This window comes from Molossus molossus, unplaced genomic scaffold, assembly GCF_014108415.1.
Source record: "Molossus molossus isolate mMolMol1 unplaced genomic scaffold, mMolMol1.p scaffold_m16_p_5, whole genome shotgun sequence".
NCBI lineage: Eukaryota > Metazoa > Chordata > Mammalia > Chiroptera > Molossidae > Molossus > Molossus molossus.
Genome location: NW_023425388.1, coordinates 113,821,737 through 113,893,825, shown reverse-complemented (window position 1 = coordinate 113,893,825; position 72,089 = coordinate 113,821,737).

Below are 72,089 nucleotides of genomic sequence, written 5' to 3'. Positions count from 1 at the left end.
TTCCCGGGGCAGCGGAGTGGGCACTGCTGCAAGTTTAAGTTTGAAGGAGGGTTATGGAGAACGTAACTCACCAGGTTAAGCACCATCGAGATACATGCACATTTCACACCATGATCAACCGTGAAATAGCAACAAACCTTTAAGGCAAAGTCTTTTTTTTTTTTTTTCCTCACCCGAGGACATTTTTCCATTCATTGTTCAGATAGAGCAGGAGGTAAACACCGATGTGAAAGAGACACATCGAGTGGCTGCCACCCGCACGACCAACCAGGGCCAGGGACAAACTGCAACCGAGGTACATGCCCTTAGCGGGAACCGAACCCAGGTCTCTCTGGACCGCAGGCGATCGCTCTAACCGCTGAACCAAACCGGCCAGGGCGCAAAGTCTTAATATAATAAAATAAAGTTTCAGAAAAGCAGAAGAGCTTCACGGTAGATTTAGCCATTTGAAAATGCAAGAATCGTTTAAGAATTTAATTCCAAACTTAGTTTACTAAATCACATAGATGCACCCTTTTTCTTTCAGATATGGGAACCAGGAAGACATCTATTACTTAATCAGATTTTGGCCAAACGTATAAAAACCCAGGAAAAATCAGCCAGAAATGCAACAATGGGACATCAGTTCCCAGCAGGCTGAACTTTCCCTCTCAGCCTTATGTACACAAACATAATAATAATAAAAAGAAAGAAAACAAAAAACCTGAAATGCCAAAAATAAGCCAGAGTGAAACACCATGTAAAGTATTTCTTCCTTCTATGCTAAGTGTTTGTGGAGTAAGTCAGCCCGAAGGAATTCACGTTCTGTTTTGATTCTTTCCCCACTTGCTACCCCAGGGATCCATGTCTTGCCTGACTCAGCACCCAAACTCTGAAAATAGAGCAAGTATTTGTGTGGACACCCCACTTGAGGACTATAGGAAGCATTAACTCCAGACTGAGACCAAATGCGCTGGATGAGTCTCTGGATAAAGAATGTACTCGTTTGTATTTGCTGTGTGGGCAATTAAATTTTATCTCACATGTTATTGTATACTAGGAATGAGTCAGTATTGTTGCAGGGCAACTGCTTAAAATCCTCATTTTTCAATGGGCTTGTTTGCAATAATTCCCATATTATGGCTTTTTTTTTTTTTTTTCCACATTCCCTTTCCATGAGTGGAGACAGTATTTTATAAAGTAACGGAATTTTGAAAATACCTTGGATTTACTTTGCATTCGTTTCATCCTTTACCTAAATGCAACCATTCTTCATTCTTTTCTTACCCACATTTCCCTGCGTGGCTGCTTCCTTGAGCGGAAGAGAAATGCATCGAAATAACCCAGGTTGTCGGAGGAGTTTCAATACATGAGTTTCTCTGCCTGTGTAGAGACTATCACATTCTTTTATTATTTTAGCTTATTTTTTTTTGAAACAGTAATACAGAAGAGTGCTTTGGGAATAATCCCCCAAGACCAAGGTCTATTATATAAGTTTGCCATTTTATTTACCCATGCCTTGATATACTTGGGGTTTTTAGTGTTTTCCCACCGTTGTTCTGTTCTAACCATTCCAAGTTAACATTTAACATGCAACTAGCATATATCTTAAAAATCAGGATGACCTTAAGAGACTAGAGAGCCTGTGATTGTTTTGGAACATTTACTGAAGAGACAATAAAAAAAAAACATCATTTAAAATTTGGAAGTATATGTGTGTGTGTGTGTGTGTATTATCCTCACCCGAGGACATTTTTGCATTTATCTTCAGATAGAGCGGGAGGGAGAGAGAGGGGAAGAGAGCAAGAGAAACATCGATGTGAGAGAGACACATCGAGTGGCTGCCACCCACATGACCCCAACCGGGGCCGGGAACAAACTGCAACCGAGCTACATGCCCTTAGCGGGAACCGAAACCAGGCTAACGCTCTAAGCACTGGGCCAAACTGGCCAGGGCTGGAAGTATATTTTTAAAGAAACCTTTAAAAAGTATATACTTCTGCATATAGAAAAGTACACATATCATACGTGTATGGCTCAGTCACAAAGTGGACATACCTACATAAACACCACCCAATTCAAGAAATACAGCACTGTCAACTCCCCGGAAGCTCCCATGTCTCCTCCCAATAATACCTCTTCCCTCCTTCCGAAGCTGACACTGTTTTGGCTTCTAACACCAGAACAGTCTTGGATTCTTTTAACATTTACCTGCTACCACAATAACGTTAGGATCTGGCTGTTTTCATTCAACATATGCTTGTGGAATCATTGATGTTCTTTGTTGAAGTTGTTTATTTGCATTTTGCATTGTGTTCCATTCTATAGATTGTCAGTGAATTACTGAATTTTTCAAATCATTTTTACTATTGATGGGCCTTTGAATTGTCCAGTTGGCTATTACAATTAATGCTACTATGAACATTCTTGTACATGTCTTCCAATGAGCATACACACTGTTTTCTTCTGGGCATATACCTAGGGGAGGAATTGTTGTTTCAAAGGGTAGGCATATATTCATTCGGCTTCACTAAATATTGTCAGACAGGTTTTCAAAATGCTACCAGTTTACATTTATGCCAGCAAAGAACTAGAGTTCTAGCATGTCTACATTCTCAATATCGCTGGGTATTGCTAGTCTTCTCCTGAATTTCATCCATTCTGATATTTGTAGAGTGATATCATATTTTGGGTTTAATTTGCATTTTTTTGATGATTAATGAAATTTAGCGTCTTTTTAAAAACTATGTTTTTATTGATTTTTTTGAGAGAGAAGAAGGGAGAGAGAGAAACATCAATGTGCAAGAGACCCATGGATCGGCTGCCTCTTGCACGTCCCCCCATCCCCACGGGAGATCGAGCCCGCAACCTGGGCGTGTGCCCTCACCAGGAATGGAAGCAGGACCTCTAGTCCATGGGCTGATGCTCAATCCACTAAGCCACACTGGCCGGCCGAAGTTTAGCATCTTTTAATATATTCACGGTACATTTGAATATTATCCTCTTGTGAAAGGTTGATTCCAGTCTTTTGCCCATTTTTAAAAATTTTCTTGCCTTTTTTATGTGATTTGTAGGAGTCCTTTATATATTTGAAATATAAGCCCTTTGTTCATTATATATGCTACAGTTATCTTCTCTACTTTTGTGGCTTGCTTATTTACATACTTAATAAAACATTTATTGAAAAGCAGTTGAAAATTTTTATGTAATCCAACTTTTCTTCTATGGTTAGGGCTCTACATGTCCTACTTAAATAATCTTTGCTGCCCTGAGATCATACCTGTATTCTCTCATGTGCTCTCCTTGAACCTCTATCATTACCCTTACACCTTTAGATCTATAATCACTTGAATTGATTTTTCTGTATGGCACGAGGGTTCTCATTTCATTATTCTCCATATAATTGGCTAATTCTTCCAGGACCATTTAAGAAATTTTTACCCACTGTTCTACAATGCCACCCTTGTTGTAAATCAAATGTTCCCAGATGTGTGCATCTGCTTCTAAATTTCTGTTCTGCTCCATTGGTCAATGTTTGTCTATTTTTGCACCAGGAAAAGTTGTCTTAATTTCTATACTCTAACAATGAGTCCTGGTGTCCAGTAAAATAAGAGTACTCCTGAAACTTGTTTCTTCTTCTAGATCATTTAGCAGTTCTCGGTCATTTAAATTCACATGCATTTGAGAATCAGATCGACACAAACATTCTGCTGGCATTTTGATTTGTGTTGCATTGACTCTAAAGATTAATTCAAGAGGAACTCACAGCTGCTGTACAATCTAGTGTCTTCCAGGCCAATACTTTAATTTTTTTCCTGTTTATTTAAGTATTCTTTTTTCCCTTTAAATATTTTTTTTTTTGGAAAGAAGTCTTTGTTATAGTTTTCTGGGGGAGGTCTTTGTTACATTCATTTCTTAGGTATTAGAAACCTTTTGATTCTTCTGTTTATTATTTTGTTTTTTTTGGTACGTGCCCCTAGTGGAAACCAAACCCGGGACTCTCTGGTCCGCAGACCATCGCTCCAACCGCTGAGCCAAACTGGTTAGGGCAGTAAGTTGTTATTTTAAAATTTTTATTTTCTAATCACTGTGGCTGATTTATAGAAACCAATTGACATATTGATTTGGTATTCAGTGCCCTTGCTAAATGTACTTACTAATTCTAAATTTACTTATATATTTTATTGAATTATCTACCTAAAGAACTATATCAATCATGTTCTCTTACTGTCTTCTGGAGAGGACTGCATACATTGGTATAATTTCCTTCTTAAAAGTTTGGTTAATTCATAGGTAAAGCATATTTGGTCTTGGCATTATCTTTGTGTAAACAGTTTTAATAATAATATTAATTTCTTTATCAGATGTAGAAATAACCAACATTTCTAATTCTAATTATATTTGTATATATCAGTTTCGGTAAGTATGTTCTATTCTTCAATTAGTTTTTTTATTTTTTAGAAATTTGTTTATGATCTGCTTACCTTGGGTTTAATTGTTTTCCTTGTCTAGCTTTTTGTGCTGAAGATTAATCATTGATTTCAGCCCTTGCCCCCATTATATGCTTTTCAGGCACTGATTTCTCTGTAAGAACAGCTTTGCTCTATCTCACACCTCAGACTGAAAATATTTTAAAATGTTTATTGTGATTTCTAATTTGACCCAAGGATTATTTGGAAGTATATTGCTTGATTTCCAAACACAAGGGGATTTTCTGGTTTCTTTTTGTCATTGAAGTCTAATAAAATTCCTTTATGATCAGAAAGCATCTGCAAAAATGTCATTTAAAAAATTGTTGACACCTGTTTTATGTACTAGTGTATGGTTAATTTTGTTAAATGTTCTGTATACACTTGAAAATAATGTGTATTCTGCATTGTTCTGGTGCAATGTTCTCTACTTGTCAAGTATACAGGTTTAAGGTGCAAATTTTAGTTTACCTTTGGAAGGCATCTCTGCTCACCACTATTCCACCAATGCCACTTTCGCTTACGTTTGGGAAAGATAATTTTTTTCTGAGGCAAAAATGAAACACTGAATTTGGTTCTAATATATATATATATATATATATATATATATATATACACATATATATATATATATGCATTTTTTTTTGCATTTTATCTTTAGATAGAACAGGAGGAAGAGAGAGAGTAAAACATCGACGTGAGAGAGACATATCAACTGGCTGCCACCCACACAACCAGGGCTGGGAACAAACTGCAACCAAGGTACCTGCCCTTAGTGGGAACTGAACCCTGGACTCTCTGGTCTGCAGGCCGATGCTCCAACCACTGAGCCAAACTGGCCAGGGCTAAAATCTACATATATTTAAAGCAAATATCCAATCATGGTATGTGGAAAAGCCCTCATGGAAATCACATAAATGGGGATATTTACAAGAGAGAGTTAGTTGTACTTCATTAGCTACTATAACTGGGATTACCAGTTATCACATCTGTATTTCTGTGAATTGTGTTCTTGTAGAACAATCATGGAGGCAAACAATTTATTATCAAGGCTTTCTGCAGAGTTCTGCTTGCTCTTTGATCCGTTAACTGCAGGAAACAGGGGGTTATTTGAACACTCTAAGGAGGCTACATTTTTCTTGGACCTTGGCTTGTTATTTAAATTGCAGTAACTCAGCTTTTGGAAAATACAGTGATGCTGGACTACAGTGTTCTAACGTCTCGATGGGAATGGAAGCCAAAGGCCAGGACCATGAGTGACGACAATGATAAGACCGTAAGCTTGATATATGTTTTACCATGACTGGGAAAATAGCCTCCAGAAGGGAGTCAATCATGTCTTTCTGGTAGTCCTGGACAGTAGACCCTTGAACTTGCAGACCTTGATTTCACAGACAAAATTTCCGGTCCAAATGTCATATGTGAAATTGAACACCTTGTTCATTTAAAAAGTGCTTGTAACCAAGATTTGCATATAATTAGATGAACAGGTAAATTTTTTTGTTATGAATTCACTGTTATTTTAACAAACTTTAGAGAATGGGCTGTATGTTGGAAAACACACTGTAGCAATTTCACCGACATAAATAGATACTACATGTCTACAACTATAGTCTAGGTATCGAAATCAAGAGTTGCTGCTCCTAAGAAATGTTCAGTGAATGAGTAGCACGTGACCACACTACACTGTGCAGGGTAATGGGTTCTGTGGTTGTGTCGCATGGCTTTCTGCAGCAGTTTTAATGTAACCTGCATGTTGGCCAATGTTCCCACGTGCGCTAAGCCACACCCCAGCCACGTACATTTGTTCACTCATGGTGACTAGTGAACGCACACATTTACAAGACCTATTCATACATTTTAAATTACTGTAATATATATAGAAACCTTTTCTGTAAAATTAAACTTTTCATACATTCTTAATTTTAAATAGACAAAGGTGTCTACATAAGTAAAAAGAGAGAAGCTGATTAATTTGTCAATTTTTTAACATAAGCTTTTTGAAAACCTACTTTATCATATAATGCACTTCTGGCTTTAGGACACTCCCTCATGCAATCATCCGAATTATTTTGTTATATCAAGGTTTAAAAAAATTTTTTTTCTTTATTGATTTTAGAGAGAGAGGAAGAAAGAGGGAGAGAGAGATAGAAACATCAGTGAGAGAGAACATAGACTGGCTGCCTCCTGCACGCCCCCTACTGGGGATTTGGCCCAAAACCTGGACATATGCCCTGACTGGGAATTGAACCGGTGACCTCTTGGTGCAGGGTCGATGCTCAACCACTGAGCCACACTGGATGGGCTATAAGTCGATTTTAAGCTAAATTCATTTTCATGGTTGCTTCTTCCTTTTCAGGAAGTACACCTCTTCCTCCCCCTTTTAAAATGAGGAAATGACTGCAGGGATCAGTTTACGTCCTCACATGGGGCATATGTAGAAGCCGTGGTCCATGTGCTGCTCCTTTCTCCTCACTCTTTTCTAAGGTACGCGTGATGCTGTATCCATGCACATCTGCATTTTCTCAGTGGAAGTTTAGTCCTTATCTAACCTCAGTTTACAAACCTGCAAAAATTTGTAGCCTTCTTTTTATACCGAGGCCTCATCGAGTCTGCTTCACTCAGATCTTTCCAGACCTCCCTCCACCTGCATGATACAGTCCACGGGAGTGTCTGCTTTCTCTGCGCTGGGTAGATACCAGGACCCCCGCTCAGACCACTTGGCAGGAAAATGTCCTTTATGATTCTTCAATTGTTGTCTGGGGGGCACCTGTTCTTCTAGTATCACATTAAATTGGAGAATTGAGTTAGGAACTGGCAACTTCCCAGGCTGCATTCTAAGGAGTAAAGAGAAGGTACTCATGTCTCACAGACTGGGAGACACCCAATTGGTATTTTATTACCTCTCTTCCTCCTATCAGGACTTATTTGAAAATTCTACTAATGGGGCCTTATTCCTTCACACTTGATTCTTGAGTGACAGCTTTCTCTTTATATTTCTAGAAATTGTGGGCTTCCTGCTGAAGGGGAATTTCTTTTCTATAATCAAGTATATTAGGAAAATGACTTCTCAGTGTTTAACACAGTAAATTTTTTTCTTTATTTCTGCAAAGGACAATGAGGGTGAATAGGGAAGAAAAGGTGAGGCTATCCTGTGTGTGCCTCCTCCAACAGTGAACTCAAGGGGTTAGGGTACTTTCATCCTGTGTCTCTTCAAACTCCACGCTTTTTACAACTAGCCATGTGGAGAGAACAGAGAGCATGTGACAGATCTCCAGGATATTTAGTGGGTATATAATGGTGAGGACTGGAGTTGGTATTCCCTACTGGTCGCATCTTAGATACATGGTCTCACTTAGATGCAAATGGGCGGGAGCTGGGAAAGGGAGTTCCTGTATGTGCAGGAGGAGAATGAAGTGGTTCGATGAACATTATTGCCATTGTATCATAGGCTACTTCGTCCCAGTGCTGTGATGGTTGCTTTTCGTCCTCCTTGTCCTTTTCAGGTCTGAATGTGGACTAATAAAGTGTGGTTTACTTTTGTTCTGTCACTTAGTTTGTAGAATGGGACCCTTAAGACCACAGATCTGCTAGGTATGCCATTGAGAGTAGTGAAGTGATTGCTAAGCTTTAAGAACAGTAGTTCAAAGACATTACTTTCTTAGTATATTTGGGTTTCCAAATACAAAAACTTTGTTGGAGTACGTGAACAAATGTTAAAGCTGATCATAATAGTCTTTCGATCAAGATGGTGGAGTAGATACATTCTGTGCTCACCTCCTCCCACCACCACATCAAAATTACAACTGAATTACAAAACACCCATCATTGAGAACAGCCTGAAGTATAGCGAAACAGAGGTCCTATAACATAATATAAACAGAAGAAGTCACCTCAAGACTAGTAAGAGGGTCAGAGAAGCAGCTGGGCTGGTCCCACACAGGTGGGTGGCAATAAAAGTCAGGAGAGAGATCTTGGCTCAGAGGAGTGCGGGGTCTTAGACCCACACAGTGACCCTTAGCTCATGGTTCTAGTGCCAGAAGTTAAGTCCCCAAAACTTCTGGATGTGCAAATCAGCAGGGATTGTGGCTGAGTGAAACAGAGCACTTTTAGAGTCCCAGAAGCTTCTCTTAAAGGGTCCACACATAGACTTAATCACTGATGGACTCACTCACTCTAAGCTCCAGTGCTGAGGCAACAGCTAGAAGGGCACCAGGGACATAAGTGAAGGAACTAAATTGTCTGGCTTTCGGGCAGATGCTGGAGGCACAGCTTTCTCCCAGAAGGAAGTGCTGGCAGAAGCCTTCCCCACACAGAATCTGCACGTACCATCTCTGAGTCCCCACAAACCTGCCTAACACTGATCACCCTGCCCTGGTGATTCCCTGAGATCCTAACCCATCCAACTTGGGGGCCTACCCAAGCCTCTTCCAGTGGCTTTCCCATGGAAATGGTCTGTCTTGGTTCATGCTACAGCCTTTCCTAAAATTCCAAAAAGGTTCACAATCCCCAAACAAGCAGCATCTGGTCTTGGCATGCCCCATACTTCTTTGCTAAGTAGCCACAAGCACACCAGTAATGACAATCAGCCTCAGTTTTCAGCTTAGAGTCTCCCAGTCATCTCCAAGTCCAACACAAGTGTCAAGCATCTGCAGATTACTTTGTAGCTCATATCAAATAGCTCCAGAAACAACACACCTGGTAGCTAGCTTCAGACCACAGCAGAGCACCACTCAACCACCTCAAAAAGTGGCACACCTAGGGAAGATTTTGTAGGCATCAGAGTCCCACTAAAGGAAATTCTGCACCATAGATTTAGCACCTAAACTATAATTACTCCACTGTAGTCATGGCCATTCCTCACAACCAATCAGCCTGATGATCAATCCATCCCACAGATGTGCCAATGGAAATCAACGTCAGCTGCAACAGGAAGGCACACACAACCTACACAAGGGACAGACTTGGAGCACCCAGTTTAGGTAATCAGGGAGACTGCACTACTGGGTCCCACAGAATACCTACTACATAGACCACTCTACTAAGACCAGAAGTAACAGCTCAAACACAGGAAGGCAGCCAAAATGAGGAGACGAAGAAATATATTCCAAATAAAAAAGCAGAACAAAATTCCAGAAAAAAAAAACTAAACAAAATGTAAACAAGCAATTTACCAGTTGCAGAGTTCAAAACACTGGTTATAAGGATACTCAATGACCTTTTGTGAGAACTTCAACAAATAGATAAAAAACATAAAAAAGGAGATGAAAACAAAAAAGAATAAGTCAGAAATGAAGAATACAATAACTAAAATAAAGAATACATTAGAGAGAATCAACAGTAGATTAGATGAAGCAGAGGACTGAATCAGCAATTTGGAAGATAAGGTAGCAGAAAATATGAACAGCAAAGAGAGAAAACAAAACAAAACTAACAAATGAGCATAGCTTAAGGGGCATCTGGGACAATTTCAAGCGTATCAACATTCACATTGGAAGGGTGCTAAAAGGAGAGGAGAGAGAACAAAAAATTGAAAAATTGTTTCAAAAAGTAATACTGAAAAACTTTCTTAACCTGGTGAAGGAAATAATTATACAAGTTCAGAAAGCACAGAATCTTGAATCACAGAAAGCAATGAATCTCCAAAGAGGCTTGCACAAAATCATATCATCTTCAAAATGCCAAAAGTTAAAGACAAAGAGAGAATCTTAAAAGCAGCAAGAGAAAAGCAGTTAGTTACCTACAAGGGATCTCCCATAAGACTGTCATTTGATTTCTCAACAGAAACTTTCAGGTCAGAAGGGACTGGCATGAAATATTCAAAGTGATGAAAAGCAAGGACCTACAACCAAGATTACTTTACGCAGCAAAACTATCATTTAGCATCAAAGGACAAATAAAGAGTTTACCAGGCAAGAAAAAGTGAAAGGAGTTAATTACCACCAAACCAGTAGTATAAGAAACATTAAAGGGACTTTTTTTTTTGGTACGTGCCCCTAGTGGGAACCGAGCCTGGGACTCTCTGGTCTCCAGGCTGATGCTCCAACCGCTGAGCCAAGCCAACCAGGGCAAACAGGACATGAAGAAGAAGGAGGAGGAGGAGAAGGGGGAGGAGGAGGAGGAGGAGGAGGAGGAGGAGGAGGAGGAGGAGGAGGAAGAGGAGGAGGAGGAGAACGAGAACAAGAACAAGAAAATGATTAAAATGGCAATAACTGCATATCCATCAATAACGTCTTTAAATGTAAATAGGTTAAATGTTCCTATCAAAAGATACAGGGATGCCAGCCAGTGTGGCTCAGTGTGTCGAGTGTCATCCCATGGACTGAGAGGTCCCAGTTTGATTCTTGGTCACGGTACATGCCCAGGTTGCAGGCTCGATCTGCAGTAGGGTCCGTGCAGGAGGCAGCTGATCAATATTTCTCTCTCACATCAATGTTTCTATCTCTCTCTCTAAAAATTAATAAAAACATATTTTAAAAAAAGACAGAGCGTAGCTGAATAGATAAGAAAACAAGACTACCCTGACTGGCGTGGCTCAGTTGGATGGAGAGTTGTACCATGCACTGAAGGGTCATGATTTTGATTCCCAATCAGGGTACAGACCTGGGTTGTGAGTTTGATCACCTGCTGGGGCATGTACAGGAAGCAACCAATCGATGTTTCTCTCTCACCTCAATGTTTCTCTCTTCTCTCTCCCCTCACCTCCTTCTACCTTTCTCTCTCTCCAAAATCAATTTAAGAAATAGAAAAAGAAAACAAGACCCTTATATATGCTGTCAATAAGACACCATTTGAGATCAAAAGACACACACAGGCTGAAAGTAAAGGGCTGGAAAAAGATATTTTATGACAATGTAAACAAAACAAAAAAGGGTAGTCATACCTAGACCAGACACAATAGAATTTAAGACAAAGAACATAACAAGAGGCAAAGGAGGACCTGGCAAATACACTTCTGGGTATTTTTCTGAAGTGACCCAAAACACTGACTTGAAACATTCTTATTGCAAATGATGAATTGTAGAGTTATTCACAATAGCCCAGCTATGGAAGCAACCTAAGTGTCCTTCCAGTGACAAATGGATAAATAAGTGGTATATATAAACATTAGAATATTACTTAGCCATAAAGAGAATAAAATCTTGCCATCTGCGGCAACATAGATGGACTTAAAGGGTATTATGCTAAGTGAAATGTCAGACAGAGAAAGACAAATACCCTATACTTTCACTTATATGTAGAATCTAAAAACCAAAATAAATGAACTAACAAAACAGAAACAAACTCTTAGATACAAAGGAAATTTTGGTGATGGCTTGATGGGAAAGGGGTTGGGGAGATGGATGAAAAGGGGGAAGGAATTAAGAAGTACAAATTGATAGCTGAGAAATAGTCATGGGTATGTAAAGTATAGCATACGGATACAGTCTAATTGGATAACGACCATGTATGATGTCGGATGGGTGGATGGGTGCTAGATTTACCATGGTGATCACTTTGTAAATTACATAAAATGTCTAATCACTGTGTTGTATACCTGAAACTAACGTAATATTGTATTCAAACTGTAATTTAAAAATGAAATTATTATTCAGAAGCTGATTATAATAAATATAATCCACAAGATGCTTTCAGAAGCACGAGGTATAGTAGCTGGAACTGTTTACATGAGTTTATATTTACATTAAGAATTATATTTGCAAATGGATATTTCTCTTGCCTGAATCCTAGCATAGGCTTGAAACACCAACATGTAATAACAGCTAAATAACTGTCAACATGTAATATATCAAAATAGCAACATATAATAATGACTAAATTCAAAAGCAATATTTTTTTTGGAAAATAATTTCAAAATTGCATAAATATTTAGAAATATAGAATCTATTTGAAAATATAATAATATGATTATCTATTATATTAAATATTATAATAACAGCTAGTTTGCCTTGATATATTTTTGGGAACCCAGAGCAAACACCCCCCAAATATTTCACAATGGCGTATTATTTTTTTGAATTAAATTACTTGGAAAGCAGTTGGTGCAAGAAGAGCACACTATCTCCTTGAAATCAGAAGTCAACTTCCTCATGTGAAAGGTGCCGTCCTTTCTCTGGGGGGCTGAGGGAGTCACCCTATGCCAGAGTTAAGGAATCAAGGCTGAAAAACCTTGTTACTTTTTACTAATTGAGTACCTCAGTCTCTCTGCTTTAGATCCCTTACTAATGAGCCCCACACCTAACTTTCTTTGTACTGTCAAATCCTCGAGATTAGAGTTTCTTTGTCTAAAAAAATATAAAAAGCTGCCTGCTTTGATCATTTCTCTGAGCATCATTTATGATCTTCCATGTGCACATAATAAATTGTTTTTCTTCTGCTGATCTGGCTTTGTGTCAATTTTATTATCAATCCAGTCATATGAACTCAGGAGGAGTAAAGGGGGTGGGGATACTCCCTTTGCCTGACACACTTTTAAATTTAAAGTTGACATTTTTTTTTTTTGCCTTCACATAAATATAGTAGAAATTGACTTGTACCTTTGATTGACTTCTATTTTCATTATTAGTATTTTTTCACAAGATTAATGTGTATACTTAAATATTTTCTGCACAAAAATATCATGCAGAAAATGAATAATGGAAAAATTAATGTTAATGTCTTCTGGCTTAGGATGTAAGTTTTTATTTGATAGTTAAATTCAGAGTAATGGAAACCGGTGCCCTCCTGCATGGTGACTTAATTTTTATGCCTGGTTTCATGTCACATAAGATATTTCCTGTAACTATTTCTCAACTCAAGGTTGTGCATTAAAATATTCACTATCTGGGAATCATAACAACAAATGTAATTGAGTATAAGTTTTAATGGCTTAAAAGAATAGTGTTCTTACTCCTTTCTGCTTTGGAAATTGCTAATTTTATTTATCTTACATACTTATTTCTAGAATATTTTAGATCATTTCTTAGAATCCTGTTATTGCTTCATGAACGGCTGAAACACATTAGCAATTAACATTGCAGACAGAGATATCCCCATTCTGGAAAGTAACCTATGCTTTCTTTCTTTCTTTTTTTTTTTTTATCCTCACCCGAGGACATTTTTCCATTTTTTGTTCAGGTAGAGTGGGAGGGAGAGAGAGGAACAGAGAGAGAGAGAGAGAACCATCGACGTGAAAGGGACACATCGAGTGGTTACCACCCGCACAACCGACCAGGGCCGGGGACAAACTGCAACCGAGGTACGCGCCCTTAGCGGGAACTGAACCCGGGTCTCTCAGGACCGCAGGCCGACGCTCTAACCGCTGAGCCAAACCGGCCAGGGCAACCTATGCTTTCTTTGTGTCATAGACAGAAAAACAATTTATGGTGAGGATAAGTTTTCTTTTCTATACAATAAACTTAATTTTATACATGGAAATAATATATGTTCTTCCACTATTTTGTGACTAGGAAAAATATATACTGTAATTTCAATCCGTGGTTGGGTATATGAGCATCTTATCCAGAGGGCTGTCCTAAATCATACTTGGGTTTTCAGCTGTGCCAGGGAGGGGTGGCAGTGGTCCGAAGACCTGTATTGTTCAAGGTTCAGCTGTGCATTAGAAAAATCAGCCCTGGCTGGTTCGGCTCAGCATATAAAGCATCAGCCCATGGACAAAAGAGTCTGGGGTTCCACTCTGGTCAAGGGTACAAACCTCAGGTGTGGTTCAGTCCTCAGCCCTAGTCAAGGTCATGTGGGAGGCAACCAGTCGATGTGTCCCTCTCACACTGATGTTTTTCTCTCTCTCTCTCTCTCCCGCCCACACACTCTATCTAAAAATAAATGGAAAAGTATCCTCGGGTGAGGATTTTAAAAATTGACTCATATTTAATTTACATTGGTTTAATGGCTCTTACAATACAGAAGATTTTAGAATAGAAAAACAATATAAAAAATTCCAAATGGAATGTTTGGGGTTATGGAAAAACAAAATGCTTAATATTTTTCCTGCTTTATGCTATTCAGGTCCTGCTAGTCGTAAATTCTTCCCATTCTTCTCATTCTTGATTTGGATGGAATCGCATGATACAGCATTTCTTAGAGAATATGGCTAATTCTTTACAGTAAAGAGGGAGTCCTAGAATTTTTCCTAAAAATTAAATTTCATGGTACACTGATACTAATCAAATTACAACAGAATTTATCCATTAATAATTCATTAAAAATTATTACTATTGTAATCATTTATTTACAATATCAGATGTTAACTGCTATAGACATTTTCATCATTAACCTATTAATATATGCCAGCAACTGAGTGTTCCTATCTTACCTGGATTGTCTCCATTCTTCTTCATCTTATTATTATTTTTAAATCCTCCCACAAGGATATTTTTCCATTGATTTCTCAGATAGAGTGGTAGAAAAGGAGGGAGGAAGGGAGAGAGAGAGAGAGAGAGAGAGAGAGAGAGAGAGAGAGATGGAGAAATATGTATGTGAGAGACACATCGATTGGTTGCCTCCCACATGACCCCGACCAGGGCTAGGGGTCGAACCGCTGAGCCAACCCGGCCAAGGCACCATTCTTATTTTTGAAGAGGAATGTTGCACACAGGACATGCAATTGGCCATTATGTAATCTTAGTATTCTCACTGATTCTATTTCAACTGCCTGTGTGACCTAGGGTGAGGTATTTAACCTTTCCAGACCCAGGGACCTCATTTTCTTTATTTGTAAAAATGAGGATTAAATTTGAGCATTTCTCTGGCCTTTCCAATTGTAAAGTTTTAGGAGTCGCTCATCCTCTTATTCTAGTATGGCGATCTAGCCTCAGAATTCTCATATCAGCAAGAAAATGACTGCAACGGGTGTTGCTGAATGTCTCCCTGCCATCCACTCCTCCCTTCCTCTAGATTAAATTATTCTGATTTTGTTCTGGTATCTTCTCCTCCCCTTTCTGCTACACACACACACACACACACACACACACACACACACACAGCAGTCCAGAGTGAGCTCTGATTGGTTCATGCAAATTGGAGCAGTTACACCCCCTGGACAGTGACTGATTCAGGAATCCACATGTAATGTGATTTGGGGCAATAACATGCCTCAGTAAGAGATTTCTGGGAAACTTCTTCATTCATCATCCAAAACAACTTTCAAGGGGGACACTCTTCGCTGGATGTGTAAGAGGAAGGATGCTACTCCAGTTGTATTTTCGGCAGCTGTCGTCTGAGGAAAACAGCTATGATGAAATTGACACTGGACAACAGAGTCTTGGGATCCTGATGACATCATTAAGCTGCTGGTTAGTCAACATTGGAAAATCTTAGTATCTTTAGAAACTTTGTGTTTTGTTATTGTTTATCCAGTTTGAGTTAGGTTTTCTGTTGATGACAGTTGCAACATCCATATACACTGTATTGTATCTCGTCAGACAATACAAGTGAAAGTGCCCCCAGGGATTAGAAGTGTCATCAAAATTCAAGGGCTAAATTGTTTGATGGAACTTCTCTGCCATTAATGTGCTTATATAAATGTATCGGTCCTATAAATATTTATTGAGAGATTGAGATGCACATATTAAATTGTTTTTCTTCCGTTGATCTGATTCTGTGTCAATTTTTTAATAACATGTTAATTTTATTAGTAATCCAGTCATGTGAACCCAAGAGGAGTAAAGGGAAGTATTAGGAGGTTAACTTTTAGGACACATCCCAATTGACTGAGGTCCTCAAGACCACACGGGGAGACTGAGGCAGGATAGACGAAAGACCAGCAATCTAGACTTTTAAAGGGACTTTATTATTGGCCGTTTAATAACCTGATACATTTTTTCATTTCTAGGAAAGGGACATTTAAAGTTAGGATAGGCTACTCATAAGACAAATGTTCTAGGATATTCCCAGCTAAAAGTGAGCTACTTTACAATTTTCTGAAACCATTCTAGAAGGAAAATGGGGTGATGAAAGAATAAACAAACTATTTCAAATCTATCATGGTTACAGGAAAATTCATATATTTGAGAAAAAAGTATGTGTTGTCTTTTAGTACATCATGTCTGAAACTCACACATGGTTGATGAATATCTCATTCTTTTCATCACCACGTTCTTTAGCAGTAATAATGCTTTTAACCTCATAATTTGGTTCATGTCAAACTTTCTTCATTCACTCAACAAATACTATGTTCTTATTATATGCTGGGCATTATGCTGCTAAGACCTGAAAATCCTTACTTTATGTCCTTTATGCCCCCCCAAATTGCTAATAAATTGGCTAAATTTTTACCTAACCTTTGGATCTTCACATTTACCTACCCTTTGACTTTATCTTCTGCGGCTCACTTTGGAATTTTTTCCACTCTAACTAGATCCTTCTTAGTCCTCAAATGCTCTTTGTGATCGACCACTCGCTACTTTTTACTTTGAGAATACTTTCATTCTTGCTCTTCTTGATTAACTTCTTTTAATTGCACCAAATATAGTTTGTCTCATCAGTTTTGAAGAAAATTATTACAAAACGAGGCTTCTGCACCCAAAGTATTAGGTGTGAGGGGAAAAAATAAAACCAGTTTTGAAAAATAAGGACTCAGAAAACTGATCTGCACACACCCTTCCTAAAAGCATTGCTCAAAGGTATACTTTTGTAAAACAAAGAAGAAATATAAGAAATAGGACATGAAAAACAATCAAGTGTATATTAATAATTTCCCTTAACCCCAAAGATAAAAATGAAATTTAATTCTTCAGGTAGAATCGAATACTTAATAATATATTAGCAGTTGTTAGTTTGTTTTTTTTTATGTGTGTAATGAGATTAGAACATTTTTTCATTTTCATCAAGATATTTTTCTATATTTTCCAAATGTTCTACTATGAGCAGGCATTATTTTGACTATTAGAAGATGAAAAACACATAATTTTAAGATATATAACTGTTACTTCATAATGGAGACAAAAATTTTTTATTTGGGAAAAGTTTAATGCTGTAATTGGAAAGCTATTTGGACTTAGAAGTCAATTATCAAGATCTTCCTCTCACAAAATGCCTTACTTCTATTGGAAATATCCAAAATATCCAACCACAGTGATCTTGTTCATATTAGTTTTGATCCATTAATAGAGAACTATGCAGTACTTTTTACTTAAAAGCATTTTTTTTATGTACTTTAGGGAAAAGAAATATGATTTTGTTTTTCTAAGTAAAACATACTAGCAGTTTTCCCTAGGTAATTTAATTATGGGCGATTTTTTATTTTTGCTTTCTACATTTTATATTTGATACAATAAATATATATATATGTCATATATAACGAAACAGTGTTTACCATGTACTCTTCAGGTTCTTGAAGTATGAGAAACATTACCTGAGTTGACAGAAATGAACAGCATTACACACAAGGGCACAAGAGAACCAGGAACCCCAGTAGCCTGCTCACTGAGGGCCAGCGGGTCCTCAGCGACCAAGGTGCACAGTCGACGTCAGTAGGTCGGCCCTCCTAGAGCTACCAGCTGAGCTTGAAGACTCAGCTTCCCTCTGCTCCCTTGACTTTTATTTTATCTTTTTATTTTGTTCTGTTTTGTTTTATTTTATTTATTTTCCTTTATTGATTTTAGAAAGAAAGGAAGGGAGAGGGAGAGAGATAGAAACATCGATGAGAGAGAACATCAACTGGCCGCCTCCTGCACGCCCCCCACTGGGAATCGGGCCCACAACCCAGGCCTGTGCCCTGACTGAGAACTGAACCGCCGACCTCTTGGTGCAGCCACTGAGTCACACGGGCCGGCTGTTCCTTGACTTTCACACGACCAAAGGCAGGTGCATAGCGCAGCCTGTCAACGCAGTGCAGGGGGCCCTGCAGCCGTCCTCCGGCCAGATGTCCTTGGAGGCACCAGTCAGCTCTGAGCTCGCTTTTAGTCAATGCATCCAACGGTAACCAAACGTGCAAATTAACCAATTACATGTGGGTGGACAAGCAAGAGTTCCTGGAAAGCAAGAAGTCCAGCCTGAGTTTCTAATGGTTCGTACAGATGAGGGGATTGCAATGTGTGTGGCTTCTAATGAACACTTCATGGCCGTATTCAGCGCCTTCAATATTCCGTTCAACAATACCGCGTTCATAAAGCCAGGACTGTTAACTGAGCAACCTGTGTGTGAGAAATAATGTGCTAGATGCAGTGAAGAGCAAATACAATCAGGCTACCAGTCTGTACCTGGAAACATTTCTCTTATTATTATAGTTTATATATTTTTCCTGGTTTTAAAGTCTATCTATGTGTATATTACATTGATGTCCATATCTCTATCTATAATTTCCCCTTAAAACTTTGCAGTCATTGTTTCAGTACAGTTGATTAGCAGTGTGATATCAGTCTGATTCTCATTTCTTTGTTGGTATCAAGTTTTAACATTCTGGAAGCTTTCAGAATTCTTTCTTTGTCCGTTGAATTCTGTAAATGTCTAGATGTGTCTTTTTCTTATTGTTTCCTGCTTAGGTCTGGATGGACCCTTTCAATCTAAAGTGTATCCTTCTTGAGCTTAGAAAGTTTTCTTCTACTGCGATTACTCTATTATTTCCTTACCTCCTTGAACTCTATCTTGTCTATCTGGAGTTACCTTTTCTCTGTCGTTTTCAATTTTAATGTTTTCATTTTTGTCCTGAGAGATTGACTCAACTTTATCTTCTTTGTCACAGATTCGGTCTTCAGCAATGTTTATTTTGTGATTCAACCTGTTTGAAAATTTTGTTCATAACTTTATGACCTGCATTCCAAGAACATTTATTTCTCTGAGTGCTCCCTTCCACAGCAGTCTGTTCTGGTTTTACAGGTGCAGGTATTGCCTAATTTCTCTGACACTGGTTTCGGATGGTTTCAAATTCCCCCCTTGCTGTTTCCTCCAGGGTGGGAGGGTCTGCTGACTGACCAGTCCTCCTCTTCCATACTGTTCATTTAACCCAGGTGCTTATCGACTCTGGGCTGTCCTCTCTCGCTTATAAAGGAGCAACTAGTTTGCTAAGTTGGGGTAACTAATATTGTGGTTCTTGTGCAGCTGTGTAGGCCAGTGTACACAGAAGGTCTCTCCCTGGACTGAGGAAGCTAAGAGCATCCCTTTAGAGTGTGTGGGAAGTAAATAGGTGATCATACTCCCTCAACACTGACCGAGTGAGGAGCTCAGGGTCATGTCCGAATCTGCTGTGTTCCTCTGGCCCTAACCCCTGCTGGGCCAGCTTCCCAGCATGCTCTTCCTTTCTTTAGAAATGTCGATGTTGACCAAGAGCCTGCGTATTCAGAATTCTTCTCCTCCTCTTCTCCCCTTCCTCCTCCTCGTCCACTTCCTCCTCTTTCTTCTCTTTAATGGAAGTGTGACCTGGGGACATCCCTCATGGGCTCCGGACGGAAACCCTGGCTGCATCAAATAATGGTTTTGCGATTTGACACAAGTCCCTTGACTTTTGTGTGCCTCTGCTTGTTTGTCTGTAAAATGGGAGTTACCGAAGACTAAATGATAACATGCAGAAGCGTACCTGGCACACAACAGGTGCTCAGTAGAAATCGGCTATTGTCATTTTCGCGGTCAATATTATTTTTAAACTTAATCAGATTTTTTTGGTGGGGGGTTGATAAATGCCTGGGTTCATCCCACAAGGTAAATGGAAAGAATGTAGCGCGCGTGTGAACTGTTAGAAGGCTGTTTACCATGCGATGAAACAGCACGGCGCACACAAGGAAACGTGGAGAGGAAAGGGCGTTCACTTGCTCTTGGCGAGGACGGAGGCAGGCAGGGGCCACGCCTTGCTGTGCAGCCTAACAGCACACTTTCCCAAGCGCCTATCGCAGCCACGTCCTGGCAGAGCAGCCTGGTTTCCCAGATCTGCTTCTCCACCCCGCCCCCTCCTTGTCCAGCTACATCATGTACTGAAGCTTTTCTCTTGCAAGATGCACAGAATAATGATTCATGCTGGCACAGCTCTTTATCATTGTTTTCATAGTCTGCTGGGATATGTCTTCTTTTCAACAGGAGATAAATAACAAATACAAGCCCTAGCCACTTGTTTCTCGTATTTGTGAAAACATGCCGTTGTAAAACTCAACAATAACGTAGGTTGAGCCAATTCCCATCTTTGGGGTTTTCTTTGATTGTAACCAGTAACTCAGCTTGCAATTTGGTCTTCATTTAACAGCAAGATTTAAGAGCAGAGTTTTGGGGAAGCTATCTGGATGCCAGGTCGATTCTATCACATTCTTTCTAGAAAACTAGACTTTTTATACATAAAGTCCTCAAAGTCTCGCATGATGTACAATCTCAAGGTCTTACTTATTTCTCTCCATCTTCACCTTGCAGGCAAGAATCTTCTTGGGGAGAAAGTTATAGACTTTATAGCACTTGGACATGTTTAGTGTCTGTATGAGTCTGACTTTCTTGTGAAATTTTTCTTTTATGTAAAAAATTCTTTCTTACTCAGCAGTTCATCACCTACTTACTGCAAAAGCTCTATTTCTTTGTTCCTTAACATGTTTGTAAATTTAAGTTGCAAAACTATTTGCAAACCAAAAGTAAGTTATAATAGACATAGAAGGAAAGATGACATTTTAAAGTAAATGCAAAACTCACATTGGATATTTTCAAAGAAAAAAAGACTTAAAGAAATGTGTTATTGAATAAAGTCTATTTTAAAAGCTATATTTATTTATTTATTTTTGACTTAAAGTCTTTATTTCATATTTTTAATTTTAATTTTTTTGATTACAGTTGACCTTCAGTATTATTTTAAATATAATTTTAAAAAATTGATATTTTACACATGAAGCATCCTCTAAGTAATGTGCTTTGGTCATATGCAGATTGTCCTTTAAGTGAAAACATGTACCCCTAGAGACCACATGGGAAAGTCTGCACGAAGTCCTTGCTTTCCTGTAGGTGCTGAGTGTTTGTTTAAAATCATCTATAGGAGGAGGAGCCCGAGAGCGGCGGTCCCAGGACGCTACAGCTGCAGGACTCTAAACATAGACTCACTGTGAAAAGTACATTTACTGTGATTCCAAAAATACTTTACAAAACGCACTTTGTACTAAAAAATGAAATATTTGACCATGGGAATAAACTTGACTAGCTTTTTCGGGGGGAGTCCTTAAAAAATGTCAATAGTTGCCAAACTGTACATCTGTTTATTCTCCAGTGATTACTAATCTGTTTCTTAGAGTTCAGCATCCATTCAGGTTTTTGCACGTGTAGCAAAACTGTCTCTTTTTTTCTTTCTTGAGAATTAGTGAAAACATAATGTCAAGGATCCAAAAACAACTCTAGACGTTGTCTATTTATTTGTGTTAAGAGTCACAGCAAGTTTAACTCCAATTTAAGTATCCAAGGAGGAAAAAGAACACGCTGTGCCTGAGGAGGTATCTGGGATTTCTTAAAGGCTCAGTGACCTACGGGGACCATTTCCAGTCCTTCTAGCAAGTTCTAATAATTGCTGGGAGATACAGTGTGATGCCTGAGGTAAAAAAAAAAAAAAAAAAAGACAAAGTGAAGATCCTTAAATAACCAAATTCTTCTATTACAGTTTTGATGCTGTAAAAGAAATATTTGAAAGAGTTAAATAAAAAATGAATGATTCAAAATAGGTATAAGTCCTTCCCCTTGATCTGCCTACATAGTTAGTGGTTTCACATGAAAATGACAAATCATATCATCTACATATGACTGCATAAAAGAGGAATAGAAATAATTGCAGCAAAATAGAATTTTTGACCATGAATCTGAGCTGAATGAGACTAATGTAGTTTAATAAAGGCTCTTCTATTCCTCTGCACAAAATGCAAATTACCTCTCTTCTGAAGAACAAAATCTCCAGACACATTTACTTCAATAAAATGAGTTTATTAAGCAAAGATAATCCAGAAAGTAAATAAGCAGCAATACCCAAGGACATCATGTTCAGGAAGCAGAGACTCACACATTTAATTGAAGGAAATAACTGATATTTCAGAAGGAAATTTCAAGATTCAATATGATTATATAGAGTAAAAATAAGATGTATACATATGCACAAACATATCCAGTTTTGAAAAATTATTACAGCAATATAGAGAGTCAATGGTACCATATATATGCAGCCCAGACACAAACTACACCAATATTGAGTGAATCTTATCTTCCATACAGCTCCTGTCATAAATAATTATGATTTTTTTTTCTCTTGCATGGTTTTCAAAATTTCTTTCTTTTATATTCTCATTTTGGCATGTCCATCGTATTCATCCATCACCTGCACTATTATTTGCTTAATACTTAACTTATGTTTTTTTTAAACATGAGTTTATCAAAAGAGAAAATTCACTATCATGCTATAGAATGAGTATCATTTGGCACAGACGGGCAGCAAAAGGCCCTGCTGGACGTGGTTGCCCAATGTTCTGAGCCGGAGGCCAGCTCTCGGCACCACCACCCTGGGTGTGAAGGCAGATCCCCAAACTCAGACTTTTTCCCCTGATGGACTTAAAAGTCTGAAGAACAATACAAAAGGAAACAATTTCCTTATCATGATTTTTACGGTCACTGTTTTCCTGAGTAGGGTGCCACCTGACATGGACAGTCTTGCATTCCAACCTGGGCCAGCTCAGGCACCGACGGGGTCCCACACTCGCGGAGGCAATGCTGTTGTGCAGTAGCTCGCGCTGTGCCAGTCTCTGTTCTCCTGCTCTACACGGGGCGACGAGGAAGGGTAGGTGCCTCAGGAACACGTGTTTCTCCACCGGCTCCAGCGGGCAGGAGACACGAGCCCTGGATGGTGGGGCGGCTGATCTGGCAGAGAGGAAAACAGTTTGTTTTCACCACGGCTGCTCGATTGGCAGCTCCGCGCACAGGACGTCACCAGCCAGAGAGCGTCCCTCTTCTTCATTGCTCAATCCTGACCCAGAACTGAAGACAAACACGAACTTGGGATTGGAAGCTGATAAAGAGGACACATTTTCTGGGAGGCAGAGGGCAGCGGGGTTAATGAGTTACAGATGAAGTTGTTTACATCAGTGAGTACTGTTTGCTTTTCTTGCCATCAGTCTGATCCTTTCCAGTAAGGGTAAGTTCCCTGACAATAGACAAGGGGGCGGACACTAACATGGCTCTAAAGCGATGTTTAATTTAACAAAAAGTCTGTGCTTTTAAAACACTGTCCTGGCTGCCTATTTCGAATGCTATCGAAAGGTTCATTTCTAGTCGACTGTGTGAGGTCGTGCGGTGCTGTGTCCTTCACTTTGATAAGTCTGAGAGGACGTGTAGACGTGATCATGTGGTCTGGATAGATTCAGGGCACGCACGTCAGGAGGACTCGGGGTGAGCCAGAGTGGGGCAGCCGCACAACCACAGCTCTTCTCAGAGTTGGCCCTGAAAACGAGGGTGCAACAAGGTCCCCGGAAAGGTGGAACAAAGCCTATTCTAAAAGGAACGTGGGCCTGAGCATGCATGGACTTGATTCATGCACTGTGGCTCATGCACTGATGGGCTGGTCATGGATTTGAAGTGACCTCGTCCGAAAGACTGTCTCGGGAACAGGTGTATCGTTCTTGTAACAAGTGAAAACTATTTGTGAGCCACATGCATGTTTGCTAGAAGGCGTCATCTGTGAAGAAGATGCTTAAGGATGAGGTAGCAGCTTGACCCATGGTGGGTGTCGGTCAGCTTCTCATCCCAGGCACCCGGATGTCCGTTTCGTGGATCCGCTATAAGGGGCCCTGGTGTCAGGAACAGCAGCTATGTGTGGGCTCAGCAACATGGACCTGCTCTCACCAAGCACGTGTCCCGCCTGACAGGAGCAAAGGACGACCATGAGTTCCTGCACCGCTCACTAAGGACACAGCTGGCCGCCTGCTCGTCGGGGAGGAGGCGCCCTGTCCATACAGGGACAGCCTCTTCAAGGACCTAGCGGCCTCCCTGCCAGCAGGGCTTCTGCTGGCATCTTGGTTTATGGATTACAGGTTACTTTCCATTGAACCTTACCTCTGACTAGTGGAATCAGCCCATGCAATGAATTCTGATGTTACTTTGTGCCCCACACCCCACAAACACGTCTTTAACGGGCCGATGAAGGCTGAGTCACAGTGCCAGCCAGGAACAATGCCCTGGGTGGTTTAGTACTATTCTATAAGATGTGGTTCATATCCCTTAAGTTGGCACCTAATATGTGATTCCCTCTACATAGTCAGAATATGTGTAGGAACCCAGGGATAGAGATGAGATTGGTTTTTCTCAGTTTTGCTGAATAACATACTCGTAGAATTTTTGCTTCTTGTCCCATGACCCTGAGCTCTGTGAATGTTAATGTTCTAGGGAGGACCGGGGGACACAGTCGTGGTTTTGATAGATTAGATGCTCCCCGGCCACTTGGGATTCTAAATTCTTCTAAACCAACCATCCATCCTTGGTGTTCTGGTTGCATGCAGGCCATGAAGACCCGGGGGCGGGGTGCAGGGAGGAAGACACACGAGGTCGGGGTGTTTATTTTCTCGATGCCCTCCGGTAGTTAGCCGACTAAGGACCGCTTGGTCTTTGCTTCTTCTCTTCCATGGGAGAAATCTGAACTGAGGGATGATGTGATTTATCCCGGGGAACATTTTAAAAGGTTGCCTTTCATCAAGCTTCAGGAGAGTCTGGGTAGGTTAAGGTAGAGTCAGAGGTTGTAAACTCAAGTGACATCCTGTGCCATCAGCAGGTGTCGGACAGGTGGGGGCAGGTGGTTCGGTACGAGGAAGCACGGTACCACGTGAGCTGTTGGGAACCGGGGAGCGCCCTGTCCCCTGTCCACGTGTGGCACCTTGTACTTAGCCTCAGCCCGTTGCCATGATGTGGAGCCCAGCATCGCCAGTGGTTTGGATTTCGGAGAGAAGCTAAACATTTGGAATGTTGCACGAATTCTCTTATTTCCAATAGCAATCCACTTTAACTTGAAACACTAAAAGGGCTGGGAAAACAAACGTGATCTGTGGGCCTGTGAGCTGGTCTAAGCTTCCACTGAAGAAGCTTACCAAGCCTGAAACGTGGCGGGCTCGGCGGGGAGAGAGCATGCTCAGAACCCCGGGGACAGAGCCGGGCTGTTGCACGGGGAGGGCGCTTGGATTGACGGCGCTTCCATAAACCAGAAATCATAAAAGCTTGAAGAGTGTCGGAACTTGGGAAGAGGAACTGGCTTATAGAGATAATAGAGAGGAAAACGTAGACGCATGTGGTAGGCGACAAGCAGAAAGCTAAACTGACTCTCAGGGTTTTGGTTGGGTCCAAATTCCATTCCTCAAAGTGGGAGAGCAGACGGGGAGCAGCTGGTTGAGCAGGTCGGGCGGGACAGCTAGAGAGTCAGCGTGTTCGCGTGCAAACATTAACTTGGAGGTGTGCTGGAAGTGGGGTCAACTGGGAGCAGCTGCTGGGATTGAAATCCCGATGATCAGCACGGTGAGGAGTAAAGAATGCTAAGTGCCACACCCCGGGCGATCAACCTTGAAGGTGGAACTTATCAATCTTATCAGAGCACAGAAAACTTTTATAATGACCCATCCACAGAACCCACACAGGAGCGCAGCGCGTATAGTAATACTAAGAAGAGCATGGAAAGCCAACATATGATTTTTTTCTGGTAAATGAATTGCTGTAATACATGTAAAATGTTTATATGCATGTCTCTACTTCGTAACAAAAATTATAATAAAACTTAGAGAACCATTTTATTTTTATTATATGACGATAAAATGTGCCAAAATTTTTATAAACGTAACATACTGGATTTTTTTTTACATGATGATAACATCCTTATGTTTATTTGGTTGCTTGTTTAGGTCACACCCTCATTTTTCACCAGGGCCCCTGTCGCTGAGCGGGACCCCTATGACGAGGCCCCTTTCAGACCACTTCCACACTGGGCTTACATGGCAGTCGGTGAGAATTTGCTGTTTTATGTTGTTTCATGCTGGGGGAGAGGTAAAAGCATACACATTTTTGAAAACCCAGCCACTCCTTAATTAGGCTGATTAAGAATTTCCTAATTGCTGCTGCTGCTTCTTGTGTTAACCCTCACTGGAGGATTTTTTTCCCCGTTGATTTTTAGAGAGAGTGGAAGGGGGAGGGAGGAAGAGAGAGAGAAACATTGATGTGAGAGACACACCTGTTGGTTGCCTCCTGCACAACCCCCACCCTCACTGGGGATCGAACCTGCCACCCAGGTACATGCTCTTGACTGGGAATCAAACTTGAGACCCTTCAGTCCTCTGTACAACGCTCTAACCCCTGAGCCAAACTGGCCAGGGCACTGACTGATTCTTTTGGGGAAACTCACTTTCTCTTTTTCCCCCCCAAAATAAAATAAGAGTTGTGATTGTTTATTTTCATTTTATGCTTGTTGAGACACATTTTGAAGAATGAAATTTTTCTTTTCTTTTTATTTTTCTCAGCCACAAGTCCGTGAGGCCTGTGTTTGTGTACTATAAACATTAACAAATAGAAAATGTTGTATGATACTATGAGTTTGTGTAGTATAAACATTTAATATGGGATAAAGATGAATAGTATTTATTCATTTAATAAATATATTACATGCCTACTTTGTACAAATTCTCTTCTAGCTATTTGATATATACCCATGAATAAAACAGATAAAAATTTCTACCCTCACAAATCTTACATGTTGGTGGAGAGGGACAAAAGGAATAATTTATGTGTATGGACATAATACATTTTTGAGTGTCTTGTGGGTCAGCTTTATTTTTCCAAGTTCGTTTCCAGTTTGGTTAGGGAAGGTACAGAGAAGCCCCTACTCTAGAGGTAGTTGAGTCTTAACACCACAGCATGGCCCCTTGGGGTCTCTATTAAGTGCGCTGACTGGTTAGGACAGGCATGTCTCCTGGCCACACGCAAGCTTTGGGAAGTGCTCCCCTGTAACTCCTCATCCCCCCTTGGCCTGTCCTTGGGCAGGTCCGCCCTAGCGGCACAGCTGACCCTGAGACAGAGATGTGAGGCGACGGATAGATCTCTAGGGCTCTCCCTCTGCACAGCTCCCCCTCCACAGAGTCCTGACTTCTCAGCTCAGCGACACTGCTGAGCTTCGTTTGGGGGCCCCTCAGGGCCACAGCTCTGAATGTGTTGTAGGCAAAAACCCAGAGCACCTGGAGGACTCGCACTGTGCGTTTTCCTTCTCTGAGAAAACACTGTCCTGAGCTGTCACTGTCCAGTGTCAGGTGTTTTGTCTAACTGTCCAGTTTTTCACTCTAAAAGGGAGAGTCTGAGCCTGTCCCTCTGCGGGAAAAGTCAACTGGACCCTTGGAACGCCACTTCCCTCACTGTAGAGGAATTTATTTTATTTTATTTTATTTTATTTTATTTTATTTATTTTATTTTATTTTATTTTATTTTATTTTATTTTATTTTTATCCTCACCCGAGGACATTTTTCCATTTTTTGCACAGAGTGGGAGGGAGAGAGAGGAAGAGAGAGAGAGGGAAACATCGATGTGAAAGGGACACATTGAGTGGCTGCCACCCGCACGACCAACCAGGGCCGGGGACAAACTGCAACCGATATACATGCCCTTAGCGGGAACCGAACCTGGGTCTCTCCAGACCGCAGGCCGACGCTCTAACCACTGAGCCAAACCGGCCAGGGCTGATTTTATTTTTTAAATTAAAAAAATAATAAATAAAAATAAAACCCAACGAAAATAAGACCCAGAAACAACCTCAACAAGTTCTCTGTGTCTCCAGAAACACAAGACCATACAAATGATCGTAAAGACAGTGTCTCAGGTCAGAAGGGAAGAAGGCGGCTCCAAGGGGGCGCCGGGCAGCGCCCACAGAGCAGACATGCGCAGAGCTCGGAGGGATAAACGAGCAAAAATACTTCAAATAGTGAACCCAAGTCTTGTGTGGGTGACTTTGTGTGTCTGTGTGTGAGTGTTCGCGTGGGCACGGTGGTGGCAGGTCAGGGTACATTAGGACTCCTGTAGGCGGGTTTGCAGACCGGATGGAAAGGACTGTCTGGTATTTGCACAAGCATGGGTCCGAGAAGCCTGGAGACAGCCAAGCCCTGTCTGCCTGGTGGGCCAGCCCGTTCTGGAGCACAGGGGAGATGGCAGTGCCATCCTCATGCCCAGGTCTGCTTGGCGTTGGTGATGACAAGCGGCGATAGACGTGTCTTAAATCGCATCGTGCCCTCCAGCACAGAGGTTCTTCCTGCACCCGTGGGTCCACACTTCAGTAAATCCTGGCGCAGACTCGCTCCACCGTGCATCGAAGGGCAGCCGTTTCTGGGAGAGAGGAAGACCCGAGGACGGTTCGCAGATGCAGAGTAATAGAAGGAGTACAAAATGTGTGTCTTGTGGCCCCTCTGAGCCGGGACTCCTCCTCCCCCACCAGTGCCTGCTGTCTGCTCCGACGTGCCTCACGTCTCCATCCGTCTCTGTCTCTGTCTCACGCACACACGTGTCCGCAGACCTCTTCGGGCACTGCAGCAGCAGGTGAGACCAACTCTTACCAACTCTCAATACCCCATCCGCAGATCTACCTCTGTTCAAGCAGAGGCTACAATATAGAAAAGCCACAATAATTAGATCCAAACCTTATCCTGTACAGTATTTCTCCTCAGACAGAATCATTCCATTTTGCTTTTTGGCAGGTTAATATTAAAATGCATGAGGTAGCCCTGGCCGGTTTGGCTCAGCGATTGGAGCGTCGGCCTGCGGACCAGAGTCCCAGCTTGGGTTCCCGCTAGGGGCATGTACCAAAAGATAAATAAATAAATAAAAATAAATAAATAAAAATAACATGCATGAGACAAATTTCCAAACATTTCAAATGACTTACCATGCACTGTCAACACTAAATTATTAAGCCTTTCTTGTGTCTATTTTGTAATTAATTAACCCATTGATTATTGACTAGATTATATATGTGATATAAAATGCCAAGTAAATAAAATGATATACCTCTGCCCCATAGAGGCATCACTGTCTGGAGGCAATCACTGTTGATTGTTTACCATGTAATTTTTCAGAGATTATAAATATAAACCTATATACATATATAAGCATTTATGAAAATATATGTATATATGTATTTATAGATACTTTTTTACACATTCTTTTTAAAGATATATTAATATGATTGTTTTAACACACGTATGGTAGCATCTGCATAGTATTCTTTTGTTTGAATATATATGACTTAATTTAGATAGCTCATTATTTATGAACATCAGTTTATTTCAACTGTTTAGCTATGATAAATATTGATGCAAGAAGTACTCATGTACAAAATTAGTTTTGAAATGTATGTTCATAAAACATTTCTATCAGTGTAATTATTGTTTTACATGGCATATACATTTTCAGTTATGATGGGTGTACTAAATTGCCACCCATAGATGCGGCATCGATTTATAAGCTTACCAAAAATGTTCCCTCGTGTCCTTGTAACACAGCGTACAGGCTTTTTGATCTTTGGCAATCAATTAGGTTAAAAAAATGATCTTTTTTTAGTTCTTTTCCCTTTTTATTGAATTTATTGGGGTGACTCTGGTTTTGTTTTAATTTGCGTACTTTTTACAAATATAATTGGTTGTATGGTCATATGTCTAAGAGCTAATTACATTTCTATTCTCTGAATACTCTGTTGACTGCTCTTTTTGCTGCCGAGTTGTTGATTTATTTGTAGGAGTTTCTGGTTTAGTCAATTACTTCTTTTCTGTGATGTGTGTTGCAAATAATTTTACTATTTTTTCATATTCCTATCACTATTGATAATGGTGTGTTCCCCTTGTAGATATTTATAACTTTTAAATAATTGAAATTATCAATATTTTCTTTTACAGCTTTTAGTTTTGTATCATACTTAGGACTTCAGTGATCCAATTTTATAAATAAATTATCTCTATATTTTACTTCTCTTGTTTACACTTTTCAAATTTAAAATCTTAATCTACACACAATTTTTAAAAAATTTGTTTCTCTTTATTAATTTTAGGGAGAGAGGAAGGGAGAAGAGAGAGATAGAAACATTGATGAGCGAGAACATCGACTGACCGCCTCCTGCATGCCCCCACATGGTGATCAGGCCCACAACCTGGGCATGTGTCCTGACGGGAATCGAACCGATGACCTCTTGATGCCTGGGTTGATGCTCAATCACTGAGCCACACCAGCCGGACTACACACACTTAATTTTGATGTAAGAAGTAAGTAGGGATCAAATACTGTTATTAAATATGGCTATTGGTGTTGCAAGATACTTTCTAACAAATACATCATTTCTTCTTTGATACATAACGGTACTTTTATATATACTTACATATAAATAAATTTAGGTTTATTTCTGGAATCTCAATTCTGTTCCATGAAAAAAGTCTTCTTTTATTTCACTTATTTTAGAGTTTTTATTATTGCTTATTTTCTCACAGGAATGTAGAAATAAATTTCTCATTCTAAAATCAGAATTGACAGTAGACTGAGATCATTCAATCTGCACAGAGGGAATGGACGTCTTTACGATGCTCAGAGGCAGAGTAACTTCTGATGGGTCTGTAAGTTCTTAAGTCCAGACTCGACTACTTACTAGCTTTGTGACCTGGGCTGAGAGACTTTCTATGTGTCTGTCTGGATGATAAAAACAAAAACAATATTCGTACTCATATCACATGGCAAATTAAGAGTTTATACATACAGGATCCAAGATGTTGGCAAGTAAATGGGTGGAAGGTACACTCATCTCCCCCAGGGCCAAACTGGAATTACAACTAAAATATAGAACAATTAACTGAAATAACCAACTGAAGACGAGCTGACCAGAAGTCTTAGAACCAAGGATTTTCAGAAGAAACCACATGGAGACGGGCTCCTGAGATTCCGCAGGGATATCTCAGCTACAAATGTTCCCCCTGAAAAGCGTGGGGTCTCAACCCCAAGCCCAGAGCACCAGAGCTGGGAAGAGGTGCCCACATCACATCCGACTGTGAAAATCAGGGGAAAATATGGGTTTGTTAGAGACACAGGTGCCCTCTTAAAGGGCCAGTGCACAAAATCTCGTTTGCGGTCGCTCACCATGGGCCCTGGCAGAGGGAGGGCCCAACAGACTGGAGTCTGGTCGGAAAGACCGGGGTTGGTGGTGCGCAGAGGACCGAAGGGCAGCCACCGGGACACCTGCCCCCAGTCCTCCTCTCACACGACGGACACCAGCGTTTTGGGGTGGAGCACTGTCCTCCTTAGGGCGTCAGCCTGAGGGCTGCAGTAAGAGCCCGACCCTCTGACAGCTCCTGTGTCCCCACCGTGGGCTCCTGCCCTGCTCGAGGCCGCTGTCTGAGCAGGAGCAGGTCCAAGCAGACTAAGGGGGAGTCGGTGACTGAGTGGTGTGCCTGTGGAGCCTGACCCACGCTCTCCTCGTGGGGGGTCCACTGGCCCACCCTCCGGACCCCTGGCAGCCCCATCCTCCTGCGCTTGGCTCCTGGCAGAATTGGGGACAACTGAGTGTCTGGTTCTCAGACAGGGGCCGTTTACCCACCCGGTGGCCTGCGCGAAGCCCCCACTCCGCACAGCCAGGACTTGGTCTGTTCGGGCCTGTCAAACTGGGCTGGCCTCTCACCCTGATGACTTCCTCCCCCACCCCTCCCACCACGAGGTCTGCGACCCCTGGCGAGGGGCAGCTGGACGTGGCCTCCCTGGGACTTGGGCTGAGTGGCCTCTGCCTGAGCGCTGCGCAGAGTCTGAACCTGTCTGTCTGGTCAGCAGCACCTCCGCTGCCTGGTGACTCTGAGCGCCTCCCTCCTGCAGCCTGAGCGCCCCCGGGCCGCTTCCCTGGCTGGGCCCAGCGGCAGCCGGCCCGCAGAAGCAGGCAGGGCAGGCCTGGGTGCCTCGGGGCTGTGACTGACCTGCCCCTGGACTTGGAGCCGGCGGAAGCCGCCTTTGTGTACAGCGGAGTCTCCCCAGGGCCACCCAGGCCCAGCAGAGGCAGCCACAGACGGGGTGGCTTTGTAGCTCCAGCCGGTTGCTCAGGGCTAGTGCGGGCAGCATCTAACAGGGCAATGCACCAGAGGCTCTCTCAAGAGGTCCCAGACCAACACGTCCAGTGGTCCGTTTCAGGCAGCATCAGAGCAGGATCCAACTGGCTACACCAGCGGCACATCCGAAGGAAGATCTCAGCAGGCACCAGACCTGCTGAAGCCAATTCTGCTTCACGTGGTCAGCACCGCCCACAGCAGCTCAGACACAGACACGGTGCAGGTCCGTCCTCCCAGCGAGCCGAGGGGTGAACACATCCAGAAAACCCAATAGAAGTAAAGACCCACAACAGAAAGCTCACAAAGGCCACACAAGGGACGTTCCCAGAGCACCCAGCTCAGGTGATCAAGGGGAATGGACCCTGGATCCCACAGGGCACCTCCTACACCCTACAAGACTGGGAGTCGTAGCAGATCTACCTAATAGTAGAAACAAACACACAGAGGCAGCCCACATGGGGAGACAAAGAAACATGTCCCAAATGAAAGAACAGGAGAAATCTCTAGAAATAGAGCTAAATGAAACGGAGGCAAGCAATTTACCACACACAGAGTTTAAAAAAAAAAAAAAAAGGTTATAAGAATACGCAAGGAAATTAGTGAGAACTTCAAGAAACCTAGTGAGAACTACAACAGCATGAAAAAGTACATTGAAACCATAAAACAAACCAGTCAGATGACTTTGGGGAAGGGGGGATGAACACACAATACAATGCACAAATGATGTATTATAGAACTGTACACCTGAAACCTGTATAATTTTATCAACCAGTGTCACCCCAATACATTTAATAAAAAATAAAAAATGAGTTAATACATGTCAGAGGCTTAGGGCAGCACATCATACCCATTTATTATAAACCTTACCTATTATCATCGAATCTTGCTAATTACAAGAATGAGATTATTTTCTATGTATTAGTCTTATTTTGTGTCCTTCAAAACATCTTAAGCTTATTTATCCATGCATATCCTTTATTTTCCCACGTAGATAGTACACACACTCTTCTTATATTTATTCCCGGTCCTTTTTGTGGCTTTTGTTAATGGATTAAAAAAATTATTGAGATAACACATTGCATATAATTATCTTTGTGCACCAATTTAAATTGTAAAACGATGCGTTATACAAGTGTATATGTTGTGTAACAACCAACAAAATTATAATATAACATTTCTAGAATCCCCAGCAGTTCCCATGAGCCTCTTCTCAGTCAGTCTTCTTCCCTTACCCCAACACCTTACTTCTGGTGATCACTTACGGTTTTCTTTCTTCACAAGTCTGCCCTTTCTAGAACAAATTTATAAGGGATTATACAGCATCTTTTGTGTCTGACTTCCTTCATTTAACAAGCATATTGTTTGTAAGATGCATCAATGCTGTTGTGCTGTCGTCATCTATGTTTGATTGTTGAGTAGTATTTCAGCTTATGAATGAATATACTACATTTTTTATTCATTCACCAGTAGATGAATAATTGGGTTGCTTCCAGTTCTGTGCCATCATGTACTAAGCTGCTCTGCTATGAATATTCAAGTAACATTCTTTATATAGACATACGGTGTTGTTTTTCTTGGGTCAAAGCCTAGAATTCAAATTGTTGGGTTGAATGAAATACTGAACTTTGAAAGAAATTGCTAAATGTTTTCAAAATATGCTTATATTATTTTGCATTTCACCAGTAAAATATGAGTCTCAGTTTTTCTACATTCTTACCAACACTTGCTCTTTTCAGTCTTTTAAATTTTAGCTAGTCTATTGAGTGTGTAGTGGTTCTAGTTTGGATTTCCCTAATGACTAATGATGTTGAGGATCTTTCATGGGTTCATTGGTTATTTCTTGAGTTTATTCATTATTGTGTTATAAAAGTTTATACATACTAGATATCATTCTTTATTATATTGTTTCCAGTCTCTCATTTGTCTTTTCATTTACTAAGTTGCCTTTTGAGGAGCAGAATTTTATTTAAAATTCTGATGAATCCCAAACTAAGAAATATTTGCCTAATCTAATGTCAGAGATTTTTCTTACATATTTTCTTCTAGACAGTTTACAGTTTTAGCTTTTATGTTTTGGTCTTTTTTTTTAGTTCATTTCTTTCATATGATATAAGGTAAGAGTCAAATTCTGTATTTTTTTGGGGGGGGGCATACACATTCAATGGTTTCAGCATTATTTTTTAAAAAGACTATCCTTTCCTTATTGAATCTTGGCACTTTGGTTAAAAATCAATTAACTATATATGTGTGGGTTGATTTCTTGGCTCTTAATTATATCTCATGGATATATTTCTGTCCTTACCCCAATATCTAACTATTTTGATTATCGTAGCTGTGTAATAAGTTTGGGAATCAGTGTATATTCGTCAAAGTTGTTTGATCTTTTAAAGCTATTTTTGTCATTCTAGTTTATGTGTTTTTCATATACATTTTAGAATCAGCTCATTAATTTCTTCATAAACATTTATCAGTTTTTTTTTATTGGGGATGCATCTATAGATCAATTTGATTGGAAATAAATCAAGAGATCAGTCTGGGAGAACTGACATTTTAAAATATTGGGTCTCTTTATATATACACGTCATGTCTCTCAATTTTTAAGGTCTTTAATTTCTCTTAACAGTGTTGTAGTTTTCAGCATCCAAATCTTGCAGATTTTGTTAAATTTATCCTTAAGTATTTAATATTTGTGGATGATATTAAAATGGAGTTAAAAAATTAAATCTCAGATTGCTTGTTGCTGGTATAAAGAGACAAAACTGATATATGTAAATTGTACTTGTGTGTTGTGACCCCAATAAACTGACTTGTTGTTCTAATACCTTTTCTTGCGGATTCCTTAGGATTTTCTACAAATATGATTATGTTACCTGTGAAAAGTTTTATTTCTTTCTTTTCAATATGCATGTGATTAATTTTTCTTTGTTGCCATATTGTACTTGGCTGAACCTAGAGTACACTGGTGAGCAGATGTGGCAAGAATATTCTGCTTTGTTTCTTACTGGGTAGAAAGCATTCAGTGTATCACAGTGAGTGGAGATGCTGGTTGTGGGTGCTTCGTAGACATCTTTTACGAGACTGAGTTTCTATCCTTAATTTACTGACAGTTCTTTACATGAAGGATATTAACTTTTGTGAAATGTTTTTTCCTAGAACTCTAAACATGACCATATATTTTTTTCCTTTTTGTCTTTTACATTGTGAATTAGATGATTGATTATTGAATGGTAAGCTAACAGTACATTCCTAAAGTAAAACCCAATTCAATGTAATATATCGTCCTTTGCATGTATTTCTGGATTCTAGTTGCTTCAACTTGAAAATAATGTTTGTGTTCATGTTCATGAGGTATATTTGTCCATAATTTTCTTTCCTTGAAGAGTCCATCTGGTATCAAGGTAATGAGTAAGATAGTGTTTGCTCCTCTTTTATTTCCTGGAAGATTTAGTGTAGATTTGGCATTATTCTTTTTTAATGTTTGGGAGAATTCAACAGTTAAACCATCTGGGTCTAGACTTACCTTTGTGGAAAGGTTTAAAAATTTCAAATCAATTTTTTGAAATAGGTATAGGTGTAATCAGGTTATTGTGAGTGAGCTTTGACAGGTATTGTCTTTCAAACCATTTGAAGTGATCAGCATAGGGTTTTCCTTAATGTTTGTTATTATCATTTTGATGTTTGTAAGACCTTTGTAGTGATGTCTGTCTTTAATTTTTGGTGTTAGAAATGTGTTTCTTTTTTCTTATGAGTTTGCCAAGAAGTTTATGAATTTCTTTTATCTATTTAACGATCCAGCTTTTGTTTTCATTTCTTTTTCTCTCGTTTTTTTTTCTTTCTTTAATTTTATTTACTTATTCTCTTATTACTTTCTTCCTTCTACTTTCACTGGGTTTAATTTATTCTTCCATGGTTTTATAACATACAAGTGTAAGTCATTATTTCAATCTTCTCTTCTTTTAAACCCATGTTCAATAATATACATTTTCCTCAAACTAGTGCTTTAGCTTAACTCCATTAATTTTGACATATTACATTTTTACTTTCATTTCATGTCAAAAATTTTAAAAAAATTTTTGTGTAGTTTTCTTTGATTCTTGGGTTATTTAGAAATTTCTTATTTCCCAATATTTGGAGGCATTTTTCTAAATATCTTTTTGTTAATCTTCATTTTAATTTAATTCATTGTGGTCAAAAAAATGTATCTTGCATGTTTATACCCTTTAATTAATCAAGGTATTTATTAAGAATTTATTAATTGTTATTATCATCACCAATAATATAATTTTTATTTTTACTCATGAATGTTTCATTTGCACTTGGAAAACATATGTGTTTTGTAGTTGTTGGGTTGAATGTTCTGTTTATGTCCATTAAGCCAAGATGGTTGATGGTAATGTTTAGGTTTTCTACATCCTTATTGATTTTCTGTCTGCAGTCTGATGATCTTACCCTTTTAACTGAAGTGTTTACACCATTTACATTTAAAATCATTATCAATATTGTTCCATTGAAATCTACCTTTCTGTTATGTGTACTTTATCTGGTATAATCTAATTCACTTAATACTAATATGGTATCTCTGTTTTTCTTTTGATTAGTATTTTTATATTAGTATTAGCATCTTTGTTCTTTATTTATTTTTTTTAGAGAGAGAGGACAGGAGAGGGAGAGAAAGACAGAACCATCAATGAGAAAGAACATCAAGTGGCCGCCTCCTGCATACCCCCACACTGGGGATTTGGCCCACAACCTGGGCATGTGCCCTGACCAGGAATCAAACCGGTGACCTCCTGGTGCATGGGTCGATGCTCAACCACTGAGCCACATGGGCCAGGCTCTTTGTTCATTTTAAATTTTTACCCTGTGCCTTTATAGTTATAGTGACTTATTGTGGGCAGTATATATTTGTGTCTTTAAGAAAAGAAAAAAAAAGAAAATATATGCTTGTTAATTGGGCAACTTTATGCAATGTACATTTTATGCAATTTTTGCTATTATTGGCTTTAACTTCATTTTGCTATTATTTTTATATACACCACCTTCTTTTTGCTTAACTTTTCTTCCTTTTCTCCCTTATTTGCTATTATTCTATGCATAGAATGAAGTTTTATTTTTCCAATATAATTTTATTATCACAATTTTCTTATTACCTATATTTCTTAAAATATTTTTTAGTGACTGCACTAAGATTTAGACTATAAATCTTTAACTTATCACTGTTTACCTTTGTATAATATTATACTACTTCACATATAGTGTAAAATAATATATCTCTATACCCCTCTTAGGTTCTTCTGTTGCAATGCATTGTTCTTCTCATATCCTATATACCACAATGTACTGATGATTTTGGTTGAAACAGTTATCTCTTAACAAGGTTTAAAAATGAGGAAAAAACTTTCATATGTGACCACATATTTGTGATCTCCAGCACCCTTCACGATATTTTGTAGATAAGGTTTTCATCTGGTATAATTCATTTGCCAAGAATTTTGGTTTTTCTTCTTTAAATATATTTTATATTCCCTTTCCCACTTTTGTTCTCCTTCTGGGATTCCAATCACATTGTTTTTATTTTCCCACAGGTCACTCATCATTATTTTCATTCTTTTTCTCTCTGGGTTTCAGTATTAATAGTTTTATTCATGTGACCTCAAGCTTTTTCCCTCCTGTCTTGTCTAATGTGCTATTTATTCCAATGTAGTGTATTTCATTTCAGATACTGCGTTTTCACCTCTATACATTGTATTTGGGTCCTTTAAAAATATATTTTGTATTTCTCTTATAATCACATTATGTTTTAATTATGCTCTTAAAAATATGGAGCATAGCCTGGCTAGTGTGGCTCAGTGGTTGAGCATCAACCCATGCACCAAGAGGTTGCTGGTTCAGTTCCCAGTCAGGGCACATGCCCAGGTTGTGGGCCAAATTCCAGTGGGGGGCGTGCAGGAGGCTGCCAATTGATGTTCTCCCTCATCGATGTTCCCATCTCTCTTTCCCTCTCCCTTCCTCTCTCTCTAAGAACAATAAAGAAAAAAAACAAAAAAAACGGAATATATATATAATGGCTGTTTTAAAATTGGTACCTGCAAAATTCTTTCCTATCAGTATTTGTTTAGCTTTTATTGATTAATGTTTTATCTGAGTTATGTTTTTTATTTTCAGCTTCTTTGTGTGCTTGGTAATTTTGGATTAGATGCTGAGTATTATGAATATTCTATTTTTGAGTGTTAGATTTTTCTCATATTTCTTTAAATTGCATTGGATTTTGCTCCGCAGGACAGTTACGTTGTTGCAATCAGTTGGATCTTTTCAAGGCTTGCTTTTCAAGCTTTGGTAGAGTGGTTACAAATCAGCCTTAACCAAGGACTAATTTAATCCTACTACTAAGGCTATGTTTTTCTTATTACCCTACTTTAAGCCTCATGTATTTAAAGGTCTTCTCATTCTGGCTGGTGGAATACAGCTTTTTCCCAGCCCTGTGTCATCTCCAGCCATTGCTCTGGCTACTGTTGTCCCTCCTTCTGTCTCCGGCCCTGAACAGTTCCTCTCATGCAGAGCAATCCTTAAACACAGACTTGAGAAAATCTGGTGTAATTCTTCACCGATTTTTCCCTGTGCAGGCCTCACGTCTTTGAGATTCTGCCTTTTTTCTGGTAGTTATGATATAATTGACATATATTACTATATATATTTAAGATGAACAGCTTTGACAATTATATTGTGAAATGATTACTGCAATAAGTTCAATTAGCATTTATTATCTCATATGGATATAGCACATAGTAAAAGAAAAAAAATTTTTTCTTTGTGATAAGGACTCTTACCACCCCACAGATGTGGCTCAGTGGTTGAGCGACCCATGCACCAAGAGGTCGCCAGTTCGATTCCTGGTCAGGGCACATGCCCAGCTTGTGGGCCTGATCCCCATTCGATGTTCTCTTTCATCGATGTTTCTCTCTCTCTCTCTCTAAAATCAATAGAGAAAAAAAAATTTTAACAAGAATTCTTAGTATTTACTCCTTTACAACTTCCTTATGTATCAGACAGCAGTGTTAACTATGGTCATGGTGTTGTAAGTTCCATCTCTAGTACTGATTTATGTGGTAACTGGAAGTTCGTGCTTTTCAAAATTGAAGGCGCCTTAGTCTCCTCAAACTTTATTTGTGTCTCTTCAACTAAGTGGACCCACCAGGTCTCTCTGGGTGGCATCTCCAGGCCAGCAGTCTGCACTATGCCTCCACACAGCAGGGGGCGCAGTCGCCGGGCTCGGCTTCCTGTTCTCAGCGGTCAGTCCTACCAGGCCTGTTGTTCAACATATGAAACTTGTTTCACGTATGGGGTGTATGTTCCGGTTGTCTGGAGTAGGAGGCCACAACCTGCCTCTGCTGTTCCATCTCTCCCGGAAGTGGAACTAAATGGGTCCTTGTTTCTTTATTAAAATATCTAAGTGATTGTTGCTTGTGTATATGACTCCTTTTGGTATCTGCCTATTAATTTCACACCCGCCAATCTCACCAAGTTGTCTTATTTTGGCAATACTTTTAATGGAAGAGGGTTTTCTTAGTACATTGTCAGATCATGGGCAATTTGTTGCCTGCTTTTCCCTAATTTTATACCTTTTATTTTATTTTTTTACCTAACCACACTAACGCTTCCCAAATAATATTAAATAATAGACTGACAGTCCATAACCCATATCATTTCATATATTGTATGTCTAATTAGTGTAAAATATTTTGGACATAAATTCTGAATATATACAATCTACTAACACGCATGGTACTTTCTTTTATTTTCTTAAAACTACCTTTAAATTTCCAGCTAACTTATTAAATATTTGAGCTTGATACTTTATATCTCATCCTCATGCCCCTCCACTCCCTATAAAAGAGGCTTTATTTTTTTCCATCCAAAATATTGTTTATTGTAGACTTTGCAAAACACTCTTATTTCGCTGTTATTGTACTTTTTTCTCTAGATACTTTTAAAAAAATCCAGTATTTAATTAAAATTTGTTTTAAGACATTGCTAATAATGCATAGCTTATTATTGTTTTAAAATATATTTTCAGAGAACAACTCATAATAATACCCAGATCCTTTTGTGGAGGTGCAATTGATCGTTCTGAGCCCATTAAGGGATTTTAAATAATTTTTGCGATATAGTGTTGTTGTCTTTTATCTTTAACCAGCCACTTGTTCACCCATCTTTTCTTTCATCCACCCTCATAACATGACGTAGAATGCTTTTACGTCTCCGAAGATCATGTCTCTGTGGTTGGGTCACTCTTCTCCGGCATCAGCTGGGCCCAAGGAACCTTCCTGGCATGCGCTGTGCCGTCACCTGGCTTCTTCTCCAGGGATTCTTGATGTCCTGATACACTTTAAGTATCTTGGATCTAGAACAATTTAATTACTATGACAATACAGTAAATATTTACCCTGGTTTGGAATTTAATTTTAAATTCATAACCCATTTTATTTACTTTTTGAAATAGTTCATTTCCTAAGTGATCCTAGTCTACAAAAGGGATTCAAGTATTTTGCCTTCTTAGGCAGGTTATAGTTATGCAGAAATGTTGTTTTTACATTTCTTTCATTATCAAGATCATATCTGTATGAGACAAAGTTAAACGTCAAAATAATTATTTTATATATAGTTACATATCTGACCTTACAAGTGGTTATAGAAGAAAGAATGAGGCTTAAGGGCATGCCGTTAGTCTCCCGTTCGAAGGTAACACAGTCTACCTCCTGCTTTTTGGTTGGTATGTCAACAAAGATGATTAAAAAATATTTTAACCCCAGCCAGTTCTGAGAAGAGTGTGGTCATTCAGTAAATACCCATTGTAGTGCGATGTGTGGCTGACCGCGATTTTCCTCCATCTGTCCGTGGCCGTTGTCATGCAGCTTTTGCTTCTCCTCTTGGACTCTAGACTCAGCAACGTGATTTCCGTGGCCGTGGGTGTCAGAGAGCTGATGGAGCAGAGGACTGAAGGGAATGTTCTCATTCCTACTCTTTGACGTTGCTGTAGAAAGCGCTGGGCTAGCCTCCCAGAGGATCAGGGACATGTGGAAGAAGCCCACCCACAGGCAGACAGTAAGCTGGCCAAACTGCAGGGATAGCAGTGAGCCCGCCAAGGCCAACCGAGATTAGATGGCCACCGTAGGCCGCAACCCAGCTGAATCAGTGAGCGCTGCGGACCACCAGAGCCGCCTCAGATGAGCAGTCAGTACTTGACTATGCCACGGAGGTTGCCTACTGCTTGCTATGTAGCATTATTGGGGCCATAGGTAACCAAGATGCCCATTAAATGAACAGACAGTTTGAATTCTTTCATTTGTTCACACACACATTTATCCAGTTTCTAAGTAGATGGAGGAGAGGCCTTGAGGTCAAGAGGTCAGCTGCTTGTTATTCTGTATTTCATCTTGCCTTAATCACCCCACTTCCTGCTTTGGTGAATTCTTAAGGAAATATCACATCCATCTGTAAAACTTTTACATTTGTTTATTAACTTTTAATAGTTTTTGATATATTCTTTTTTGGAGTTCTTGATTCTTACTGTTTCACTCTATACTTTGAACAAACTTTTGTCAATTAAAAAACAAAATTATATTTTATTTAACTCAATCTATTCAGTCAACAGAAATTGATAAATTATGTTTAAACTATTGAAGTGTTTTTTAGCTGACATTGAATTAATATTGCAAATATATATACACCTGCAAACACAAAACATACATATGTAAATAGACAATTAACATATTAAATGACCTTTATATGTTTTTGCTTTAAAAATTGCCACCTTTTTCACTTAAATTATTTAATATGAATTCTGCAACCACTAAAGAAAATTGACCTTTGCGAAGAGGATCTAACTTTGCATTTTCCCCCCCTGTAATACCAAATACACAATCTCAACATTGCACGAACATAGATTTTTGCATTTAATATGCAATAAAGTGAGTTTGTAAACATTAACTTGTAATAGTGATAAGCTTTTAATGTAGTTAAATATGGCAAAACAAATCAGTACTTGGTTCTTAATTGATTTTGATTGTAATGTGTAGACAATCGCATTGGATTATGTGTTCATTAGAGAAAAGAGAGCAAAATCAAAACAAGCCCTCCAGCATTTCAGCTCCGTGTCCATCTGCAGTGAGCCCTGACACTAATAGATGTCATTTCCTGGAGAATCTGTTTAGTTACCCTGAAATGCTAATGCAGATCAACCAATTACAAAAGGAGGTACCCCAGTTTTTTTAAAAATTATGATTCAAAGAGATGTAGATTGGTACCCTGAGACAAGATTGAAACATATTTAGATAACTTTTCAAATGTTGAATAGCTTAATATGTAGCCATATGTATCACCCCTTCTGTGTATATTTGTGTTCCCTAAGACAGTATAAGCACTAGCCCAGCCAGTGTGGCTCAGTGGACTGAGTGTCATCCCATGGACTGAGAGGTCCGGGTTAAATTCCTGGTCAGGGGCCATGCCTGGTTTTGGGCCTCACTCCCCAGTAGGGAGTGTGCAGGAGGCAACCAATAAAAATATCTCTCACATTGATGTTTCTATCTCTCCCTTCCTCTCTCTCTAAAAAAACAAAAAACAATAAAAACATATAAAAATGTATTTTAAAAAGTGTAAGTACCAAGCAATTATGGGAATTTTAAGATATCAGTTCAAAATAATGTAGTAACTTTCTTAACTCTAGGAGAATTTTTAAAAGCTATATTTTCTTAATAAATAATTTTTTTTTTTCTGAAAAACTGGGAATGACATCATACTGTCCGACTAATTTGATATCAATAATTCTCAAATGTACATAAGGTAGAATTTCACTGGAGCAAAAGAAGAAGTGTGAAATAAATTTAGGAATTGCCTGAGTCATTCTATAATTTATGACTTTTTATGCTAAAACATTAAGTTGGTTGATTGTTGCGAGGTCAGTTTCCCTAGATTATATCCTAAATTGAAGATGCAATGCAAATGATTTATCTTTTTTTCTGAGGGTGTGCTCAGAACAAAACTCCAAGGAAGTGATGGAAGATGACAGAGTCCCTGAAGGAGCTAAGAAAGAAGGTGCTTTCAGCAGAAGTCTAGGCTCAGCCTGCTGTAGCTGGAGCTCCGGAGAATATGAATGGTACCCTGGAGCGGTCATGTTGACAAATCAGGGTTTGTATCCCTGTATCATTTACTGGCTGTGGGCTAAGCTCCTCCCGAGGTGGGTGGGGGGATCCATACCACAGAGAGATCTCTGGGAGAGGCGTTTCCCCTTGGCCCAGGCCAATTATGACCTGAAGAACGGACCAACTGTGAACCATTGTAGTAAACATTCGTAACAGCTGGGAGGGGTACACTATCAGGTAAGGGGGTTGGGGAGGAACAGTAAGACATCTACTACAGTCATAATGTAGTCCAAACACTCGGTCAAGTAAGTTACTTTTTACATTTGCAATGCTTATTTAGTCCTGTCTATTTATCATATTTATTACTGTTTAAGGTATTTCCCTATTTGTTTATTATTGCTTCAAACTAGTTCTAATCTCTTTTAAAAGATGTCTATATTTTGAGATGACTTTATCATATCTTTGACTATTCAATTCAGCACAATATCTGGTTGTCAATTCATTAATCGCCTACTATTGCTTAATGAGAAAAAAAATTTAAGCTTTACTAATGACATTCGTCAATTCATCCGAGATGTAAGGTGAGAGAATCCCTAGTTATTTCTAAGAAAACATTTTTCTCAATCTAGCTTTATCTGTGAGGGCAGAGGTTCTCTTAAAAAATGGAATAAGTGCAGAGCTGACATTTTTCACTGGATGCATAATGGGCTCTGCTAGGAAAAGTGGCAGATTATGTGACACATTCATTTTTATTCCCTTATAGAGCAGACCAATCTTTTAGAAACGACTGTGAACTGATGATCACATTGAACTTGTATGGAAACAAGCCTTCTGTTTTTTGTTAAAGCTTTTTTTCCCTTTTTTTTCTTTTGGTTATGTTTATTATAACAGATTTAGGGGGAAATGTCTGTCCTTTAATATTCAGGGAATATCAGCAAAAATGACCTTAATTTTGGCATCTTTACTGGTTAATTTCCTTTCTCTGGAGATAACTTGGAAACCCTGAATATATCATAGTGAAATGAAATACTTCATACCTAATTAAAGGGTTGCATCAAGTCACATACTGGTCTCATGACTTCCAAATTCACATCGTCAACACTGAGGGTGCAGCCCCCTGAACATTTTCCTGATAAGAGTTCAGAATGAGATTATAACTGCTCCGTCATTTTTAAATAGTCAGGTTTTCTCTCTTTTTCTCCTTATATGTTGGTAAGAAAAAGAAACCTTTGCCAAAAAGGAGGAAAATCGCGCATTTTAGTAGAATGTTGTACCATTTCTTGATGAATTCAAATTGTATAATAATGCAAGAATCGCATATCGTATGAATAAATACGTGATGACGTTAGCAAATGCAGTGTTTCTAGGCTGTCGTGTTTCGGGGTATCGCGTGCTGCTGCTGGTTAGCAACATGGCACCCCCAGACCCCCTGGGATGCCAGCGTCAGGTGTGGGGACAGGGGACCGTACCCCTGCTCTGCCCTGCTAACTGACAGACTGGGAGGAGGGGTCTCACTGGGGCCCCTAGAAAGGTTTCTCTGCCCATCCCTGCCCTTCTTTTTCCCATGGATAAGAATCTCATGGCCCTGGAGGGAAATACAGTGTCATTATTATTTTTTCTTTTTTTACTGCTTTGTAAACCAGTGTCATTATTTTTGCATACACATATTTTACTGCTAGGCAACCGTGAGGAATCCAACGCCATGTCCCGCTACATGTATTCCTCTCACTGGGCCTTTACTCTCTCCTCCGAGGCCTGTGCGGAGACTTGGTCTAATGGTATTTCACTTACGGTGAGAGAGGTTTTGCGTGGGAAGTGACGAGAAAGGTGACTAGCGCTGGGCACGCACTACTTCCCATGCAAAGCTCTGGTCCTCTGGTTACAGATGACCTCCGTTGTCATGTGACAGCAGAAGGCCCAAAGCTCCTGAGACACAACCCTGATTTCACTTTATAAACGTTCATGCATATTACTTTTGGTTTTGGTAAAATAAAACCAAACACTTTTTTCCTAGTATTTGTCTGTTTGATTTCTGAGCATCCTTCAGGGAGAGCCATGACAATGAACCTGGGGTGAAAGTCTGTCCAAGCCCTGTGGCAAAGCAGCACACCATTTGTACCCCACTACTCAGGAGTGCCTTATTTTACATTGTGAATTCAACACAGTGTAAGCTTTTCAAGGTAGGGCCCTGGCCTTCTATTTCTTTGCCTCCTCTCCAGTATCTAGTATGTAGTTAGCTATGTTCTCACCAGCTTTTGGTTGAACGAAAGTGATTTTGAGGGAAATGGGCTTTATGGCCACGTTGCAGTGTTTGCAGAGTCAGAATGCTGGGGTGATAGTTGACATGAATTGTATTCAAAGTCAGAATGTAGAGGGTCCAAAAATCCAAACACTCTTGCTAAGCTGGTGGGAGAAACTGATTCCAAAGGCATCCTCTACCACAGTGGCTTCTGGTGGTGAACGGAAACAATGGCATTGCATAGCAAGGGCCTTTTTATTAATGTATCAATTGATACTAGCTATGATGTGGCCGTTCTCAGGCTCAAAACTTATATTTATGTCTAACGGTGGCGTATTTTCTCCCCCAGTATGCCTGTGTATGAACGCAGAAGTGCCTAATGGCTTGTAAACATCAGCACACAAACTATACATCATCGAATTAAAACACTTCTAGGAAACTTATGGATGTGGGTTAGAGTTAGTAGTTCTTTCTAAAGGGAAGCTTCATTAAAATTGCAGAAGAGATTGGTCATTTTCGTACGAAAGAATAAGAAGACAACAAATGAAATTAATATCGTCCTCTTGAGGTTAACATCGTTGTTTCGTTGAACAGTTCCTGACATCTTGGCATTTCTACACTCCTTCGGTAGAAAGAAAAGGAAATAACGAATCGCTTAATTCCTGGATGTCAACTCTTTAAGACAAAACAGATCTTTAAGGTGTTTTTATGTTTTTCCCAAATGCGTGTCCTAGCCAGTTACTTCTGAGGAGTGAGTGTACAAATACCGGCTCCGAATTCATGCAGGCGTATACTAACGTAAGCTCACTGGCCGGTAATCGTCTCTTAAAACAGTATTTGTTTTATTTAAATTAATTTAACGTTGGTTTTCCACATTTTATCATTTTTATATCATTAGTTTTTAATGACTTTAGTGATCACAGTAACGGCCCATTTGAACAATGAACTTTAAAGGATGCCAGACCTTTTGATTTAAAAATATTTGTTGCTCTGATTACGTTAAGTGGTGACATCTGAATTTGACCTATACGCTGAGAAGGCATAATTGCGTGATCGGGTCAGTGTAAAACGGGCCAAAGCTATTTTGAAGTTAGACAAAATTGCCTCCAGTGGGCTGGGTGACAGCTGACAAAGGAAATGAACCAAGTAACTTGTCACAGGCTCAAGTCACAGGGTGAGCTTGTTCAAGCCCGCTGTACTGGGACTTCATGTATCCGTGGTGCCTTGCCCTAGCCGTGGCCCACTGGGATCTACCACGGAGCCTGCGTGACCCGTTGGCTCAGCCGCGCACAGGCTTTGAGCTCTCAGCCTTCAGATGTGTATTTATATGGCCTCTACTTTGAGGGCCTAGTTATTTTTTTTTAACTTTCTATTTTGAAAGAATTATAGATTCACAGGAAGTGGCAACATGGTGCAGGGTGATCTCATGTATCTTTCACCCAGTTTCCTTTAATGATAACATCTTGCAGAACGACAGTATAGTATCAAAGCCCGGGTATAACATTGGTACAACTCACAGAGCTTTGTCACAGTTCATCAGCTCGACACATACGCCCATTTGTGTGTGTGTGTCTAGTTCCATGCGATTGTATCATGTGTGTAGATTTATGTAACCACCCCGACAACCAAGATACAAAACTGTTCCATCATCACAACGCTTGCTCATGCTACCGTTCACAGGCGACAGCTCTCCCCCCCCCCACCACTCACACTTGGCAACGACGAATCCATTCCACGTTATGTTATTTTAAGAATGGTATAAATGGCCCTGGCTGGTTTGGCTCAGCGGTTAGAGCGTCGGCCTGCGGTCGGGAGAGACCCGGGTTCGGTTTCCACTAAGGGCATGTACCTCGGTTGCAGTTTGTCCCCGGCCCTGGTTGGTCGTGCGGGTGGCAGCCACTTGATGTGTCCCTTCATGTCGATGTTTCTCTCTCTCTCTCCCTCTCTCTCCCTCCCGCTCTATCTGAACAAAAAATGGAAAAATGTCCTCGGGTGAGGATAAAAAAAAAAAAAAAGAATGGTATAAATGGAATCATACAGTATGTAAATTTGTGAGATTAGTGTAATTCTCATGAGATCAATCCAAGTGGTTAGTATTTCAGTTATTTTATGTTTGTTTGTTTGTTTGTTTTTTTGAGTAGCAAGCCATGGAATGAGGCACAGATATACCTCAGTTTGTATAACCATTTATGCATTGAAAGTTATCAGGGTTGTTTCCAATTTTTAGCTTTTACAAATAAAGCTGCTTTCAACATTCATGTATGCGTTTTTGTGCAAACATAATTTTCCATTTTTATGAGATGGATATTCAAGAGCAGAATTGCCAGACTGCATAGACAGTGCATGTTTGATTTGAGAGGAAACTTCCAAACTTTTTAGAGTAGCTGCACCATTTCACTCCCACCGGGAATGTACAAGTAATCTGGTTTCTCTGCGACCTCACCCATGTTTCGTTTTAGTAGTTCTACTAGTTGTGTAGTGATGTGTCGTTGTGGGTTCAGCAGGCATTTCCCTAATAACTGATGGTGTTGGACAGACGTTCCTCATCACGTCATGCTTCGATGTTAACGGCTTCACTCTATCGCGGTTTTTTCAAATACATTCATTAAAAAGTTGATCGAGACTGAAAATGATACAGAGCGCCCTCGGTTGTCTGAGTCAATTATACACCCTGTATTACAATTACAAGTAAAATTACTGTACGTATGGACTGTGGGCATGTATTCGAGCACCCCCACAATCCTTCAACGCGAGGTGTAGCCACTCGACCACTCCTTGTGTGTGGGCAATAACTTTTTTCCAAAAAACCGGGTGTGGTGAAACCAAACCAATCAGAGCGTGCTGTTCACTGATTGGCTATCCTCTCCTCTCCTATCCTGGCCACTGATTGGCTCAGCCTCATGCAAGTCATTTCTCTCATAGCGGGTCCACATGGCTTCGCACTGGAAGCATCTTTGCTCTTGTGTTTGTGGTTTCTGAGAACTTTGATCTAAGCCCCACGATGGCTCCTAAACGTGCTGCTTCCTCTAAGCTTTCTGACCATGAAACTAAGCGCCGGAGGAAGATGCTCACCATCCAGGAGAAGGTAAAACTCTTGGATATGATCAAAGATGGAAGAAAATCGTGGAGGTTGCCCACCGTTAGACTTGACTGAGTCTACCGTTCGCTCCATCCGTAAAGATGAAAAGAACATCTGTGCAACGGCCACTGTCTCTTTCCACAAGGAAGCAAAGCGCATCGTGACAAGTCGTAATAAGTTCGTAGTGGAAACAGAGTCTGCCCTCGCCGTTTGGATCAGCGACAGCTGCAAGGAACACATTCCAGTGGATTGTTGGTCATCGGGAGAAGGCGAGGCAGCTCTATCAGCGCTTCGTGGAGGTCGGACCTCAACCAGGATCCTCTTCTGCAACGTTCATGGATTCCACGGCGAGCAAGGGTTGGTTCGAGAAGTTCCAGAAGGGGTATCATCTGAAGAGTGTCGTTCTCCACGGAGAAGCTGCCTCTGCTGACCAGCCTGCAGCAGAGGACACCGTGAACAACACGTTCCAGAACATTCTCTAGGAGGGCGAGTATCATCCAGAACACGTGGGTGAGCTGCTGGAGACACACTCGGATCCCTTCACTGACGAGGATCTGGTGGAGATGACTAAGTCTGCGAGTGAGGAGGAGGAAGAGCAGCCAGAGGGTCCTGGGGGTCAGGAGGAGGAAGTTGGCCTTGCACTTGAGCATCTCTCGCAAGTCATGAGAACTATTAAGGTAGCACAGGACATGGCTGGCGAATGGGACCCACAAATGATGCGTGCATTGCGGTTCCGGAATGCAGTGCATGGAGCAGTAGGACCCTACAAAGCCTCCTCACGTATATGAAAGGACAGTGCCAGCAACTGCCTATCACGATGTTCTGCAGCTGCACCCAGATGCCCACTGCCTGCTCCTAGTGCCCCTTTAGCCGGATACGACGACGCACCTGCTGAAGATGCTGCACCACCTGCAGACTCTCCTACTGAGGTCGCACCTGCAGAGGGCAGTAACCTTGCTCCTCTTTGCTGTGCAGTACATGTCCTCATCTTCATCGCTTCATCATCAAACAAGTTGCACTGTTTTCATAGGTTAGTGGTTGTGTGTAAGAATTGTGTGTGTGTGTAATTGAATGTACAATAACAATAATATAATATTTGTAAGGTCTAATATGTCTTATTTTCTCTTATTTTATCTAACATATTGGGTAATGTGAGTGTAGTGGTGACTAAAGTGCGTTATTTCATGTCTAGAGGGCTCTAATAATGTTAAAAATGTATTTAGAAGGTCCTAAACAGGTTTTCTATGCTCTAACTGCGAAAATATTTGATTTATAAATAAAGAATCCTACTTTGCAGAAATTCATTTATTGCGGTAGAGTGTGGAACTGATTAACCACAATAAATGAGGGCCGACTGTATATCTTTCATGTGCTCATTTTCCAGTAGTATAGCATGTTGCTGAAAACTTGTTCTAGTTGGGTTTTTTTTTTATTGTTGACTTTCGAGAGTTCCTCACATATTTTCTATATAAGAGCCTTTTCAGATAATTTTCTCCCAGTTTGTAGCTTCTCTGTGAACCCTCCTAAAAGAGTGTTTTGCAGAGTACACTTTTTAATTTTGAAGTCTAGTATATCACTTTTTCCTTTCATGATGGCGCTTTTGGTGTCAAGTCTAAAAACTTGCCTGCCTCTAATTGGCAAAGACATTATCCTCTGTTGTTTTCCAAAAGTTTTATAGTTTCATGTTTTATGTCTAAGTCTATCTACAATCCATTTTGAGTTACTTTTAATTATGAGATGTGAGGTTTAGGCCAAGGTTCTTTTTTTCCTCCCTGCCTATGGAGGTTTAATTGCTCCAGCACCATTTTTGAAAAGGTTACACTTCTTTCATTGAACTGGTTTTTCTTTTTTGTCAGAGTCCCTTGGAAATGTTTTGTGGATCTATTTTTTAATTCTGTTTCATTGATTTACCCTTCTGCCGATACCTCAGTCTTGAGCACTGGAGGTCTATAGTCAGCCTCAACATTGGGTCAATGATTCCTTTGGTTTTATTCTTCCTTTAAAATTGTTTTTAATAATTACAGGTCCTTTGCCTCTTCATATATATTTTTAGGACAACAAAGACCTGTGCTAAGATTTTGAAAGGAATTGCGTTAAGCGTGTAGTTCAATCTCAGGAGATTAACACCTTCACTATGATGCATCTTCAAATCTGTGAACAGAATACATATGTCTCTGTTTATGAAGGTCTTTGATTTCTTTCATGAGCATTTTGTATTATGCATACAGATCCTATATATGTTTTGTTAGTTTTTTTAAAAATTTTTTGCATTTATTTTCAGATAGAACGGGAGGGAAAGAGGGAGGAAGAGAGAGAGAGAAACATCGACATGAGAGAGACACATCGAATGGTTGCCACCCACATGACCTCAACCAGGCTGGGGATAAACTACAACTGAGGTACATGCCCTTAGCTAGAACTGAACCTGGGTCCATGGACCAACACTCTAATGGCTGAGCCAAATCGGCCAGGGCGTTTTGTTAGTTTTATACCAAAATATTTTATTTTATTTGGAATAAATGTAAATATTTTGTTTTAAATTTGGTTTCTATATTTTTATTTAATATGTCCTTAGTGATTTTAGAGAGAGAGGAAGAGAGAGGGAGAGAGAGAATCATCGATGTGGAAGAGAAACATCGATTGGCTGTCTCCTATACGACACCTACTGGGAACTGAGCCCATGATCCAGGAATGTACTCAGGGACTCAAACTGGAGACCTTCTGGTGCATGGATGATGCTCAACTACTTAGCCACATGGGCCAGGGCTGGTTTTTGTGTTTGATGTTAGCATACAGAAATGTGAGTGATTTTTTGTTGTTGATCTTATTTCTTGCAACTTTGAATTAACTTCATAAATCTAGGAGTTTTTTGTAGATTCCTTGGAATTTTCTATGTAGAAAATCACCATTTACAAGTAAGATAGTCTTAGTTTTGGAGCTTACACATCTGTGCTTTATGTTTATGGCAAAATTTTGTTCTTTTTGAAATTGTTGTCCATTATACATTGTTTTCTATAACTGTTAGTGGGTCAAGGGTTTTCTAAAATAATTCTTCGGTTAGTGTTTTTTAAAGTGGTTGTAATCCAGGAATCCACTGAAACTCATCCTGCGGGTCCCAGAATTAAAACTTTGTTCAAAATTATACTAAGATGTTATTAGCCATGTTTGCCCTTGTTTTCTCATGAGCATGCAGTGGAGTTTCTCAGAGGCTACATGATGTGATGTTGCAACAGAGTTAGAAATCTAAGTCTTCTCCTCTGACACACACACAGAGATTTGTAAGCAGCAGCTTAATGCCACACACTCATGTCTTGTTTTGAAAAAGCTGTTTTTCATGAAAATGGTTTGTATGTGTTTACCGTGCAATGCATTTATCTTTTACAACGAATTATTAAATATATGTTTTATAATTTCCTCAGAAAGTATAACAACATCACATGTGAAAAATACAACAGAACCCTCACAAAGAAAAGCTCTTTGAGAATGGTTAAGGGTTTAAAGGGGTTCTGAAATGAAAACAATTTTGAGAGTTGGTAATTTAGGTCAATTCTATTTAAATTGATTCTCTGGGTTAGCGATCTACTGCCTAACATGTTGCCTGGTGGCAAATAAATACAGGTTGATTTTTAGGAAAGTACCTTTTTATCTTGCTAGTTTGTTTATGGCAGAAGAGAAAGTTTCTGTCAGCTTTACAACTCTTTGTTTAAGTGAAATCTTACATGAAAGTCCAATATTTAAAAAGTGAGAGCAGCCCAGCTGGTGCATCCACTCATTCACAGAGAGGTCACCGGTTCAATTCCGGGTCAGGGCACACGCCTGGGTTATGGGCTCCATCCCCAGTAGAGGGCGTGCAGGAGGCGGCCAATTCATGTTTCACTCTCATTGATACTTATATCTCTCTCTCTCTCTCCCTTCTTCTCTCACAAAAAAAAAAAAAAAAAAATCAATAAAAATATATTTTTTAAAAATAAAATAACGTTGACTATATTCTCTATGCTGTACTTTATATCCCCGTGACTGCCAGGTGGGTACTGGAAATATCAAGGGGAACACTTTGTGAGGTGTGCAGTAATCACTGTGCTGTACGCCTGAAACCAATACGAAATAATACCAGTGAAAATCACACTGGCAGGGGGGTGTGGGGGTTGAGAACAGTGGCAGAGACAGCTTGGAGTTTATGGTGTTTGAATGTTTGTCCTTATGCCACAGGAGCCACAGCGGAACAAATCCCAGGGATCCTAAGTGTTACACGCAAATGGCAACAGTGAAGAATTAAATACATCACCAGGTAAACAAATCCAGCATCTTGCTTAGTGGCTGACACGGAGTAGGGCTCCGGAAATTTGTTATATGAATGACCGACTACGGGGATGTGGACAGAACTTCACATCGCTTTTGAAATAGTAGCTATTAAAGTGAAACTTGATCAACAGAAAATAAAACCAAGCTTTATTACCATGGGGCCATAATCACTTAATGCATTTCACATCTAAGTACATTCAGACAAATATCTGGGTTCCAAATTATTGAAAAAGAATATATGAGAAAATGTAGTTAGGCAAGAAGTCATTGTCAATGCTGTTTCTGGGGAAAAGAACACTATGTAGGTGACAGGAGAAGACTGCTTTAGTTGTAGAAGGTAAGAAAAATGACCAATTAAGAGCAATTTTTTAACAACATTCTCCTTATTGCATGAATTATGCCAAATTATGATCATTTACATTTTCTTACTTACACAAGCACATCCAAGTGTTTGGTGATGATGTTTGCAGAGTAGGAAAGTACTATAAAGATAAGACTCATCCACCAGGCTAGATCATCAGTGGGAGAAATAACATGTGTTTTTCCTGAGGCTATCCCGGAAATAAAAAAAGGAAAGAAGGATTATATTAATGGATGTACACAAATAAAACAACAACAACTTGATGGGATGTTGTAAGACAGTTGCTTATTTAACCAGGAAGCCTTGGGGGTCCTGGCTTGCTACATTGTCTTTCTTACTGAGCTCCCATGTTCTGTGATGCTGGCCCTGGTTGGCTGCAGCAGGAGTGATTTCCAGACTCTTGCCATGTCTTAGGATGAGGCCGAATGCGAGCGAGCTGAAGTCAGCACGCCACCTAGGACCCTGTTTTCTCACACTCAGCAGGAAACACATTCTTCATAGGACTGCTATTTTTATTTACAAAAAAAATGTGGGGCTGTTTGTTGTATCATCATTAAAACAGTCAGAGGATAAGGAAAAGTTGATGGATAACTTCCTGACATAAATGAATATCTTTTTTTTTTTTTAAACTCCCCTAAGAGTAGAGGTCAGTAACATGCTCTCGCACAGTAAAGCAGATTTCAGTGCTTGTAAGAAGAAGCCGTGATAATAATGTCCCAAGCTTGGTGAGAGTTTCTTTCATGCGAGGCGAAGCAAAGGGGAAAAGGGTTGAGGAAAGCCAAGTAAAGTGCTTTAATCAGTGGTGAACTACATGTTCTCATTCATATCAGCGAAAGTGTCCTTTATCTTCAGCTATAATTCTAGAAGAAGCTTTCCTGTGCCAGGACATTTGAGTCCTGGAGCAAGAAAGTCCTCAAGTGCCAGAGATTTCCATGCCTGCATGCCCTACAGTGTGCATGGTGCATTATTTCAGCTTCTTTTTCTTTTCATGCAACTCGAAAACATGAAAGCAAAGATTTCTGCCTGTTTTTCTTACCACTATAAACCCAGTTCATAACACAGCATTTAATGTTTGTTGGATGTACATATATAACCATGTAAAGTTTCCAGATAGGAACTTCTGTTGTTGGCTGTGTTGCCTTTTATTAGCTGAAAGAGAATATTCATAGTCAACAACACAGATTTTTAACAAAAAGCATGGAAAACAGTTTCTGTAACTGTGTGATTTGTACACATATTTATATAAAGTGTTTCCGGTAACATTTCTGTTATGCAGGACAAATACCAGAAATTAAACACCAATTCTGGTAAAATGTAACTCCTTCTGTCAGCCCATAGCAATGGTTCTGAAACATGTTAGTCTCAGAACCACTTTCCACTTTTAAAATCGAGGACTCCAAAGAGTTCTGTGTTTTTATGGACTATCCCTATAGATATTTACCATATCAAAAATTAAAATGGAAAAATTTAAAAAGTAGTATCACTTGTTTTGTAAATAATTATTATAATTTTCAAAACAAAAAGTGAACATTTTGCAAATCTTTGTAACCTCTCTAATGTTAACATAATAGAAGGAGCAAGATTCTTATACCTGCTCTTTTTTCAATCTGTTGTAATATCTGATATCATGAGACTGATAAATGTTTTGTTCAAATAAGAAGATCCACAAAATATCTATAACTAAAATTATACTAAATTATTACTTTCCCCTTAAGATCAGGAACACAGCAGATATATCTAATCAAACCTCTTCCATTCAACATAGTACTGGAGGTGCTAGCTAGCAGCATGGGGAGAGAAAAAGAATTAAAAGCAAGAAATATTTCTGTTTTCAGGTGACATAACTATTTACATAGAAAACCCAAAGCAAACCAACCAACCAACCAACCAACCAACCAACCAACCAACAAAAAGCCCTATAGATTGCTTGAACTAATAAGTGAGTTCAGTAAGATAATCTTTAATTTCTATATGTTAGCAATAAAAATGACATAAAAAACACACAATAGGATTTAAAATAATTAAAAAATAGAAATACTTAGGTATAAATCAAACAAAACATATAATACAGAACTTGTAGGCATAAAACTGTAATAATAAAAGAAATAAAAATAATCTAAGTAAATATTCATGGATTGGCAGATTCAACATAGTAAAGATGTCAATTATTTCCGCGTGTGTGTGTGTGTGTGTGTGTGTGTGTGTGTGGAGAGAGAGAGAGAGACAGAGAGGGAGAGAGAGAGATGAGAGATTATTGGAACACAATAAGGAAACTAGAAATAGACTCACACAAATATGATTAAATTATATTTGACAAAAGAACAAAAGCAATTCAAAGAAGAAAAGACAGCTTTTCAACAAAAGGTGCTGGAACAATTAGACACCCAGAGACGCAAATATTGAACCTAAACCTCAGACCTTATACATAAAATGAGTTAAAATAAATCATGAACTTAAATGTAAAGTTATAAAATATTTAGAAATATGCATAAGATAATCTTTACATTTTAAGGCTAAGCCAACAGTTCTTAAACATGACATCAAAAATACAATCTATAAAAGGAAAACTTGATAAACTCAACCTCATAAAAATGAAAAACTTTGTGAAAGACCTTGTTAAGAGGTTAAAAAGACAGGCTACCTAATTGGAAAAAATATTCGCAAATGGCACATCCGACAAAAGACTCTGTCTAGAATATATAGCAAAGTCTTGAAGCTCTATAGTGAAAAGAAACAATCCAATTAAAAATGAGCAAAAGAAATGAAGAGACACTTCACAGAAGAGGATATACAGATGGAAAATAAGCACATGAAAACTTATTCAGTATCATTAGCCCACCAGGGAAATGCAAATTTAAGCCATGATGAGGTATTGCTATACAGTTACCAGAATGACTAAAATAAAAAAAAATAGTGACAACACCAAATGCTGATGAGGATGTGGAGTTACTGTCTCACTTAACTTATACACGGTTTGTAAGAATGCAAAATTGTATGGCCTCGCTGGTAGAGAGTTTAACAGTTTCTTATAAACGAAACATCTAACTACCCTACTATGTAGCAAAGTCATTCCCGGATGTTTATCTCAGAGAAATGAAGACATGTTCACACAAAAGCCTGTACACAAATATTTACAGCAACTTGATTCATAACAGCTCAAAGTTGCAATCAGCCCAGATGTTCAATGAATGAATAGCTAAACGTGCCATGATGTATCTATACCATGGAATATCAGGAAGGACCAACAATTTAGACAGATATCCGAGTACCAAAAAGTTACATATTGTACATTTCCATTTGTATAGCATCCTTTAAATGTCAAAATTATAGAAGTAAAGAACTGATTATTGGTTGTCCTTAACTGATTAAGGACAACAGGCAGGGTGGATGGGAAAAGTCATTGCTGATGTAAAAGAGTAACAGGAAGAATCCTTGTTGTGATGGGATTGTTCTGTATCTAGATTGTATCAGTTGTCAATATCCTTGTGATATTGGACTACAATTTTAAAGACTTTAAGTTACTGTTGGAAGAAAATGGTAAAGGGGCCCTGGCCAGTTTGGCTCAGTGGTTAGAGCGTCGGCCTGCGGTCCGGAGAGACCCGGGTTCAGTTCCCGCTAAGGGCACGTACTTCGGTTGCAGTTTGTCCCTGGCCCTGGTTGGTCGTGCGGGTGGCAGCTGCTCGATGTGTCCCTTTCACATCAATGTTTCTCTCTCTCTCTCCCTTCCTCTCTCTCCCTCCCATTCTATCTGTACAAAAAATGGAAAAATGTCCTCGGGCGAGGATAAAAAAAAAAGAAAATGGTAAAGGGCTCATGGGATCTCTGAATTATTTCTTTCAACTGCACTGAAGCTACAATAATCTCTCTCAGAATAAAAAGTATATAGTTTACTTTTCAAACTGGAGATAATTTCACTGTCTTCGGAGGTGTGGTATCTAGAATGGCTTAGAGTCTATTAAAAATTAGTTTACTTTTTGGTTTCTTAAAACTGGGAGACATCATAACTAGTACTATTTAAGTAAACACTTTTCATTATAATGGGAGAAAGGGTGTTTACTGGAGTGTTAAATTTTTTCTTCTAAACATGTTTTAACTGGGGTAATTTAACTAGTGTATTCTTACTATTCTAAAGATATAACAGCAAGTTCTTTAAGACTTTGCATACTCATGAGCACTAAAAATGTGTTGCCGAAAAAAGCTGTTCACTTTCAACTGTTTTCATTGTCTTGAAAGATAATGTAGTTCTCGTTTGCCGTGATAGTGGGAAGGAATAAAAAGTAATAGATAATCTAAATGAATGTACTGAGAAATGGTATTTTTATATCTATAATCCAATTTTCTTTCACATAATCAGAGTTTTATACTTTTAATGGGGTCAAAATCAAGAGAGTTTTGGTGCATTGGTTTTTAAAAACTATATAACAAGATAATTCAATCTGTTTGTAATATTGTAACCTCTTTAAATTATGTTGGTGTAGAAGCTTTTAGACAGCATTAATAGAAAAAGCAGAATAGCCCAGCCATTGTTGCTCAGTGGTTGAGCATCAACCCATGCACCAAGAAGTCACCAATTCGATTCCTGGTCAGGGCACATGCCCAGGTTGTGGGCTTGATCCCCAGTGGGGGGCGTGCAGGAGGCGGCCAAGTGATAATTCTCTCTCATCAATGTTTCTATTTCTCTTCCTCTCCCTTCCTCTCTCTAAAATCAATATAGAAAAAAGAAAAAAAAAGCAGAATAGGAATTGTTAAAGACGAATTGTTCATGTCTTCCCCTTCCCCAAATTCTCATGTTGACATCTTAACCCCCAATGTGATGGCGATATGCAATAAAGCCTTCAGGAGTGTGCAGGCCATAGGATGGAGCCCTCATACGAGAGACGAGATAGATAATCTCAGCTCTCTGTCATGTGAGGATACAGGAAGGAGACGGCCATCTACACATCAAGAGTAGTGTTCTCACTAAACAATCGGTATCCTGGAACCTTGATGTTAGCTTTCTCAGCTTTCAGAATTGCAAGAAATAAATGCTTGTTGTGTAAGCCATCCAACCTGCGGATTTTGTTATAGCAGTCCGAGCTGAGTAAGACAGATGTTAAAATATTTTAAGAACTCATAAGGGTGACTATATGAAAAGGTAAATTATTGCGGTTACCATGGAAACCCAACTTGCAGGAGTGGGGGCAGAAACACACCAGTCTGCGAGGGCCCACCCCTGCCTGGCTTCCCCAGCACCATGCGAGTCAGTAGAAATGACTCCCTTAGCATCTCTGTATCTGTACTTTGAGTCTGGGAGGGACTTAGAGAGCGAAAGAGACTGATTATTTCCAAAGGGCCTTGGAGAGATCGGGAAGAAAAAAAACAAGAGTTTTTTAAGGGGTCTTTTAGTTAAGCCATTGAGTCTAGAAACCTTGAGACTCAGAAAACATGCTGTTTGTTCTCAATCTGTCTCTGTAGACAACCCCGTTAGAATGAACTGAAATGACATTGTTTTTATAAAAATACTAAGCCTATGTATTACTTTTAGTCAAATAGAAAATGTTGTTAATGCCAGGAACAGCAATGTAGACATTGGCATATTATAAAAATAATACTCCCTGAGCAAATGCTGAGTCTAATCTCCTCATTTTTTACATGGAGGAAAAGAAGGTTCTGGAAAGCGAATGGATTCGCCCAAGCCGGAAACTAGTTAATGGCCGAGCAAGCCCTACTAACGGTCTTTGACTTCAAGGTCATGGCTGTTAATTGTACTACTGTAGTGACAAAGAGGATACATCCGAGCGGCAATTTCTGTTACTCCTTCTCCACAAAAACAGTAGAAAAAGATAGAATGCGTGGTTAAATATTCTCTAATGTTTGCAACAGATACTAGAATGGTCTATTTTAACGTACCTCCCAGGTCTTGTCATCTTGTCTGGTGTTCTTTGTGTTTTGCAGAAACTAAAAAGCAAAAAAATAAAAGTAAATAAATATAAATAAAAATTGCATTTTCCTGATTCCCTTGTGCGTAGATTTTTGGACGCTTAGGTTCTGCCAATCACATTGTTCCGGCAAGACCTTGGAACCTCTCGCATCCCCACCAGTACCTGGCGATAAATCCCTTCCTGCTTATCCCAATCAGAGCGATTTTTGTTATCTTCTGAGCCCTAACCAACACAGTGCTACCAGATGAAAAGCAAATAAAAGATTGTAAAATACACTAGAATGTAGAAATGGAAGCCTGAAGGTCTGCAGCTAAGACAGGGTGGTGGGGTTGGGGCTGAGATGAGGAGATGGAGCCTGTTTCAGGAACGGGAGAGCAAGCCGGGAAAAGACAGGGACTCAAAGTCCTGGCAGAAATCAGGGACAACAGTCACCCTTATGTTAAAATTCCATTCTGGAAATTAGCCTGCCACAAGCCCTTGGCCCATCCAAGTACCCCAATGAGCATTTAGCCTCCTGGAAACCGAATTTAAAAAAAAGTAAAGAAGTATGACGTCAGAAGTGGCCTTCCAGTACAACTGCTGTGTCCACAGGGGTCCCCTACCTGCTCGCTGATGCCTGAAACTCCTTCAACAGGGAACAAGTTACCCATAACTACAAATGAACGTGTCAACATACAAATGCTGATTGAGTTGATGTGCAAAGCTCATCAGTAGGAAAGGGTGACTGGTTAATTAAATTAGAGTAAATGATCATTTCAGGACTCTTCTTGTTTTGCTGATATAATCATCACTGATAGAGGACCTGCTATAAACCTGGCACGAGGCCTCGTGCTTCACACAATCCGTGTCATTTGGGGTCTCTACAACTCTGTAGTTCTGTACGGTATTTTTATTCCCATTTTCCAGGTATCAAAACGGAGAGTTAGAAAGATGAAAAAGCTTGCCTGAGTCATGAAGACAAGGCCTGGGACAGATTCTTATTCAATTTCATAATTTTGAATTGGGTCAAGTGCATTTGCCTTAACATGGTTAGGGATAAATTGAAACTGCTCAGATAGAATTTTCCCATGAGAGGCAGGCAGGAAGTTCTGTTCTACATGATTTATACCCTTTTCCCCTTTGAAATGGCTTTCTTTTTTATAAAGGGTTTATTTGGCCCAGAGGATTTATTAATAACAACCACAACAAATAACATTTGTGTATCAGTTTGCAGTCTACTCTATTTTCTTGCAATGCATTTTGTATACATTGTTTCTTTTTATCATCACAATCACCCAGTTGAGACAGGTACTATTCTCTTCTAATTTTGAGATGTAAACTGAGCCCTAAAATGTGAAGTTATTGCCTCAAAGCACTCAATGAGTGAAGATTTTTGGTCCTAAATGCAAGGATTCAGTCCCCAATTTTCACTAGAATCTATGATTGCTTAGAGACATAAGTACTGACATGGAGACCTTCAAAGACACCCTGAGCCACACAGAGGACCAACACTACAAAAAAATGGTTCTGTTCATACTTACCCATTTCATTTCAGTAGCCTCCTGTACTATTGACCACATTCCATGTTAACTGCTTAGGTCTGTCATCTCAGTATTGTGTACAATACAGCCTTTGAGGGCTAGCATTTTACCGTATTCCTTTTAATAGTTCTAACACCTAACATAACGCCTTGCATAGAGTAGGTATTCAAAATACTTTGATTAATGAGTATCTCCAAAATATTGGCTTTAAAAGCAGAATAAAAAAAATACATTTTTTACTCCAATGTTTGCGCTGATTTTTTTTCTTTATCATCATAATGGATTTAGTGTATCATGATGGACCAGCATGATGCGTAAGAAGTATTGGTACTAAAGTAATTCATGTGTTTTAGAAAACTCCTATTTTTACTACCAGCTATATCTGTTCAAAAATTTTACCAAATATTTCACTACTAATTTAAAAATCTAGAATATGAACACACACACACACACACACACACACACACACACACACACACATCTTGGTGCCAAATCCAAATGGCCATGGTACCTGCCTTTGGAATCATGATAAATGAAGTTGCCCGTAAGTGAAATTCAATCTGAGCCTTAAGTCATATTGCTAACTGCTGGCCAGTGAAAACAACCATTAAGAGGAAGAATCTTGATTTATTTCTTCAATTTCCTCATGCAGACAGAACGTTTGTGGTCAAATGACACCTAAATCGAATAAAAATATTCCAATTTTAAATCTTTATTTTCTGACCTTTGTATATAATGGAAGACTCTTGCAAGTCTGCTTTGGAAATCTCCCAAGTTTGAATGGATGTTTGCATTACAGAGTGTCCTCGGTTCTGTTCTGTGCCCTGAAGGTGGTGGTTACCGTATGAAGCTTTTTTCCCCTTTTAACTGCAGGAAATACCTAGCTCTGTTGAAAAGGTCCATATAGTTTGTTTCCTGGTCATTTTGCAGCCCCAGTTACAGAAATGCTTCAAAGAGCTGTTGACTCAACAGAGGTGTGGCCTACAGATTTTACAAGGTTTTAAAGGCAGAAGGAAATGGAGCAGAAGTCTGGTGACCCCAAATTGTTCTCAATCACCTTGCTGCCAGGAAAAATGCTGTTCTTGTCAGTTGCTGTCTATCACAACAGAGAACAGTAGCCTCTGTTTGGAGATGTTTATTTGATAGAATTCTGAATTAATTTGCATATACTGGGTTTATTTAGGAATCAGTAAGTAGTAGTTACAGAGATTGTGGTCCCTGAAGGGTCAGAGAGAATTACATGGGATATGAACACGAAATGAAACAGGTTTAGAGTTGAGTCAAACCAACGAACTTTCCATTTAATATATTGATTTTAGCACTATTCACATTATATTGTAGTTAGCCTTTTCTTTGTCTGATTTATCCACTGATTAATCCATTTACTGTCTTATCAATGTTCGAGGCAAAATATTATCTACCTTTGCAAACTCATGTTACCTGTGTAATCAAGCACCATTATCAAGCCGATTCATAACACATGATGCTCAGTAAATAGTTGTTGATTCTTTAAACACTCGGTATATATGTCCTATGAATGCTCTTTGGTTGTCTTCTATGATGAATATATACCAAGTGCACTTAAATTATTCACTTTAATACAAAATAAATTCTGTAATATAACAAAGACTTCAGATTATAGGGTTTATTAGAGCTAGGTCTTTGGGGATTAATGCTGCTAAAATTTTGAATGTTTTCTCTTTATGTTGAGAGAGAGAGAGAGAGAGAGAGATTCTTAAAATTATGCAAATAACTTAATATGGTGCATTATAGTTTTTTACAACTTGCACAAAAATGTAATATATATCTTTTTTCCTCTAATCAATACTGTGAGGTAGAAATATCAGGTGTATTATTATTATTATTATTATTATTAATTTCATTTTACAAAAAAGAAAGGCAAGTTTCAGAAAGTTCAAGTGGACATACATTTTTGTAGCTAACAGGTATTGGGCAAATGATTGGAACCCAGCTTTTCTGACTTCAAATACTCTGAATTTTTTTTTACTACATTCCATTTTTCCTTTTATTATTATTGTTAAAAGTGTTACAGATATCCCCCTCTTTTTCCCCCAGACCCCACCCTTCCTTCCCACACCCCGCTCTTGCTTTCCCCACAATGTCCATGTCCAGTGATTGCATATATATATATATACATATAAGTTCTTTGGTTTATCTCCCCTCCACCCCCATCTGAGGTTTGTCGGTCTGTTCCCTACCTCCGTGACTCTGGATCTATTTTGATACACAGCTTATTTATTGCTTTAAAAACATTTTTTTTGTTGTTCCTTTCTTTATTTATTTATAATTTTTTATTAACTTATTTTTGTTACAAATTTTCTTCTTTTCTTCCCCATTGACACCCTCCGTCCTATCCCCCCCCCCCCCATCCCATACCCAGTTTTGTGGTCCGTGTCCATTGGTTATGCGTACATATATATAAGTTCTGTGGTTTATCTCTTCCATCCCCCCACCACCCCCTCTTCTGAGGGTTGTCAGTCTGTACCCCACTTGCATGTCTCTGGGACTACCCCATTCCTCAGACTGTTATGTTTCATTATATTCCACAAATAAGTGAGATCATGTGATATTTGTCTCTCTTCCCTGGCTTGTATCGCTTAGGACAATACTTTCCAGGTCCTTCCATGTCGTGTCAAAGGATAAGAGATCTTTCTTTCTTACAGCTGCATAGTACTCCATTGTGTATATGTACTACTGCTTTTTTATCCATTCGTCAACTGATGGACATTTGGGCTAGTTCCAGATCTTAGCTATTGTAAATAGTGCTGCTGTGAACATGGGGGTACATCTATTCTTTCTGATTGGTGTTTCAGGCTTCTTAGGGTATATTTCTAGAAGTGGGATCACTGGGTCAAATGGCAGTTCAATTTTTAGTTTTTTGAGCTAACACCATATTGTTTTCCATAGTGGCTGCACCAGTCTGCATTCCCATCAACAGTGCACTAGAGTCCCCTTTTCTCCACACCCTCACCAACACTTGATGTTTGATGATTTGTTGATGGCAGCCATTCTGACAGGTGTGAGGTGATACCTCATTGTTGGTTTAATTTGCATCTCTCTGATGATTAGTGATGTTGAACATTTCTTCATATGTCTCTTAGCCATTTGCATGTCCTGTTAGGAGAGGTGTCTATTTAGTTCCTCTGCCCATTTTTTAATTGGGTTCTTGGTCTTCTTTTGTTGAGTTGTATGAGTACTCTATATATTTTGGAAATTAACCCCTTATCTGATATATCATTGGCAATTATGCTCTCTCATAGAGTGGGTTGCCTTTCCATTTTGGTGGTTGTTTCTTTTGCTGTGCAGAAGCTTTTTAGTTTGATGTAGTCCCATGTGTTCATTTTCTCCTTTGTTTCTGTTGCCTTAGGTGATGTATCAGTGAAAATTCTGCTGTGTATGATGTCTGAAATTGTGTTGCTTACATTTTCTTCTAGGATTTTTATGGATGCATGAGTCACATTTAAGTCTTTTATCCATTTTGAGTTTATTCTTGTGTATGGTGTAAGTTGATGGTCTAGTTTTTTTTTTTTGTTTTTTTTTTGCATGTAGCTGTCCAATTTTCCCAACACCATTTATTAGAGAGTCTGTCTTTACTCCACTGTATGCTCTTGCCTCCTTTTTCAAATATTAATTGAGCTTAATGTCTTGGGTCCATTTCTGGGTTCTGGGTTCTGGGTTCTGTTCCACTGGTCTATATGCCTTGTGCCAGTACCAGGCTGTTTTGATTACAGTGGCTTTGTAATATAACCTGATATCTGGTATTGTGATCCCACCTACTTTGTCCTTTTTTATCAAGATAGCTGTGGCTATTGGGGGTCTTTTTTGGTTCCATATGAACTTTTGAAGTATTTGTTCTAGTTCTGTGAAATATGTCTTTGGTATTTTGAGGGGATTGCATTGAATGTATAGATTGCTTTGGATAATATGAGCATTTTAATTATGTTAATTCTTCCAATCCATAAACAAAGTATGTGCTTTCACTTTTTTATATCTTCCTCTATTTCTTTTTTCAATGTCCTGTAGTTTTCTGCGAATAGGTCCTTTACTTCTTTAGTTATGTTTATTCTTAGGAATCTTAATTTTTTTCCCACAATGGTAAATGGGATTGTTTTTTTAGTTTCTCTTTCTGTGAGTTTATCATTGGTGTATAAGAATGCCGTTGATTTCTTGACGTTAAATTTGTATCCTGATACTTTACCAAATTCATTTATTGAGTCTAGTAGATTTTTGATGGAGTCCTTGGGGTTTTCTACGTATAATATCGTGTCAACTGCAAATAATGACAGTTTCACGTCTTCCTTTCCAATTTGGATCCCTTTTATTTTTTCTCCCTGTCTAATTGCTGTGGCTAAAACTTCCAGTACTATGTTAAATAAGAGTGGCAAAAGTGGGCATCTCTGGGGAAATGATTTTAATTTTTGCCCATTGAGTGTGATTGGATGTAGGTCTTTCATATTATGGCCTTTATTATGTCGAGATACGATTCCTCTATTCCCACATTGCTGAGTGTTTTTATCAGAAATGGGTGCTGGATTTTGTCAATTGCTTTTTCAGCTTCTATTGATATGATCATATAATTTTTATCTTCCATTTTGTTTTTGTGGTGTATCACATTTATTGATTTGTGAATATTGTACCACTTTGCATCCCTGGGATGAATCCCACTTGGTCATGGTGAATAATTTTTTTGATGTATTGCTGGATTCGATTTGCTAGTATTTTGTTCAGGATTTTGTCGTCTACGTTCATCAGGGATATTAGCCTGTGATTTTCCTTCTTTGTAGTGTCTTTTTCTGGTTTTGGAATTACAATTATGCTGGCCTCATAAAACGAGTTTGGAAGTCTTCCTTCTTCTTGAATTTTTTGAAATACTTTGAGGAGAATGGGTGTTAGTTCTTCTTTGAATGTTCGGTAAAACTCCCCCGTGAAGCCATCCGGGCCTGGGCTTTTGTTTGCTGGGAGAGTCTTGATTACCTCTTCAATTTCCTTAGCTGTTATTGGTCTGTTCAAATTTTATATACTTCCTGGTCCAGTTTTGGGAGACTATGTGTTTCTAGAAATTTGTCCATTTCGCTTAGATTGTCGAATTTGTTGCCATATAATTGTTCATAGTATTCATTAATGATCCTTTGTATTTCTATGGTGTCAGTTGTGACTTCTCCTCTTTCATTTCTGATTTTGTGTATTTCGGTTCTCTCTCTTTGTTTCTTGGTAAGTTAGCTAAGGGTCCATCAATCTTGTTTATCTGTTCAAAGAACCAGCTCTTTGTCTCATTGATCCTTTGAATTGTTTTTTCGGTCTCTATGTCATTTATATCTGCTCTGTTCTTTACTATTTCCTTCGTCCTACTTGCTCTGGAGTTTCCTTTCTGTTTGCTTTCTAGTTCTTTAAATTGTGAGATTAGTCTACTAGAAATTTTTGTTGCTTCTTGAGATGGGCCTGTAGTGGTATAAACTTCCCTCTCAGAACTGCTTTTGCTGTATCCCATAGATTTTGTGTTGCTGTGTGTTCATTTTCATTGGTTTCCCAGAAATTTTTAATTTCTTCCACGATCTCCTCGGTAACTTATTCATTGTTTAATAACATGTTATTTAGCCTCCATGTGTTCCAATGTCTTTGCATGTTCTTGTTGCAATTGATTTCTAGTTTTATGCCATCGTGATCTGAGAAGATGCTTGATATAATTTCAATGTTCTTGAACTTGTAGAGTCTCTGTTTCCTTGTTAATTTTTTGTCTAGAGGATCTATCGAGTGATGTCAGCAGGGTGTTGAAGTCCCCTGCTATGATTGCATTGCTCTCAATTTCTCTTTTGAAGTCCTCCAGATGATTTTTAATATATTTTGGTGCTCTTATATTGGGTGTATATATGTTTACCAAGGTTATATCTTCCTGTTGGATAGATCCTTTTTATATTATGTAGTGGACTTCCCTGTCTTTTGTTATGGTCTTCATTTTGAAATCTATTTTATCAGATATGAATATCGCTACCCCAGCTTTTTTTTCCTTTCCATTTGCTTGGAATATTTTTTTCCATCTCTTCATTTTCAACCTATGTGAGTCTTTTGTTGTGAGGTGGGTCTCTTGCAAACACCATATATATGAGTTATGCTTTCTTATCCAATCAGCTATTCTGTGTCTTTTTATCGAAGCATTCAATCCATTTACATTATTGATATGTACTTATTTATTGCCATTTTTTTTGTTTAGTGTGGTTATATTTTTCTTCCTATTTCTTCTACTAATTACAGCAATCCTTTTAACATTTCTTGCAGTGCTGGTTTGGTGCTAATGTATTCCCTTAGCCTCTTTTTGTCTGGGAAGCTCTTTATTTGACCTTTTATTTTGAATGATAGCCTTGCTCGGTAGAGTAGTCTTGGATTCAGATCCTTGTTTTTCATGACCTTGATTACCTCATGCCATTCTCTTCTGGCCTGTAGTGTTTCTGTTGCTAAGTCAGCTGAGAGCCTTAGGGGGTTTCCTTTGTAGGTAACCTGTTGCTTATCTCTTTGCTGCCTTTAATATTCTGTTTTTGTCTTTATTTTTTGGCATTTTAATTACTATGTGTCTTGGTGTGGGCCTGTTTGCGTTCTTCTTACTTGAGGCTCTCTGTGCTTCTTGAAGTTGAATGCCTTCTTCCTTTACCAAATTTGGGAAGTTTTCTGTCACTATTTCTTCAAATATATTCTCTAACCCTTGCTCATTTTCTTCTCCTTTGGGGACTCCTATGATGCAAGCATTATTACGTTTTCACTTGTCCCACAGTTCTCTTAAGCTGTCTTCCTGTTTTTAAATTGTTGTTTCCTTTTGTTTTTCTGATTGGTTGATTTTTTTTCTACCCTGTCTTCTAATTCACTGATCCGGTCCTCAGCTTCCTCTACTCTGTTTAGTCCTTCCAATGTGTTCTTTATTTCTGCTGTCATTCTTCATTTCTTCTTGGTGGTTTTTAATTTCCTATTGGTTGATTTTCAACTTTTCTATGTCTTTACTCATGGTGCTCATGTCCTTACACATGCTGTTGAGCTTCCTCAATATCATGGCTCTGAATTCTAGCTCTGTTAACTTGCCTAACTGCATTTTATTGATCTCATCTTTGGTAGGGGTTTCTTGTTCTTTCATTTGGCATTTGTTTATTTGTTTCACCATTTTGGCTATCTCAGTGGGTTTTGGAGCCTGCCAAATTTTCCTGTGGGTGTTGGTGTTCTGCTGTTTGTAGCTCCCTCTTCTGGGTTTGGATGAGCAAGGGAGGACCCATGTTAAACATCCCTGTCAAGTCTTACTCTCATGGGTAGAGTTGCAAGCCCAGAAAAGGTTCAGTTATCCTCTAGCTTTTTCTCTGGAGGCTATTTGTCATGGTTACTTGAAGGTTACTTGAAGAGCCTTGGGTTCTCAGTTGAATGAAAACTCCCTCAGGTGTTCAGAGTAAGGGAATTTCCTGCGGGTGGGGCAGATGCTGTTGTTAATGAGCCTCAATTTGCATTTCAATGGCCCACAGGGTGGGGTTGAATCTCCAAGGGAGGGGCCACCACCTCTCCCCAGAGCCCTGGGAAGAAGTAAAATGGCCACCATCCTGCGTGGCTGCAACTCAGCAAAATCTCTGAGCGCCCTCCAAATCCCGAGTGTCCCCACACAGTTCCAGTCCAGTCAGCCCTCCCTCTGCTGGAGCCCAAGGTGAGTGGCTGTGGCTATTTTAGCATCTTTCCCACCTCTGCGCTGTGGGGTCGCTTGGAAATTTAATCCAAGGGTGCTGCTCACAGCTAAGGTCTGCTGTCCGTGGGCTCCCAGCCCCCCTCTCATGCCTCTGCAAGCCTACCAGGATTGAGTCAGTGTCCCTGGTTATATTGTCCTCCCAAGCTGCTTTTCAGTTGTTTTTTCCTGACAATTTGTCTTTATTTTAGTTGTAATTCCAGTTTGGTCCTGGGAGATGGTCTGTGTAGCTTCCATTCACTCTGATGCCATTTTGGAATCTCCCTTGATTATTGATTTTAGAGAGGGAGAAGAGAGAGGGAAAGAGAGAAAGCAACATCGATGAGAGAGAACATCAACTGGCTGCCTCCTGCATGCCCCCCACTGGGTATCAGGTCCACAACCTGGGCATGTGGCCTGACCGGGAATCAAACCAGTGACCTCTTGGTGCAGGGATCGATGCTCAACCAGCCAGGCAACAGCTTATTTTGTTAATGTAAACATACATAAGTGTGATCATGTGATACTTGTCCTTCTCTGATTGGCTTATTTCTCTCAGCATAATACTCTCCAGGTCCCTACCTGTCATCTCAAAGGGTAAGAGCTCTCTCTCTCTCTTACAGCTGCATAGTACTCCATTGTGTAGATGTACCACAGCTTTTTTATCCACTTATCTACTGATGGGCACTTGGGCTGTTTCTGATCTTAGCTACTATAAATAGCGCTACTATTAAGCCTACTGTGGCTGGAGTTAAAATTTGTTGACTTGAAGCAGTTGGTAGTTAAACTTAGAAAATTAAGTGTTTTTTTGTTGTTGTTGAATCCATAAATATAAAACTGGTTGTACTTGGAGCCTGAGGGATGTGGTGAAAGGGACAGGGATTTTAAGTCAGAGTTTAAATCTCAGCTGTGCTGTACAGATGTGACTTTAATTAGAAAGCTCTGTGACTTGAATTAGAAAGCTCTATAGAGCTTTCAGTAAAATACAGATAAACAAAATGAATAACAAAGAACAAATGAGACACCGGAAAATTCTACGTGCATGTGAAACATTACCTAACCCTTTGGTAACAGTGTTGTCTCATCTGTAAAACGGAGCTGATCAAACTTGTTTCACAGGGTTGGATAAAGAATAAAGTGCAAAGCACCCAGGACCTGTACTTGTATATTACAGTAACTATAACACCACCGGTGGCTGAGTCCTGTCAAAAGACAGGTACGTCACTGAGCCTCCTATATTTGATCTGAACATACCTATGTTTAAACACATTCTGTAGTTTCAAAGTAACTGATCAACTGTCTCATTCATATTGTTCTTCTTTCAAAACATATTCTTTATAATCTTTCTATGTTGTAACTTTTGTAGTTCTATGTTCAAAATGAATTTTGGACTAATGTAGTGTCATATTAACTGTGCAAAAGTTGGGCCTGTTTATTAAAATGTTATACTGTCATTGATGCTCTTAGTCTTTGGATAGGATTTTTACAATCTTTTTCTCTTTCAGAAAAGTTTATGAAATTGTATGACTCAGAAGATATACCTCACTCTTCAAGCCCTTTCTGGCTTAATTCATAAATAAGATTAATGCAGTGGGGAAATGATCTTTTATTGAATCACGTACTTGGCAATTTTCAGTATAAATAGCAATTTATTTTCTTACTCAGTGTTTGAACTTTAGCCTCCTACTGGAAGTTGTAACTAAAAATTCCAAAAAGAAAAAGAGAGAGAGACTCAGGAAAACAAGGACAAAAAAATCAAGTCTTTTAAGTGTAATATATTTGACATTAATTAGTTTCCATTCTTGCATACTGACATGAAAGCATAAATTTATTTCTTAGTCTCAGGAGACTACATTTAATACATGGATAAATAATTTTTAAAAAATGAAATCAAAAACATCATTGCCTGTAGAATACAAGTAGGAGCCTATGTTAAGGAAAAAGAATTGAAATCAGATTTCTTATGTACTAGGCATTTAGAATAAAGATTTAGAGGATGGCCCTGGCCAGTTTGGCTCAGAGGTTGAGCATCGGCCTGTGGACCAGAGAGTCCCAGGTTCGGTTCCTGCTAGGGGAATGTACCACACACACACACACACACAAAAGATTTAGAGGACGTCCAGTGATCTGATACTAAGTGCTCTTCCTCTATTTCGTCATTTTACTTTAATGTCCTCAATATATATGTTGAAAATACTAATCACCTATACCAGGGTGGGGAAAAGTCGGTTTACAATTGTGATTATACAACACTGAGTTTATTTTCATATTATTTATTAATTATTGTATTATTTATCTGTATGACAATGGTAAACCTGCTTTGGCCAGCCCTATGTTTTCCTGACCACATAAGTAATTACCAAGAACGAATGACAATCACCTTTTAAGAGTCACGTTATTAATTAAATTGGAAAATCTCGGTGGCGGACAGGATGCTCATTATGCACGGAAGGCCTGTCACATTTGGTAGTGCTGCTTGAAACATTTCTATGAACAGTTACTTCTGCTTCTTGTGTATCACGTCTCTGAGTTCTTTCAACATTCCTAAGAGACAGACAGATGGTGTTCAGCGGCCCTTCCCTCAAAGCAATGCAGGTGCACTGCTTCCCAGGGCTTCTGCTGTTGCAGCAATGTGCAAGGAACAGAGGCTGGCCAGGAGGCTCAGTTGGATGGCAGCCCCAAGGTCTCGGTGCAGCCCCGGGATTGGTGTGAGGCTCAAATATGAAATTTGCCAGTCACGAGTGAGAAAAAAGGAGGAAAGAACTGTCTGTTTTAGAGATTATAACAATTCACATGATTTATGGCCATTCAGTTTGAAAATTGTGGAGGAAGGAGGAGGCAGTTATATATATATATATTTTAAGAGGATTATTTAGCAAAATAAGTATTTCCTTTGGCATATCTCACCTCCCAATTAAAAAAAAAAAAAAGCTGGTTTGTGAAATGCTCAAGACTAGAAACCACCAAGTTAAACTGAGTTAAGAGGTTCACTCCACGCACAGGCCTCCCCAAGTGGGTGATTAAATCTATGGCTCAGCAGAGCTAAGCAAAACAAACAAAAATCCCCGTGTGGGGTTCCATAAAGGTCGTTAGCAAAGAGTCAAAGAGTTAACAGGAAATACCCGAACCCAAATGGTCTACCTCTTTCTGTGGGGTTGGGGGGTTGGAAGAGGGAAGATTTGTAACCTTGTGTTAATGCATTCTTGCTGTCTGGCCAGCCTAGGTGCTATTGAGTGCTTCATTTGCATGCGAATAAGATAAGGTTTGCATGCGTGGACTAATGGGTCCTAGGACTCAAGAATGTCTGTGTTATCTTTTAGTTTCAAAGTCTCTTTCCGTGGTAAAAAGCAGGAGACAAAACTAGGCTGTAT